Below are 72089 nucleotides of genomic sequence, written 5' to 3' on the forward strand. Positions count from 1 at the left end.
CTATGCATAACTAAATAACCAACCAAGAGTGTCAGCGGCAAAACTTCTTTTGTGATGATTGTTTGTTTGAGATTCTTGGTAAAACAAAACAAAAACTACAGCAACAACAACAACAACGATGTTTGTTCTTCTTTTTGTTTGTCTTACATCGACTGCTACTGTTGTTGTTACTGTTTCGAGTGCAACCGATGTCAATGCAAAACTAACTACCAAAAAAAGTTACAGAAGACTAAAAAAACAAAAAAAAAAAAAAAATCTGCTGCAAAAATTCGTGTATTTAACATTTGTCACGTGATGCTACAAATCATTGTCACACATACAATAGTTGAGTAGTTAATATTTGTTTGTATGTACTGCAAACACCATGTGTGTGTAGGTATGTATGTATGTATGTTTGTATCATATGTGTTAGCACATGTATGCATTTATGTACTACATCATATATTTACAGAAAGGCGTTTTAGTCTAGTAGGGAGTATAGGATAGATGGTAGGTAAATTGCAAAGTGACTTAAGTGGAATTTTAAAAATAAAAAAATATATGTTAAAAATTATAAAAATGTATATTGGTTAAAAATAAGGACTAATAAACTGACCTTTAAGATCCGTTTAACTTTTTAAAATCTCAATATGTTTTCTTCTAACACAATACACACAATTTACATTTGAGCTGCGGTATTAAGAAGGTATTCTATATAGACCAGGGTTAGCCAACAATACATATGCAAACTGCTATGATTGTGTTGGGCACACGCATAGATCCATTGGGAGAGTAATTTTCGCTCTCTCGGTACAGATCGTCTATGTTAAAGCATTGCAAAGCATACGACATGTTCGATGTCGAGAATAATGTTGAGTTCGAACACAGAACTGTGATTGTATTGGTACTCTCCCAAAGCGCCCACGGGCGCCTGTTTGGTGAACAGTGATATAGACGTACTCCTAATTATAAAAGTATTTCGAAAAGAAGTTTATGTTGGAGAACCTAATATGGTCCGTAGATAAAGATATAAACTCTTTTAGTGATTTATCTACCCCTTTTGAAGGAAAATCAACGAAGAAAAACATCTTTAAAAATCGGCACCTATAATTCAGAAAAATCTTTAAAAAAAATCTATAAAAAGTCGACGTCTCAAATAAAAAAAAACTTTAGAAATCTATGATTATATTTCCGAAAATGTTTAAAAAAATATCCTTAACAAATCTCTTATATTCCGAAATTTGTTTAGAAAATATCCTCTCACACTTATAAGTCTGACAATTTTTAGAAACAATTAAAAAAGTGCAAGTCAATGTTGCCAACAGATATATACCCTCAGCCTATGGTTTGCGGAGGTCTTCGGAACAAATCTTATCTTCGGAGTGGTTCTAGGCTTGGTAAAGATAGTAGGTTGCACAAAGCTTGGTTTAAATTGGGCATTCCATTCGTCTAATATTGAATTTATAAACATTGAACATTTTTATCATTTGTGGGGAGACACCAGAACGAGTGAACCAATGGGTCCCATCTTAGACTGTACAAAGTTTCCTTTCGCTTAATATTGAATTATAAATATTTAAAATTGTGACTATTTGTGGGGGAGGCACCAGAAGGAGTGGATCGGTGGGTTCCATCTACGGACTTGAAAGAAGTTTTTTTATTGACTAGGAATGTGATATGCCAAATTGTATTCACTTCGATGAAAAATTATAGCCTTAATATCGCCGAAAATAAGTTGGGACTTTTATGTGAGGGCTATATCAAAATTTGGTCCTATGTAGGCAATTTTCTGCAAAAATTTGTTTCAATATTCCGGAATGGCAAATTAAAGCCTCTTCTATGGGAAAGTGCTGCAAAAATATGCTGACAATGGGGAGCTATACATTTATGGGTGCCACGTCAAAATATAGAGCTATCTTGATTCTGTATATTTTATTCTGTCAGCTTCCATAAACCCTTCATACCAAATCACAGCAACATCGGATGAAAAATGCCGCTGAAGTGTTCAAAATACCAAAAATAAGTCGGTACCGTTGTTATGTGGGAGCTATACCAAAATATAAACCGTTATTCATATTTTTTTGGTAGGAAGATTTGACGCTCCATGATAATCTGACAAATTATATTCGAGCCATAAAAATTGCGAAATTTGAGACAAACCCGAAATCTTGAACTTATAGTCATTTTTAAAGATAGATTTACTCTTCAATTATAATCCAAAATAAAATTACAGTCAATTTAATTGAAACACGTCCCCTAACTCCCAAACATACCGACATTTGGGTAGGGTAGGGATACGTAGTCGATCGCAAAAGTCGACTTTTAGACAGTTCGATTTTTGCCTCTGATCAAAAAGTCAATTTTTAGACTTTTCGACTTTTGCCTTTAACTATCTTTTGATTTCGATCTTTCGATTTTGTCAAAACTGTTCAAAATCGATTTTCGACTTTAACTGACTTCTGCAAAATCGACTAAAAATTTGATGTTTTATATAAATTATTGTTAACAAATAATTTAAAGTTCCGCAAACTGCAATTTTTGGTCAATTTGAGCTTTGTGATAAAAAACCAAGTATTTATGAAGAAAATTGAAAGTCGATTTTAATCGATTAGTCGAAAGTCGATTTACTTATTTCTAATATGGGGTTAGCCCAAAAAGTGATCGTTTTAGTAGGAATATTTTTTTTATCAATAAGAACCCAAAATACCAAATTAAAAATATTCTTTAAAAAATTTATGCTTCTTGAAGGTCCTTAAAATGTTTCATTAAAAAATCTATGCTTTATGAAGGTCCATAAAATTTATTCATTTAAAAATCGACGCTTGTTGAAGCTCCTTAAAACATTTCATTAAAGAATCTATGCTTGTGGAAGGTCCTTAAAAATATTTTTTTAAATCGACGCTTGTTGAAGCTCCTTAATTCATTTTTCATTAAAAATCGATGCTTGTTGAAGGTCCTTAAAAATATTCTTTAGAATATCTATGCTTGTTGAAGGTCCTTAAAATGCATTCATTACAAAATCGACGTTTGTTGAAGATCCTTAAAAAAGTCTTCAATAAATCTACGCTTGTTGAAGATTTTTAAAACAAGCCTTCAAAAAATCTGCGCTGGATCCTTAAAATGTTTATTTAAAAAATCTACGCTTGTTGTAGGTCCTTAAAAAATAGTCTTCAAAAATTATATGCTTGCCGTTAATATTCGTTTTAGAAAATCGATAACCCTTAAAAATTTTTTCTTTAACGTAAGTAAGCGATAGAATTTCATTTATTTTCTTTAGACAATGTATGCCCCAGAAAGTCCATTAGAAAATCCTCGCCTCATAATGTTCTTAAGAATATATGCCTCGTTATATGGGCGATGCCACACAATATAGGCCAATATCGATAATTTTTGGTGCGGAGATAAATACAACCTTCCGATATTCCTTTTCAAAAAATAGTTTAATACACTTTTATTCTAGTTAGGAATACATATTACCTTCCATTTTTCAACTATTGAAGAGTTTTAGCAGGAAATCATGTGGATACGACATATTAAACCCTATCAAAGCTATGTTTATTTTTGGAGGAATCTGCATATGATTTTCTTCACAAGTAGTCAGTCCCAGTCCCGCTACAATTATTTTAAAGTAGTCAAGACTGGACATTATAGCATATATTTAATTTTTGTTTGCTACAAAACTTCATTAGCATTTCATCGCGACACTCGGAGCTTGTTACATAACTATAGGTTTAACCTCAAGTTCTATGAGGAGGAAATAAAACGGAGCACTTTTGTGTTTGTGGCAATGGTGATGGTGGCATTTGGTTCTTTTGAAGTAGTCATTTAATCATACATTGTCTTTTGAAAGCTGTCTCTCGGGTTATTATAATGAAAGACATATGGTTGAGAAGTAGAAGGGAAGGTAACCCTATGAAAAGAAATCAATATTAAAACGAAAAAATTAAATCTAAACAAATACCGACAAGCTTGCAGGCTAGATTTTACAAAGGCAATATTAAATAATATAATATAATGACACATTCTGGGGAATTGGGGTCCAATTGAGGCGGCACACTAAGAATTGTTAATACAGGACATGGTGTGGTTGGAAATTTGTTTTGGTTTATTGTTCCCGATTTTGTTGTTTTTTATTTTTTCCAATTTTTTAAAATATTTATTTTATTTAACACGCCTAATTATTTTGGGTATCCTTCCCTCCACATTTTCCTATTACAAGGCTTGTGTCCACATAGTATTCATTCTGTACAGTTTTTTTTATTATTTTGTTTCTAAAGTCAAAGATCACGATTTTTTCATTTCTTGAACCTCTCAAAGACTTAACACTTACGGTTATTCAAAATGTTGCACAAATTTTTGCAGTTTGCTTGCCGTTTGCTATTGCAGATGACGATGATGATGTGGCAACGGCTGTTGCTGCTGTAAACTGTAGTAAGTGTCCGTCCAGCAGCTGTTCGTGTGTCTCTCTGTTTGTCTGTCCGGCTGACTGACTGTCTATCTATCTCTGGTATACACATAAAACTTTACATATTAACACAAAACCGACTCTAGAAGAAAATCCCATAGAATGTAGAGACAAAAGCTATGGAGTTGAAGAATATAAACGGCGGGGGGACATTCAAAATAGAGGGTGTGAACGGCAGACGATACTGGAAGTAACAAGCGAAAAATAGTTGAAACATAAAAAAAACTCACAAAAAATTCTTAGAATTTGAATATTGTGTGAAATAACAACGGCAGCTCAAAAACAGACAAAATGCTTGAAAAAAAAATCGAAAGAAAAAAGAGTAAAAATGAAGAAATTCTGGAAAATACAGAAAACCATGAGTTCTGAAGGTAGCCTATGTAAAAAGGAATACCGAAGTGATGAGTAGAGAAGTTATAAGGAAGGACAGTGGTTTCAAATAGAGAAATATTTAAAATTTTACTCATATCTTGTTTAGACTTAAGTCCATCTGAAGTCTTTGTATAAGCAGGAGATCTTCAGATGTCATCCCATAGGGAAAATACAATCATATGGCCTACTTCAGATACGAAACTTTAAAACATATTCTTGAAAAAATCCAATCTTGTTGAAGGTCCTAAAAATGATCCTTAAAAAATCTTCACTTGTTTAAGATCCTTAAAAATATTCTCTAAAAAAATCTACGGTAGTCGAAGATCCTTAAAAATACTTCAGTTGTTAAAGGTCCCTAAAAAATCGTCACTTGTTGAAGGTCCTTTAAACATATTAATTTAAAAATTGTTGAAGGTCCTTAAAAATACCAGTTAAAAATCTACGCTTGTTGTAGGTCCATATGAATATTCTTTAAAATATTAAAAATTTAAAAAAAAATTAATCTTTAAAATTTAAAATATTCTTTCTGGAGTAGGTACTATAAGTTCATGCATATTGTAAATCTCATTGGCCTTTAGGCTATTTTTACAAAATAAAATATAAATAAATAATATTCTTTATATTCTTTAAAAAATCTACACTTTTTGAAGGTCCTTAAAAATAATCGTTGAAAAATCTACGCTTGTTGAAGGTCCTTAAAAATGTTCTTTAAAAAAATCTACTCTCGTTGAAGGTCCTTAAAAATGTTCTTTAAAAAAATCTACGCTTGTTGAAGGTCCTTAAAAATATTCTTTGTAAAGTCTACGCTTGTTGAAGGTCCTTAAAAATATTCTTTAAAAAGTCTACGCTTGCTGAAGGCCCTTGAAAATTTTCCTTACAAATCTATTTCAAAATATTGTTCAAAAATTGTACGCTTTTGAAGGTCCTTAAAAATATTCTTTAATAAATCCACGCCTTGGTTAGGTCCTTAAAAATATTCTTTAATAAATCCACGCCTTGGTTAGGTCCTTAAAAATATTCTTTAATAAATCCACGCCTTGGTTAGGTCCTTAAAAATATTCTTTAATAAATCCACGCCTTGGTTAGAAGGGTCCTTAAAAATATTCTTTAAAAAATCTACGCTTGTTGAAGGTCCTTAAAAATATTCTTTAAAAAATCTTCGCCTTCTGTTCTGTGCTGCTTCAAAAAATATTCTTTAAAAAAATCTACGCCTTCCAAGGCCTTGAAAAAATATTCTTTAAAAAAATCTACGCTTCTTTTGATGCATCCGAAAATATTCTTTAAAAAAATCTACGCTTGTTGAAGGTCCTTAAAAATATTCTTTAAAAAATCTACGCTTGTTGAAGGTCCTTAAAAATATTCTTTAAAAAAATCTACGCTTGTTGAAGGTCCTTAAAAATATTCTTTAAAAAAATCTACGCTTTTCGAAGGTCCTTAAAAATATTCTTTAAAAATCTACGCTTGTTGAAGGTCCTTAAAAATATTCTTTAAAAAAATCTACGCTTGTTGAAGGTCCTTAAAAATATTCTTTAAACAAATCTGCGCTTGTTGAAGATCCTTAAAATATTCTTTAAAAAAGCTACGCTTGTTGAAGGTCCTTAAAATATTCTTTGAAAAGTCTACGCTTGTTGAAGGTCCTTAAAAATATTCCTTAAAAATATTGGCTTGTCGCTTGTTGAAGGCTTGGCTTGTCGAAGATCCTTAAAATGCGTTCATTTTTGAAGGTTCTTAAACATAACCTTAAAAAATTAGTGTTTGCAGAAGGTCCTTAAAAATATTTTTTAAAAAATTTACGCTTGTTGAAGGTCCGTAAAAATATTTTATATTTACCCATGTTGAAGGTCCTTAAAAATATTTGATACAAAAACCGAAACATGTTGAGGGTCTTAAAAATATTCTTTAAAAATCCATGCCTCTTATAGTCGTTGAAAAAACATTTTTTACAAAAGTCGAATCTTGTTGATGGTCTTAAAAATATTCCTAACAAAAATCGAAGCTTGTTGAGGGTCTTAAAAATATTCTTCAAAAAATCCACGCCTCTTATAGTCATTGAAAAAATATTCTTTTAAAAATCCAATGCTTGAGAATTTTTGATCCACTGTGTTCAATTCAAACTCCTTCTTCCTACAAATCAATTGTTTATTTTTATGAAAAAAAGAATAGAATACAGGCGTGGGCAATCTATATTTTTTCTCCGCCAAGGTTTTGCTTAAAATAGTTACTTTCCCTAAGGACTAGGAAAAAATAAAATACAAAAACAAAACTTAAGACTTTGTCAGCATAGCAAACCTAAAAACAACAAAGCTAGAAAAATTCTCCTTAATAATACAAAATTAAAATAAGAAAAAAATAGCAACAACAAAAAACACTCACCCGAAACACCAAACTCGAACTGGTAAACGTTGGCCGATTGTCATTCAAATTTAACACCTCAACACGCAGCAAACGTATCGATTGTTTTGGCGGATTACCGCCATCGGTTGCTGCCACCGCCAAACGATAGATGCTACGCTCCTCGTGATCCAACACGACCAACGTGCGAATCACACCCGTGTTGGCGTCTATGCTAAACAGACCAAAGCCATCCGAATCACGACCTTTTAATATCGAATAAGTGATCGATGCATTCTGTCCATTATCACGATCGACAGCACGTATGCGCACCACCTCAGTGCCGGGCGGTTGTTCTTCGCGTACACTGACCACATCCTCTTGCGGATCGACAATTTTCGGTTGATTGTCATTGACATCGGTTACATGGACTTTGACAGTAACGCGTGAACTACGATATGGTGTACCTTGGTCGCGAGCCTCAGCGACAAATTCATAGACGGAGCTGATTTCACGATCCAGCGGTTCGCGAGTGGTTATTTCACCTAAGAGGGAAAGAGAAGAAAAGAGAGAAAGGAGGGTATTGTTAATATAATAAAATACATTGAAGAGTGTGTAAAATAAACAAAAAAATTGTGGGATGTTGTAATTAGTGCAATTAATTTCGACTTATTCCACAATGACCTGCCATAGACCTTTAAAAAAGATTCCTCTTGAAATCGTCAAAAAAAATCGTCCTTAAAAAATATTTATTTTGAAAATCCTCGAAAAAAGGTCATTGAAAAAATATTTATTTTGAAAATCCTCGAAAAAATGGTCCTAGAAAAAATATTCCTTTTTAAAATACACGCATCTATTAGTCCTTGATAAAAAAATTCTTTAAAAAATCCACGTGACTATTAGTCCTTGAAAACCCTTTTTTTAAATCCAGACCTATGACACACTTTTAGAAAATACAATTACAACCAGTAAGGGAAGTAGTAAAGCCGGACGGCGTCGACTATATGATACTCTTCACCGCTTTGGGTATATTCTACATATGCATCCTAACAATCAAACACCCGTTCGAAATATTTATGGAAGCTATGTCTGCATCTGCACCAACTCAAAAAAAGCTTTATCTAAATCTGAACCGATTGTCATGAAACTTAACACACATCATTCTAGACCTATTTCATTACGCTGTGCCAAATTTCGTGCAAATCGAAAGATATATAGGGACTTTGGTGCAACATTTATATAAAATCGGACGAAAATATATATGGGAGCTATATCAAAATCTGGACCGATTTTCACGAAACTTGGCAAACATCAATCTAGACTCAATTCAGTACGTTATGCCAAATTTCGTGCAAAACGAAATATATATATATATATAGGGACTTTGGTGCACCTAAAATCGGACGAAACTATATATGGGAGCTATATCCAAATCTGGACCGATTTTTACGAAACTTGGCAGACGTCGTTCTAGGCTCAATTCACTACTTTATTCTAAATTTCGTGCAAATCGAAGGATACAATGGGACTTTGGTTCACTATTTACCTAAAATCGGACGAAAATATATATGGGAGCTATATATAAATCTGGACCGATTTTCACGAAACTTGGCAGACATCATGCAAATCGAAAGATATATAAGGTCTTTGTTGTACCATTTCTATTAAATCGGACCAAAATATATATGGAAACTATATCTAAATCTGAACCGATTTTCCCCAATTTCGTCCTTGGGTCAAATGAATGAGCTGTGCCAAATTTCATCCAATTTGAATAATAAATGCGACCTGCACTTTGTTTACAATTTAACATGGACAGACGGACGGAAGGACGGACATGCATAAATCGACTTAGAAAGTGATTCTATGCATATTCTCAAAAGGAACCATGTGCCTATCTCATTTCCTTTTGCCTGTTACACACAAATGCACAAACACATAATATCCTGTACCACAGTGTGGTGAAGGATATAAAAATCTGCGCCCGTTATTGACCTTGAAAAGATGTTCCTAAAAAAACCACGATTGTGTTGGCACCTGAATATATATGCCCACTGACACTTCAAAATATCCTTGAACAAATATTCTTTAAAAAAATCCACGGCTGACATAGACCTTGAACATAACTACGCTTCAAATAGTCATACTTTAGATAGCTCTCACAAAAATTTAATGTAAAAATCCATTGGTCTATGAAAAATATTTTTTTGAGAAGGAACTTCGAGGTGCTATTAAAGCATACCTTGAAAATTGTGTGGGAGGAACTTCTTTATTATTTATTCATTAGGGAATTAGAATTTCGAGTTAGAGTTACTGAAAACGGTTCGATGATCTATCAAATATTAAAAATATATATCTTTAATTCCACTTTTCACGTAGTCCTTGAAAAGATGTCTTAGAAAATATATCCTTCATACCCCAAACATTTCAACATAACCAATCAAAAACCTAATCAAAACACTTTACAGATGAAGATCATAAAAATTGATACCATCTATTAAAAAAAAGATTTATTTAAAACGCACACATACACAGCAGCATCCAAACATGACATGCTCACCGATGGCAAATATTTTCCTACTGCAGTTTATGTTGATTTCTTAGATGAGGTGGTAGGCCTTGCAGCAAAAAGACCCAATGAATAGAAGAAAGCCACAAGATCACTGAGAAAAGGCACTTGTTATTCGCATTGGTATGTCTCTTTGAGTGTTTGTGTTTGTAACTAGAACCAGAACAGCAGTTTCAGCAATGTCAGCTCATCCGTCAATTCGATGTCTTTTGCAATTGACATTTAGGGGCCACTGTTAGGCTTTGAATTGCAAAATTACCAAGGGGATATTGTTCGATGAAGATGAAGGAAAGCATGAATGCGCAAACGTAAACTACTTGCAGCATTCTCTGCATTTGGAACACACACAAAACAAGTTCAAAAGAAATAAAATCTAGAAGTTAACTCAATTGATTTGTATTTGTTGTTGTCGTTTTTTCCACTACGACTCCTTTTCGATATTTCATTCGGTGGATGATAAAATGTTTATATTGTAGTATTTTTTTATTTAAATCAACACAATTTATGTTAATGACATTGTATGGTTTTCATTCGTTGCCCAGAAACCGCACACAAGAATGAAGAAAAAACAACAACATCTCTTGAAGATTGATTTGAAATGATTAAAATCTTTTGCTTTCAAATGATATCCTTCACCCCAAACAGGCAGGCAATCTCTGCAGAGCCGTTGATCATTGGCTAAACACCGAGACCGAGACCAAACGGCAAACGGACACAAGAAACCGAACGGGCGCAAGAAAAAAATATATCGCCCAGATAGAAAGAAAGCAAACAGAAATATTGATGAATGGTTTCAGCATATATTAGCTGCTGGAAACTGGAGCAATATGTTATAGATTCATTAGATAGGAATCTCTATTTGTTTGCATGTGTGTGTATGTGTTCATGTAGAGTAGATTTGTATGCTGCCTTGAAAACGGGTTGTATAGGCTAAGGCGGCATTCATTTATTATGCTGTATTTATAAGAAGCCGATGAAACAATGTTTTGGAAAAACAAAATAACTGTTGAACATTTTGATTTTCTTCTTCATCTTTTTTTGTATTTTATTTGGTAATGAACATCTGGTGTAATATAGCGGAAAGTATAAAGAAAAGATAACAAAATCGTATTATGACCCAAAATAATATGATCAAGTGTAGTTGGTTACAAACTCAATCTTAGTTCGACATCTTTTATAGATTCTTTTTTTTCTTTTCGAAAAATATCGAAGTGATTTTTATTAACTTTTCAAGGACCGGGTATCTTGGATTTTTAAAAAAAAGGAGTCCCTATATGTGTTTTCTAAATATATATTTCGAGTATAAATTCGAATTTTTCAATTCGTAGTGGATGAAACGAAATATATATTTTCAGAGCTATATAAGAACCAGTGAGCGGAGCAGTATACGAGGCCGACCATATGATATCCCACGCAACTACCATGAAAATCTAACCTTCTTCGGTTCGATATTCTGAGCTTGGTCAATATTTCTCGATATTTGCACCCTCTTGACCGATTATAGGTGAATATCTTTATTTTCTCACCCTGGCATATTTTCCAAATCTCGTTTTCCCCAGGTTAATATTTAGGACATAATATAAAAATTCGGTTGATTCGATTTACGGAATATTGACAGATTATCATCTCTGCCTCTTCACCGTCTAAAATATGTGATGTTTTGCATATGGCCTCTAGAGCGACTAGAAAATCTGACAAAAATAAAATGTTCAGTTCATTACGCCCACTGAATTTCTTCAACAAAAATTATAGGCATCATCCTTGACCAAAATTGAAATTTCATGTAGAATTTCAAAGCGATCAGCGCAACATTTCTGCCATCTAGTGGGGTAATCGTAAAACTAAACAATATCATAACACATATACAGCTTTAAATATTTACGTTTAACTCCCACATAGGTTAACAATTCCTTCTCGGGTCAATGTCCTTCAAGAGTAAATATATATATTAATATTGAATATTAAGTACAGTTTTTGTAATTCTTCACACAAAAGTCCGGGTCCATTCGACACACTAAATATTGACCGATCTTTACCAAAACAGTCATACTTATTTTTTTGGCCAGATCCCCATCTCCATGCAAACATTTGTCATGTCCGAATCATAATGGCGGCCTCTGAAGAGACCAAAAATAAGACAAACATACAATTATTGTTCCATTTCATTCCCTTCTTCGGCCCGAACTGGTCATACATGCAAAATTTCGTGAAGATTGGTCCATAACTGTGACCTGAATCGTGTTTAGACGCACATGCCTAGATCGACGATCGGTATACTTAAAGGTAGGTCTAGGACCAATATTATATTTCGCGGCGTTACAAACTCTTGGGCCACCCGAAGCTGTAATACCTTAATAACATAGTTGAGCAGCGTATAAATATAATTTAAAAAAAAATTAAAATAGAAAAAAATCGAATGGATCACATTAGAGTTCGCTGTGTATTTTCTATATTTTAAAGGTTTTAACCGCAAATCTCCACCACAATTGTGGACTTTCATTCGGCGAAACTGGGGGAAGCACAACATTTGTGGCAGAACTATTGCGATATATATCGTATGTAGAATCCAAATATGTATTTTTAAGTCATTAGCCGATATATTTTGCGACAAACTTTCCGAATTTTTGGCATTCCAAATCATGATTAAAAAATGCTTCTTGCAAGGAAATTCACCACACTGTGGTACTGGGTATTATGTCTTTGTGCATATGTTTGTAACAGGCAAAAGGCAACGAGATAGACACATGGTTCCCTTTGAGAATATGCATAGAATCACTTTCTAAGTCGATTTATGCATGTCCGTCCGTATGTCTGTCTGTCCATGTTAAATTGTAAGCAAGTACAGTTCGCATTTATGATTCGAATTGGATGAAATTTGGCACAGATAATTCTTTTGGCCCAAGGACGAACCCTATTGAAATTGGGAAAAATCGGTTCAGATTTAGATATAGCTCCCATATATATTTTCGTCCGATTTAAGGTGAATGGTGCACCAACGATCCTATATATCTTTCGATTTGCACGAAATTTGGCACAGCGTACTGAATTAAGCTTAGAATGATGTGTGCCAAGTTTCGTGGAAATCGGTTTAGATTTAGATATAGCTCCCATATATATGTTCGTCCGATTTAATGTAAATGGTGCACCAAAGTTCCTAAATATCTTTCGATTGGCACGAAATTTTGCACAGCGTACTGAGTTATGAGTAGAATGATGTGTGTTAAGTTTGTGAAAATCGGTTCAGATTTAGATATAACTCTCATATATATTTTCGTCCGATTTAATGACCCTATATATTATTCTATTCGCATGAAATTTGGCATAGGGTATTGAATTAATTCTTGAATGATGTGTGCTAATTTTTGTGAAAATCGGTTCAGATTTAGATATAGCTCCCATATATAGTTCCGGCCGATTTTAGGTAAATGGTGCACCAAAGCCCTTATATATCTTTCGATTTTCACGAATTTTGTTTTAGCTTACTGAATTAAGTTCTGAGAAAATCAGTTCAGATTTGCATATACCTCTTATATATGTTTTCCTCCGATTTTTAATAAATAGAGCACTAAAGATCAGTAGCTAGGCCGATTGACACAACGTACTGAAGTTATTACAAATTAATATCTGGCATGTTTCCTTGAAATCGGTTCAGATATAGGTATAGCATAGTTTCCGTATATAATTTCAGCCTGGGTATCCGATTGAGATTAAACAGTTCAGCATACCAAATTTTGCTCTATTTACAAAATTTAGCATAGGTTACAGAATGATATGTGTAGGGATTGATGTTAGTCGGTTTACATATACATAAAGATCACATGTTTAATTTCGTTCAATTTCACGTCAATGTTCCTTCGAACTTTCGACTGTTCGAAGGAACATTTAGGATACATATGTAGAATATACCCAAAGTGGTGAAGGGTATCATATAGTCGGCCCAGTCCGACTTTACTACTTTCCTTACTGGTATAATAGTGCCAACTACAATGGTTGAAGTTCTTGGCCCAATTTTCGTTCATGAGTATCGATAATTTGGCATTTTAAGTTTTTAGCGTAAAAATGTATTCCTCCTAGCCCAATAGAATAATCCAAAATTTTTTTTATATATTTAAAGCACACCACATTAATCAGATTATATAAAATTCGGCCAGCGAACTTCACACAGGGGCACCTGTACTTAATTCAGTACGCTTTGCAAAATTATGTCTCTATCGTACAAATTTTGCGAGGGTGGTGCACCATTTACATGAAATCGGACGAAAATGTATATGGGAGCTATATCTAAATCTGAATCGATTTGAACAAAACTTCTCTATCTGTACTTAGGTCCAAACGCTCTGCAAAATTTCGTCGCAATCGGACAAATCTAGGCAGTTTTGGTTTACATAAAATCGGACGAAAATATATATGGGAGCTATATCTAAAACTAAACCAAATTCAAAGAAACTTTGGGTCTTTGGAGCATCATATACTTAAAATCGGATGAAATTATGTATGGGTGCTATATCTAAATCAGAACCGATTTTCCCCAATTTCAATGGGGTTATAATTATGAAATGGGGATCATAAATGTGACCTGTACTTTGTTTACAATTGAACGTGAATAGACAGACGGTCGGACATGCATAAATTGACTCAGAAAGTGATTCTATGCATATTCTCAAAAGGGACCATGGGTGAAGGGTATAAAAATTACTTGAAACTTCAATGGCTTTTAAAAACATAGATTAAGGAAAGCTATAATATCCTGACAACATAGTTGTGTAGGATATAAAAACCACGCTTATACCTCTGATAGTCCACAGACAAATACTTTTTCCAATGTCTTTGCTTTAAGTGTATGTTAGGCAAGGTATTTCCACATTTTCTTTTTATTCGATATTTCCATTTCCCTATAAAAAAAATCTCTCTCCCCTCCCTTCCAATTTTTACCCAATTCCACTTGGCAAATTTGGAAAAATAGAAAAAAAAGTTAATTTATTTCCAATTTCTAAATATTTTTGCACAGAAACCCAACAACGGACGAACCATAAAAGGGGATACTTTAAAGTCGACCTCCATCGACCTTTTGGACAAAATTTTTGCTTAATTCTTGTGCATTTTTTTTTGTCAATTGACTTCGTTTGTGCGACTCTTTGGCTTTCCTTTCTATTACGGAAAGAAAACAAAAAAGAAAAACAACTGCAGGCTTTTGGGACAACATTGTTGCCATGTTGGTCGTCGTTGGTTGGTTTGGGTTATTGGCTATTGGTTTTGTCCTGGCCATGTGTGTATATGTATGTGGGCCTGTGTGTATGTTCACAGATTGAGATTGTTGCAAAAGTAGAACACTTCTTTTTTGTTGTATTTTTTCTTACAAGCCACAATTTTTCGTAATGATTGACCACATAGGTCATGATCATCATCATAGAGAAATGAACACTAAAAGGCAGGCAACAAAAACAACAACAAAAATCACAATACTTGTTTAGACGGCTATTCAGTGAATGATGATGCTGATGACTGATTTTCCTCCCGAACGTCTCTTAAGCAATTGAGAGTGAGTTCCATGATGTGGTACGCTTACGTTTCCTACTTCCTTGAATTCTCAACTCCTGGTCGCTAAACTATTTATATGAATACCTAGATTTTTTCTCTCAGTGTATGAGTGTGTATAGTTTTTGCCTAACCTACACAGATTGTGGCTAAGTGAGTTGTTAAAAATGTCAATGATTTTTTTGCTGTTGTTGTTGTTGTTCTCGGTTTGATGTAAACTCTTTGGCTAAGACTAAAGTGACGTTAATTTATGTTAAAAGGAAATTCTTAACGTTTTTATTGATTTGCTTTGGCAAAAAAGAAAAAAAAAAAAAAACAGAGTTACGTCTGTGGGCCAAATGATCTCCAGGAAAAAGAAAGAATAACAACAACAAAAACTAAATATCATTGCCGAGTTGATTTAAACATTTCTATTTTTTATGGTTTCGACGAAGAAAGTCTTGTTAAATCCAAGTCAGGAATTTCCAAATAAGTTGTCAAACGGTTTTTGGGGGAGGTTGGCTGGCTGGTTGGCTCGGTTGCTGTTTCTGCTGTTGTTAGATCAAATGTGTTGAATGTTGTGTAGTTGTAAAAACTAAACTGAAGCCTCTTGCCTATGGGGGAATAGACAATTGCAAAAGTGCATTTGAAGTGTGTCAATCATTTGGGAAATCAAATTGGTTGTTTTATTAAACGATGGTTTTTTTCCTCTACCATTTCAACATGCCACAAGGTGTTCTGAAATCTTTATTTCGAGAGGTTTTAGTTAGAGTTTTTATGTAAATAAACAAACGTTAATTAAGGAAAATATGGCTGATTTTTCAAGAAAATAAAATAAATCACAAATTATGTTTTGGCTATATCTGATAGACCTAATTATTCCGCTGCTGAATTTTCGAAAACACCGAGGAAGAGAAAATATTTGCACAGCTCTACACAATATCACAGAGACAACAGAAAACCAGTAAGGAAAGTTGTAAAGTCGGACGGGGCCGACTATATGATACCCTTCACCACTTTGGGTATATTCAACAGATGGGCTCCTAACAGACGTCGCATTTTTGAAGGACCATTAACATGAAATTAAACATGTCATTCTGCAACCTATACTAAATTTTGGTCAGATATAGAGTTCCTTCTTACAATGGGACAAAATTATGTTAATAAATTTAAAGCAAAATATCGAAATCTAAACCGATTTCATCGAAACTTGTCACATGTTAGGTTACACTAATTTCAGTATGTTTTTGCATTCGGCCACATTTTGAGTTCTTCATTAACTTAACGTGCAAATGGAAGGATATATAGAGACTTTGGTGCACCATTTACATAAAATCGGACGAAAATATATATGGGAGCTATATCTAAATCTGAACCGATTTTCAGCAAATTTAACATACGTCGTTCTAGACTTTATTCAGAATGCTATGCCAAATTTCGTGCAAATCGAATTATTTTCAAGGACTTTGGTGCACCAATTACCTACAATCGGATGAAAATATACATGGGAGCTATATCTTAATCCGAACCGATTTTCACGAAACTTTGCACACATCATTCTAAACATAATTCACTATGTTATGCAAAAATTCGAGCAAATTAAAAGATTTTCCAGAGATTTTAGTGGACTATTTACCTAAAATCGGACGAAGATATATATGGGAGCTATATCTAAATCTTAACCGATTTTCACGAAACTTTGCACACATCATTCTATACTTAATTCAGTACGCTATGCCAAATTTCGTCCAAATCGAAAGATATATGGGGACTTTGGTACACCATTTACCTTAAATCGGACGAAAATATGTATGGGAGCTATATCTAAATCTGAACCGATTTTCCCCAATTTCAATAGGGTTCGGACGGACATGCATAAATCGACTCAGAAAGTGATTGTATGGATATTCTCAAAAGGAACCATGGGTCTATCTCGATTATTTTTGCCTGTTACGAACATATGCACAAAGACTAAATACCCTGTACCCCAGTATGGTGAAGGGTATAAAAATGGCAGTAGAAAAAAATTTATTTTAATAATCTAAGCCTTAAATACCCTAGAATTTTGTTTAAAAATTCAACGCCTTTTTGATCTTTAAAAAATTATTTTTAAAAATCCACACCTAGAAAAATTATTTGTTTTTTTAAATCCAAGCATAAAAAATTTTTATTGGGAAAATTCAGATCCTAGACATTAAAGAAAAAGTTATCTTTGGAGTTCCTCGACGGAATATATATTTTTTAATAAACTCTTTAACCAATTCACGCCTTGGGAATTCCCGAAATTTATATTTGAAAAACCTACGCCTTGAAGATTCTAGGATTTTTTTGACAAAAACCAGGATCCTAGAAATATTTTATTAATTTTTATAATAGTTATTGAAAAAAAACCTAAGCTGTGGAGATTCTAGAATTATAGCAAAATTCAGCCACGAATTGGACATTCTTAAAATTTTTAAATCTACGCCTTGAATGTTTCAAAGACTCTTTTTTGAATAAATGCACGCTTTGAAGATCCTAATAGTTGATAAATGAAAAATCTAGACCCTGAATATCCTACAATCCACGTCTTGGCGATCTTAAAAAATATATTTTTCTCAAATCTCAAGTTACGCCTTTGAGAATATGAGTCTTGGAGATTTTTAAATCCACATCTTGGAGAACCTAAAAATATATATTTTTAGAAAAATTCTCGCCTTGAAGATCGTAGAAGTTTTTTTTAAAAAATTCAAGTCCTAAAGATCCTAGTCAATTTTTTTAAACCTAGGCCTGCAGATTCTTAAAATGTTGATTGGAAGGATCCAGGTCTTGCAAGTCCTAGAAATGTTAATTGGAAAAATCTACGTCTTAGAGATCTAAGATTTTTTAATCCACGCCTTTGAAGATCTTGATATATATTTTTTTTCGAAAAACGATACTAAACGATTCCAAACACAGCTTATTTTTTGTCTCATATAATGGCTAGTATATTAAATGGTCATCTTATCCAGAATTTCCTACCGGAATATATCTACAATATTCTTTGATTGTAACTATTCCAAACACAATAAAATACGTAATGAATCTACTTCAGATTGGAAATTGAACCACTTAACCAAACACAATGAAAATATTTCATCTCATATTTAATAGAAGTCATTACGGAAACTCAAGCCATTCATGTAATGAATACTAACCTAATAACATAAGTAGATATTCAGCACAACCACAACAACAATAACAATGGGAAAAAATCAATTTCCTTTTTTTCTCTCTCGTTCTCAACAAAGGAGGTCTCATACAAGTTTTTTCAAATTGAAAATAACTACTTATATTCATAATTGCGCTCTTGACAAAAAATAACCCCACTCAACGATTAATAACAATGGATGGATGGAGGAGCACTTATGTGCTCTATTGACCGATTTTAATTCAATTCATTGTGCGGGTCGTTTTTGTTCGTGCTCCTATTCCATACATATTTTGTTTTTTGCCCTGCCATTATGTTATGTTCTCCTGTTAGTCATCGTTGTATTACTTTTCTGTTTTCCAACAAAAAAGTAAGAAAAACATCATCGCCCACAACCAGAAGAAGACACACAATACAAAGGAGACAAAAAAAAATCCCCACCAACCAAAAGTACATTCCACGAATATTTCGTTTAGTCAATGGGGTTTTAGCCATTGTTTACCAACAGACACGATTGACCATCATGTTTTGATGTTAGAGTTTTATGTTGTTGTTTTTTTTTCTTACGTGATTTTTCCTCTTCTCATGAATGCCTGGTACGATGCCAAAGTTTTTCTTATTACTTTAAACTGGTATATGTTTGTTGTACAAATTTACAACAATTACGGTTATATTCCCACACTCGCAAACATCGAATGTATAGAAAGAAAATAAGTTTTGTAGATTTTTTATTCATTTAAAATTCTATTGCAGATGGTGGGTGTATTGGGTCCGGTATTTCGTTTGTAACTGCAAAATGGTCACTATTAAATAATGAGGATTTTTTGAGGAACATTTTTTAGAGAAAATCAGAACCATACTAGAACAAGGTCTATTAGAGGCGTGGATTTATTAAAAAAAATTTTTGAAGGACCATTAGAACCGTGGATTTATTAAAAATAAATTTCCAAGGTCTATTAGAAGCCTAGATTTATTAAGGATAATTTTTCAAGGACCATTAGAGGCGTGGATTTTTTTTGGCCTATTAGAGGACTAGATTCATTTAAGATTATCTTCCAAGGTCTATTAGAGGCGTGGATTTATTAAAAATGATCCTTCAAGGACTATTAGAGGCGTGGATTTATTAAAAATGATTTTTCAAGGACTATTAGAGGCGTGGATTTATTAAAAATCATTTTTCAAGGACCATTAGAGGCGTGGATTTATTAAAAATCATTTTTCAAGGACTATTAGAGGCGTGGATTTATTAAAAATGATTTTTCAAGGACTATTAGAGGCGTGGATTTATTAAAGAGTATTTTTTCAAGGACTATTAGAGGCGTGGATTTATTAAAGAGTATTTTTTCAAGGACTATTAGAGGCGTGGATTTATTAAAGAGTATTTTTTCAAGGACTATTAGAGGCGTGGATTTATTAAAAATGATTTTTCAAGGACTATTAGAGGCGTGGATTTATTAAAAATGATTTTTCAAGGACTATTAGAGGCGTGGATTTATTACAAATGATTTTTCAAGGACTATTAGAGGCGTGGATTTATTACAAATGATTTTTCAAGGACTATTAGAGGCGTGGATTTATTAAAAATTATTTTTCAAGGACTATTAGAGGCGTGGATTTATTAAAAAATATTTTTCAAGGACTATTAGAGGCGTGGATTTATTAAAAATTATTTTTCAAGGACTATTAGAGGCGTGGATTTATTAAAAATTATTTTTCAAGGACTATTAGAGGCGTGGATTTATTAAAGAATATTTTTTCAAGGACTATTAGAGGCGTGGATTTATTAAAGAATATTTTTTCAAGGACTATTAGAGGCGTGGATTTATTGAAGAATATTTTTTCAAGGACTATTAGAGGCGTGGATTTTTTAAAGAATATTTTTTCAAGGACTATTAGAGGCGTGGATTTTTTAAAGAATATTTTTTCAAGGACTATTAGAGGCGTGGATTTTTTAAAGAATATTTTTTCAAGGACTATTAGAGGCGTGGATTTATTAAAGAATATTTTTTCAAGGACTATTAGAGGCGTGGATTTATTAAAGAATATTTTTTCAAGGACTATTAGAGGCGTGGATTTATTAAAGAATATTTTTTCAAGGACTATTAGAGGCGTGGATTTTTTAAAGAATATTTTTTCAAGGACTATTAGAGGCGTGGATTTTTTAAAGAATATTTTTTCAAGGACTATTAGAGGCGTGGATTTATTAAAGAATATTTTTTCAAGGACTATTAGAGGCGTGGATTTGTTAAAGAATATTTTTTCAAGGACTATTAGAGGCGTGGATTTGTTAAAGAGTATTTTTTCAAGGACTATTAGAGGCGCGGATTTATTAAATAATATTTTTTCAAGGACTATTAGAGGCGTGGATTTATTAAAGAATATTTTTTCAAGGACTATTAGAGGCGTGGATTTTTTAAAGAATATTTTTTCAAGGACTATTAGAGGCGTGGATTTATTAAAGAATTTATTTTTCAAGGACTATTAGAGGCGTGGATTTTTTAAAGAATATTTTTTCAAGGACTATTAGAGGCGTGGATTTTTTAAAGAATATTTTTTCAAGGACTATTAGAGGCGTGGATTTTTTAAAGAATATTTTTTCAAGGACTATTAGAGGCGTGGATTTATTAAAGAATATTTTTTCAAGGACTAGTAGAGGCGTGGATTTATTAAAGAATATTTTTTCAAGGACTAGTAGAGGCGTGGATTTTTTAAAGAATATTTTTTCAAGGACTATTAGAGGCGTGGATTTATTAAAGAATATTTTTTCAAGGACTATTAGAGGCGTGGATTTATTAAAGAATATTTTTTCAAGGACTATTAGAGGCGTGGATTTTTTAAAGAATATTTTTTCAAGGACTATTAGAGGCGTGGATTTTTTAAAGAATATTTTTTCAAGGACTATTAGAGGCGTGGATTTTTTTAAAGAATATTTGTTTAAGGTCTATTAGAGGCGTAGATTTTTTTAAAGAATATTTATTTAAGGTCTATGAGAGACGTGGATTTATTAAAGAATATTTTTTAAGATCTATTAGAGGCGTGGATTTTTTAAAGAATATTTTTAAGTGGATTATTAGAGGCGTGGATTTTTTAAAGAATATTTTTAAGTGGATTATTAGAGGCGTGGATTTTTTAAAGAATATTTTTAAGTGGATTATTAGAGGCGTGGATTTTTTAAAGAATATTTTTTCAAGAACAATTAGTGGCGTGGATTTTTAAAAAATATTTTTTCAAGGACTATTAAAGGCGTGGATTTCTAAAGAATAGTTTTTTCAAAGACAATTAGAGGCGTGGATTTCTAAAGAATAGTTCTTCAAGGACAATTAGAGGCGAGGATTTTTAAAGAATATTTTTCAAGGACTATTAGAGGCGTGGATTTCTAAACAATAGTTTTTCAAGGACTATTAGAGGCGTGGATTTATTACAAATGATTTTTCAAGGACTATTAGAGGCGTAGATTTATTAAAAATGATTTTTTCGGGGACAACTAAGACGTGGATTTGTTAAAAATATAGTTTTTGGGGACACCCAAGGCGTGGATTTATTAAAAATAATTTTTCAAGGACTATTAAAGGCGTGTTTTTTTCATATTCGATACTTTATTCCTCTCTTCCAATCCCTTTGCCTCTCCACCCATCATCATGATCATTGTCATCGATTTATTTGGTGGTGAAGACATTAATCATTCATTCGTTCGTTCGTTCATTTGAGGAGTGGCTGAATGTGAATTGAAATGTTTGTTCGCTGTTAAGGTTCTCGAGGTTTTTTTTTTTTGCCTTTTCTCGTGGCGTGCATCTGCAATCTCCAGCACCATCACAGTCGCCCAAAAGTTTTGTCGATTTATTTAAATGAACAGTTTTATTAGCATTGACTGAAGAGTTTATTATTGTAAAGAAAAAAAATGCAAAAAAATAACATAGAACATCGGGCTATGTAAATAAAATCCCACACAAAGATGACGTTGGAGTATTATAAACTTCAGGAATGTGACAAAGACTTAATTACCTTGAATTAAACAAATGGGATTTACAACAGGAAGATAGAGACTTAAACACTTAAACTAGAAAATACAATAACAACTTATATTAAAGAAATAAGGGCCCTTCAAAAAAATTATTTTTAATAAATCCACGCCTCTAATTGTCTTTCAAAACTTATTTTTAACAAATCCATGCCGGTTAAATCCTTCAAAAATTATTTTTATAAATCCATGCCTGTAAAAGCCTTCCAAAAATAATTTTTAATAAAAGTCCTTTAAAAATTAATAAATCCATGCCTGTAAAAGTCCTTCAAATATTAATAAATCCATGCCACGCCTCTAATGGCCCCTAATTTTTTTTAATAAATCCGCGCCTGTAACGGTATGTCCGTACGTCCATGTATTTTTGTGAACAAAGTACAGGTCGCATTTCTGATCCGATTTGGATGAAATTTGACATAGGTCACATATTTGGCCGAAGGGCGAACTCTATTGAAATTGGGAAAAAATCGTTTCAGATTTAGATATAGCTCCGATATATATTTTCGTTCGATTTAAGGTAAATGGTTCACCAAAGTCCCTATATATCTCTCGATTTGCATGAAATTTGGCACAGCGTAATGAATTAGGTCTAGAATGATGTATGTTAAGTTTCCTGAAAATCGGTTCAGATTCCAATATAGCTCCCATATATATTTTTGTCCGATTTTAGGTAAATAGTGCACCAAAGTCCGTATATATCCTTCGATTTGCACGAAATTTGGCATAATGCACTGAATTAATTCTAGAACGATGTGGGTTAAATTTCGGGATAATCGGTTCAGATTCAGATATACCTCCCATATATATTTTCGTCCGATTTTAGGTAAATAGTGCACCAAAGTCCATTTATATCCTTCGATTTGCACGAAATTTAGCATTGCGTACTGAATTAAGTCTAGAATGATTAGTTGTGAGTTTCGGGAAAATCGGTTCAGATTTCGATATAGCTTCCATACATATTTTCGTCCGATTTTAGGTAAATAGTGTACCAAAGTCCCTATATATCTTTCGATTTGCACGAAATTTGGCATGACGTAATGCATTAAGCCTAGAATGATGTGAGTTAAGTTTCGTGATAATCGGTTCAGATATAGATATAGCTCCCATATATATTTTCGATTTGCACGAAATTTGGCATAGTGTACTGAATTGAGTCTAGAATGGTGTGTGTTAAGTTTCGGAAAAATCGGTTCAGGATTCGATGTAGCTCCCACATATATGGTGCACCAACGTTCTAATGTTTGTCCGATTAACACGAATTTTTGCACAACGTATCACGATTGAGACTTGAATAACGTTGTTGCGTTTTGTTGAAATTGATGTAGATGCCATAGGTTCCATATGTATTTCGAACGGGTGTCTGATTGAAATTAAATGTTTAACCGAACCCTGTATCTATTTTGCTATAAATCGTTTAACATAAATTTGTCCCATGGTACGCAGTCGACTCCAAATCTGCTCGAATGAAATTAAATGTATCATAGGTTACAGAAAGACATGATTATGTTCCTTCGAGGGAGCATTGACATGGAATTGTAAGGATACATGTGCATAATATACCCAAAGTGGTGAAGGGTATCATATAGTCGGCCCAGTCCTACTTTACTGCTTTCCTTACTGGTTTCTATTGTGGAAGGTTTTAGTGACTTTGACCTATTTTAATCTTTTTCCCCCAGTTATTGTTTTTATTTTCTTTTTAAAATAATGAAAACAAAACAATAGAGCAATAAAAGTAAATATCAAAACATAACAGCAAAAGAAAAAAACTTACCCGTTAGTGGATTAACTTGAAATGAACTATTTGCCGACAATAAACTATATCTGATGACCGCATTCTCGCCCAAATCCAAATCAGTAGCACCAATAATGCCCACCAAGGAGCCGCTTCTCATATTCTCCTCGATGCTGAACTCATATGACGAACGTAAAAAACGTGGATCATTATCGTTGGCATCCAGTATGCGCACCACAACACGTGTGCTAGTTTGGGCAGGCGGTGACCCATTATCGCTGGCCACCACATGCAGTTCATAATGATCACGTGTTTCGCGATCCAGCGGCGAACGTAAATAAATCCAACCACTATTTGGATAAATGCCAAATATTTGGGCAATTTCATTATCCGTAGCTAGCGTGGTGGATGATGTGGGAGAGGATGAAAGTAACTTTTTTGTGGCAGATCCGTTGTTGTTGTTGCCATTCTGTTTCTTGGCATTTTTCATGAGGGTAACATTTCCTGACTGGTTGTTGTTGGTGATAATGCGATAAGTGATGCGAGCATTGTTACCGGTATCTGCATCTACAGCTGTCACTTGTACAATCTGAAAAACAAAACAAAAAAATTAGAGAGAAAGAAAGAGAAATTAACCATATGCAACATGTTGTGGTTGTTTTCGATGTTGTGTTTGATGATGATGAAGAGGATTTATGTCCAAATGATTTTTTTTGTTTTTCCTATTTGTCGACTGTTGCAAATCTATTTAAATTTCCTTGCAAATCATTTCATGTGTCCACCAAAGGAGGACAAACAGAATTACAACAAAAATTAAACTTTCACAATGTTTGACTAACGAAATGAAAACTGTGTTTCGATTTAATTTTGAAAACAACAGTATCCGCAAAACGAAAGCAACAAAATAGTACACACGTTGCAAAAGTTGCAAATTCGTGATAATGTGTAAAGTAGAAGTAACAGGCACTTGTCGTTACAGCCATTTTGGAAAGCTGACTAGTTATGTTTGTATGGACAATTCCAATTCCAAATCCAAATCGAAGTGAAGCGAACCGAAGTGGAAACAAAGTTTCTGTAAAAGTTTTAATCACAGTTTCATTAAAGAAAAAGGCATACATTTCGCTACGCCCATTTAATTTATTTATTTAGCTCTAAGGTATTTTGTTTAATTGCAAAATGTTGATTACGATTTGATTTGTTCGCGGCATGTCCGTATTTGACAAATAGTTTTGTTTTCCGTTGAGATAATGAAGCAATATATTTGGAATAATGTTTAAATGTTTTCCAAAACAATACAGGAAAAATAAACCTTTTGGTTATTCGGTCCCATATAACGCAAACTTGCAAATATCGGTAATTTGACAGTTTGATGAAAATTTTCCCGACAAATTGGCCGTAATCTTGGAAATCAATATTGGCCCATATTTCAAGGTATACTTATATAGACGGAACCCAGGCATTATTAGGTATTTAGGAGAATCATTTAATATTTTAGATTCCCACAGCATGTTTAACCCTTTGAGCCCCGAATTTTTTCCGCAATCATAGAACAAATTTCTGTTCACAGATTTAATGCAACTATCCCAAATAGGATATGCACAAAATTTGGCATCGCTACATCCTTGCATTCGGGAGATACAGTACATTCTTTGGGAAGAATTAAAGTCCAATATCAAGAAAACCAAATGCAAAATCAGAAAAATCATTTTAAATTATTCTCTGTATTCATTTTTACAAGAATCAAAAATAATTCTGATGGCGGAATTCGTACAATTTGAATACGAAGCGATTTGAATAATTTGGACTGTATACACAAATTAGTACTGTACACAAATTTGCTCATAACTTTTTTTTGATTTTTCTTTTGATATGTATCGTCCACAATCAGGTCTTCGTATGAAATATAAGCTCTAAAAATTTTGTTGCCTGTGGGCAACATTGGCCCACAAAGGGTTAATCTTCCTTAAAAAATGATCAATATCTGCCTACGTTTCGGTATAGGATTCGATCTAATTTAATATTTTCGATTCTCATTATATAGATAATTATAAATATAGGTCAACGGTTGGTATTGCTCCTACATAATGGTAACCCGAAAATTCAGTAGTTTTAGTATTTCTGATATATTTTCCAACCGTCACGAGTCATAAACGGTATGTTCAAGGTCATAGATGTCGCTACGATGGCTACGTATTTCGTTTCCTCCTGGCAATAGATTACCATAGCAATGTCCAATCCATGGATGAGGGTATGAAAAGTTCGGCAGGGCCGTTGACATTTTCTACTTGTTTTATTTTTGCACTTTGAATACTCTTTTTAATATATATATATCTATATATAGTGTTAAAAATGCGACGTCTGGGTAGACAGATGCTTCTTAACAGACGTCGCATTTTTAACACTAAATTGGATGATGTAAAACAAGTAACCTTTATCTAAATGTGAACCAACATTGATGCTTCATTTACTTTAAATCGAAGAAAACCTATATGGGAGCTATATCAGAATCTGAACCGATTTAAACAAAACATGGCACACGTTAGACTACTCTAACTTCGGTACGTTGTGCAACATTTTGTGACAATCGGCGTAACTTTGGGTCTTTGGTGCACACAAATTTTCTTGAAACTTAATACAGATCTTTCTAGCCATACTTCAGTTCGCTGTACCAAATTTCGTGCAAATCGAAAAATATAAAGGGACTTTGGTACACCATTTACCTAATATCAGACGAAATTATATATATAATATATATCTAAATCTGAACCGATCTTCACGAAACTTAGTACAGATCATTTCAGACTCAATTCAGTACGCCTTAGCAAATTTCGTGCAAATCGGAAGATATATAGGGTCTTTGGTGGACCATTTACATTAAATCGGATGAAATGTATATGGAAGCTATATCTAAATCTGAACTGATTTTCACGAATCATCATTAATTAAGTACGCAATGCCAAATTTCGTGCAAATCGAACGATATATAGGGACTTTGGTGCACAATTTTCTTTACTATTCTTAAAAATATTGAATATTTATAGAAAAACCAGTGAGCGGAGCAGAATAGTCGGACGGTGCCGACCATACGATACCCTACACAACTACCACGGAACTGTAACATTCTGTGATATCTACACCCTGTTGCCCGATTAGAGGTCAAAATCACCTCTTCCTTACACTGAAATATTTTCCTAACATTACTAATATTCTGTACAGTCCTTCTAATTACTTGTCCATATTCCCTTCACCGTGGCCTATAGATCGACTCGAAAAAAACACAAAAAATTCAACAGGCGTAGATTTTTAAGGGCCTTCAAGAGGCGTAGATTTTTAAGGGCCTTCAAGAGGCGTAGATTTTCAAGAACCTTCTACAGGCGTGTTTGCCACTTTATTTTCGATCAGAAAAAAATTATCAAGCCTTTTTGTTTGAGAAGTTGCTCCTAAGATCGATATTGAAAATGTTATATATCGGTCCTCGTTTTGATATACCCCCTAAAAGAGAGTCCAACACTTTTATGGTTGGTTTCATGGTTTTATACCCTGGTAACCAGTGAGCGGAGCAGTATAGTCGGGCGGGCCCGACCATATGATACCCTACACAACTTCGACGAAAATATAACTTTCTGTGGTTCTATATTCTGAGTATGGAAAATAATTAAGTTTTCGGCCCACTCCATCAAAATATTAGTATCTGATCATCATGGAATTATAGGCGTTGTCCTTGACCATACCAGGATCCTCATGGTAAATTTCAATGCGATCAGCGTTATGTTTCCTCACCCTAGTGTGGTAATGGGTTACTAAATATTATCCGAATACGTTAGACCCTGTAAATATTTAAGTGTAACGCCCACATCCGAGTACATACGACAATATAATTGGTATCTGTTTAAAGGTCAACCATTCCTCTTGGATATACTATCAAATTCTCGGGTCTATGTCCTTCAGGAGATAAAATTTTTTTGATTTTTGACACAAAAGTCAGTGTCCATTTGACCCGCAAAATATTGACCGATATTTATCTAAACAGGCATGCTGGACCATAATTGCGGCCTCTGGAGCGACCAGAAAATCAGACAAAAATAAAGTTTTTGGTCCATTTCTTTACCAAAAACAAAATATCGTGAAGATTGGTCCATAACTGTTGCCTGTATTGTGTTTAAATTATAATGGACAGACGGACAAACAAACGGACGGACACACATGTCTAGATCGACTCAGCTAGTCGAGATATGACGATCGGTATACTTAAAGGTGGGTCTAGGACCAATATTTCGCGGCATTACAAACTCTTGGGGCTGTAAAAAGTTATAATACCCTGACAACATAGCTGTTTAGGGTATAATAATTTATTGGAGGTATTTTAATTGTAAATTTACGCTTGTTAAAGATCCTTGCACAAATATTCTTGAAAACATTGCGCCTCTGATAGTCGTTGACAAATATTCCTGAACCAACTCAACTAGGTCTTCCTTTCTTAATTGTATCATTATTTCATGCCTTCACAGGCATGGTCATAGTGACCTTAATAATTGCAATCATAGTTTGCTTTTTTTTGTTACAATAATGTTTGACAATTCTATTAAGAAGCGAAAAAATAGAAAATTACTTCTGTCCCTATCCCCAACAACGACGACAACAACAACAGTAACTCAAAAACAAATAATAACTAGACAAAAATACTAATTTAGTACAAGACATTAACAAATTCATTTGTGCTGGGATTCGTCGACTGAAAGATTTCATTATGAATATTGATATTCATGGTCTGATGTTGTGGTTGTTGCTATTTGGTGTTGTTGGTTTATTTTTTTCTGGCGGATAACATTGGTCGAATGTAATGTAAACTTTGACTAAAGTGAAAATTTGAAAGTCACTTAACCCCAATTTGGTTAGGGAAACAAAGCAACAACCAAAAAGTAGAAAAATCAAAACAAAATTCTCACACACACAGACAGACAGTTAACTACATGAAAAGACACAACTACATATACAAGATAACAAAGCATCATATTCGAAGTGGGAGAAGAGGAAAACAGAAACAGCCCTAACTTTCCTTTGGCTAATTTTTTTTTGCTTTGGATTTTTGGTAGTTGTTTTCTTTTTTTTTTTTGAAAAATTGTGCTGCAATTCTTGTTCATTTAAAAACCAAAATGAAAGAAAAAACTTTGACTTTTAAGTTAGTTGGCGGTGGCTTTTGCTATTTAACTATTTTTGTTTTTTTTTTCTAGCAATAAAATTCACATGGCCAACAACAGCAACAACATTGAAAATAGCACAACACGACCAAATCCTTTTTCTTCGCATTTTTCCTCTATGGCCTCTCTCGAGACACGATTTTAATCGCTATTATTGTAGTTGTTGTTGTTGGTGGTGATGGTGGAGGTACTGTTGTTTTTATTTGGCCCGTCTTAGCCAATGTTTTTTTGGAAAAATAACAAACCTCCTCAATGTTGTCTACATACGAAAACTCTCTAGCAACTGCAGCACAATTACCCGTGTCTCGAGACAAGAAGAAAGCAACGAACGGTGACTGCTGCCTGGCAACTACAATGAGGGTGAGCGAGGGATCTAAACATACGCCAACGGTCAAAATAGGTTAATTGTACCAAAAAAAAAACCAAATCTACTCTACTACGAATTTAAATAACAGTTTTGAAATAACAAAAAAAAAAAAAAATCATGATTGAGGCCACAAGAAAATATAAATGAACAGTAACAACAAAAAATAAAATTAAGAAATTTCAACAAAAGCAGAAAGGAGGAATCTTGGAAGATTAGCAGATAATGGGCGATATGGCTTTCAACATTGAATGTTACTTGAAAAAATATTCTTTTAAAAATCTACGCCTTGAATGTTACTTGAACAAATATTTTAAATCAGTGAGCGGAGCAGTATAGTCGGAAGGGGCCGACCATATGATACACTACACAACTTACATGAAAATATAACTTTATGTGGTTCAATATGCTGAGCCTGGGCAATATTTCGTGATATTTGCACCCTATTGTTCGTCTAGAGGTCAACAAATATTACTAATATTCAGTACAGCCCTTCTACTTATTTGTCCATACTCCCTTCACCATGGGTTGTGTTGTGATGATCGGCTTATAATTGTAGCCTATAGATCGAATCGAAAAAAAAACAAAAACAAATAAGTTTTCGGTCCACTTCATCCCAAAATTATTATCTGATCATCACCGAAAACTATAGCCGTTGTCCTTGACCATAACTGGAACCTCATGGAACATTTCAAAGCGATCTGCGCTATATTTCCACCCTCCAGTAATGGTTTTTTAAATAATAGCTGAATACGTAAGTACCTGTAAATATGTACGTGTAACTTCCAAATCCGAGTACTTACGACAATATAATTGGTATCCGCCTAAAGCAAAACTACTCCTCTTGGATATACTATCAACTTATCGGCTCTATGTCCCTCAGGAGTAAATATATACGCTGTAAAATACAAAATTTGTCATTTTTTACACAAAAATCAGGGTACATTTGACCCGCTGAATACTGATTAATCTTTATCAAAATAGGCATGCTTATTCTTTGGCCCGATCCCCTTCTCCACGTTCGCGATGTTTGGGCCATAATTGCGGTCTCTAGAGTGACCAGTAAAACCGACAAAAATTAGTATTTGGTCCATTTCATCCCCTAAATATTAAGCGATCTTTACCAAAAACAATAGGGGTCTTCATTGGTCAGAACCCATCCTAAATGCAAAATTTCATGAAGATTGGTCCATAACTGTGGCCTGTATCGTGTTTACAAATTATAATGGACAGACGGACACACATGTCTAGATCGACTCAGCTAGTCGAGATATGACGATCGGTATACCTAAAGGTCGGTCAAGGACCAATATTTCGCGGCGTTACAAACTCTTGGGGCTGCACAAAGCTATAATACCCTGACAACATAGCTGAGTAAGGTATAAAAATATTCTTTAAAGTCCTTGAACAAATATTCTTTATAAAATCGACACCTTCTATAGTCCTTAAACAAATATTCTTTATAAAATCGACACCTTCTATAGTCCTTAAACAAATATTCTTTATAAAATCCTCGCCTTCTATAGTCCTTGAAAAAATATTTTTTATAAAATCAACGCCTTCTATGGTCCTTGAAAAAATATTCTTTATAAAATCAACGCCTTCTATAGTCCTTGAAAAAATATTCTTTATAAATTCCTAGCCTTTTATAGTCCTTGAAAAACTATTCTTTATAAAATCCTAGCCTTTTATAGTCTTTGAAAAACTATTTTTTATAAAATCCACGTCTTATATAGGACCTTAAAAAATATTCTTTATAAAATCCACGCCTTATATAGGTCCTCAAAAAATATTCTTTATAAAATCCACGCCTTATATAGGCCCCGAAAAATTCTTATATATTCCCCGAAAATCCACGCCTTCTATAGTCCTTAAAAATAATTCTTTATAAAACCCTCGCCTTATATAGTCCTTTAATAATATTATGTATAAAACCCTCGTCTTATATAGTCCTTAAAAAATAATTCTTTATAAAACTCTCGCCTTATATAGTCCTTAAAAAATATTCTATATAAAATCCTCGCCTTATATAGTCCTTGAAAAATAATTCTTTATAAGACCCTCGCCTTATATAGTCATTAAAAAATATTCTTTATAAAACCATCGCCTCATATAGTCCTAAAAAATAATTCTTTATAAAACCCTCGCCTTATATAGCCCTTAAAAAATAATTCTTTATAAAACCCTCTTTTATATAGTCTTTAAAAAATATTCTTTATAAAATCCACGACTCATATAGACTCGGACAAAATATTCTTTGAACAATTCACGCTTTCTATTGTCCTGGAAAAAATATACTATAAGAAATCCATATCGATAGTCCATAAAAATATATCTAAAAAATCTCCCCTTTTTTGTCGTATGTTGTTCGATATTTGTCCCCACAACATTTCCATTTCCTACCATGAAAATTATTTCAGCTATGTACAAACTTCGGTTTTTCGTTTTGTTTCCCCACCACACAATTAAAGAGTGACATTGTTAATAAACATTTAACAAACAGCCAACAAATGCCTACTGGTTTTAATTGAAAAATTAAGACTCATTGTATTTGAATAAATGGCATTGCAAAAAGAAAAAAAACTACAAATACCAAGCAGCAGGTCCGTTTCAAAACATACATGCTATGTGCTACCAACCAACGAATACTGGAATGTTAAAGCCAACTTAAATGAGATGGGGAGATAGGGGGACACCAAAAGACTGTCTAACATAAATCACTCAACAATGTTGCTGCAGCAAATACAGCTGAGTTTTATACATCAGTCGCATTGATTGACTTGGGCTATGGGACATGTTGACATGTTTGGTTGGTTGGCAAACAAAAGCTGGGGATATGAGAACAAAAACAAATACAACAACAAAAGAAATAAAATGACAAGAATTGCAGGCGGTGATAGGCGATGATTGTGTACTCTACTTTTGCTACACACGGTTTTTTTTTAATTATATGAAATGAAATTCAGATCTACAGTTTTGGTAGTCGTTGAGAAATCATTCTTTAAAAATGCACGCCTTTGATGGCCCTTGAAAAAAATATTCTCTAAACAATCCACGCCTTTGATGGGCCTTGAAAAAAATATTCTCTAAACAATCCACGCCTTAGATGACCCTTAAGAAAATATTCTGTAAATAATCCACGCCTTAGATGACCCTTGAAAAAATATTCTTTAAATAATCCACGCCTTGGATAGGCCTTGAAAAGATATTCTTTAAATAATCCACGCCTTGGATAGGCCTTGAAAAAATATTCTTTAAATAATCCACGCCATGGATAAGCCTTGAAAAAATATTCTTTAAATAATCCACGCCTTGGATAGGCCTTGAAAAAATATTCTTTAAATAATCCACGCCTTGGATAGGCCTTGAAAAAATATTCTTTAAATAATCTACGCCTTGGATAGGCCTTGAAAAAATATTCTTTAAATAATCCACGCCTTGCATAGGCCTTGAAAAAATATTCTTTAAATAATCCACGCCTTGGATAGGCCTTGAAAAAATATTCTTTAAATAATCCACGCCTTGGATAGACCTTGAAAAAATATTCTTTAAATAATCCACGCCTTGGATAGGCTCTGAGAAAATATTCTTTAAATAATCCACGCCTTGGATAGGCCTTGAAAAAATATTCTTTAAAAAAGTCCAAGCCTCTGTAGGTCGTTGAAAAAATAGTCTATAAACCAGTAAGGAAAGTAGTAAAGTCGGACTGCGCCGACTATATGATAGCCTTCACCACACACCTCAAACATGTGCGTTCGATCGGTGTGAAGCTCCTAGCCCACACACGTCAAACGGATCCATTAAACTTCATTTCATATTTATTTTTGAAGCGTGAAGATGGACTGCGATAGTGATGACGGAAAAAGGACGAAATATTTTAATTTAATATAAATGTTTTAAATACTTTTATTTTATTCCGGGAAAAAACATTTTTATTTGCCACACAGTAGAATATGTGTAAAAACATCAAAAAAAAAAATCTTCCAAATACATATGTATTGCATTTGTCCGCTGATCCGCCCTCCACGAAATTTCTCAACAAATGAGAAAACATCCACACAACCTTTCCTAACGAAAAATTTAATTGTGCACATACCACACACGTCAAACATTGCTTCGATTCACACCGATCGAACGCACATGTTTGACGTGTGTGGGCCACTTTAGAGCCGTCTGCGTAACATGGGGAAAATTTGTGGAAAACGATTTATAGCAAAATTGATACAAGTTATTCGGTACGCCGCGTTGTTAAAAATATAATCTAGATGTGGGAGCTATATCTAAATCTGAACCGATTTTCACAAAATTTAACACACAGCGTTCTAGACTTAATTCAGTGCGCTATGCAAAATTTCGTGCAAATCGAAGCATATAAAGGGACTTTGGTGCACAATTTACCTAAAATCGGACGAAAATAAATATGGGAGCCATATCTAAATCTAAACCGATTTTCACGAAATATAACACACTTAATTCTAGACTGAATTCATTACGCTGTACCAATTTTCGTGCAAATCGAAAGATATATAGGGACTTTGGTACACCACGTTGAAAAAATATTCTTTAAAAAAGTCACGCCTTGTGAGGATGCCCCTCAAAAATATTCTTTAAAAAAGTCTTCTTTTAAAAGTGCACGCCTCGTATAGTCTTTAAATAAATATTCTCTAAAAAAGTCCACGCCTTTGTAGATCGTTAAAAAATATTCCTTAAAAAATCCACGCCTATTACAGTCGTTGAAAAAATATTCCTTAAAAAATTCACGCCTATTACAGTCGTTGAAAATATATTCCTTAAAAATCCACGCCTCTAATAGTCGTTGAGCGCTCCTTATAGTCAAATTAGTTGAAATTATTTTCAAATATTTTCCTGATGAAATAATTCAAAACAAATTTATTGATTAATGGCCACAAATGAAATATAATTAAAATATTTAACGTTAATGAAATGACAGCAGACGGACAGAAATCACAAAAACAAAACAAAAAAATTCCCAAAACTATTGCAAATTAAATTAACGTCAAACTTCTGGCGTACGAAGACAAAAATGAAAACAAGTTTGTGTCTTAAGTCTTTTGTTTATGTTTACCCAGAGCCCAGGCCAAGTCTGTCGCTGTTACAAGGAAATTTGAACGACTTTGTTTATTTTTGTTCTGCTGTTTGGTTTTTGCAACTGTCTGTTAAAAAAATGTTATAAGATTGAAATGCTTCTGTTTTTTGCTGGTATTGGTGTTTATTCGTTTATTTATGTGTGCTTGTGTGCATTGCTCTCTGTCTTACCTGTGAATTAACTGGCATTGATTCCAACACTTTTACATGGTACTCATTACGTTCAAATTCTGGTGGATTATCATTGACATCCTGTACTTCCACGACAATGGTTAAATTGCTTGATAAACGTGGCTGCCCAGCGTCCATGGCAGTGACAATTAACGTATGTCTCTGTGAAGTTTCGTAATCCAAGTGTCGTGACAATGTTAGGTGGCCTGAACGTGCATCGATAGTAAAAAGATTTTGTAACTTAGAACCAGCAATGCCACTGCTGACACTATCGCCACCATTGCCAGCACTGCCACCACCACTTCCACCTCCAATTCCAGCCGCATTGCTGCCATATGCAGATAGTTGCCCGTTCGATGTGCTGTGTACAACAGCAGCTTGATTATTCTCATTCGCCTGAGACGATGCCAAAGAAGATGCTCCACCACCACCATTGCCCGTTGATGTTGTTGCTGCTGCTGTTCCGGCTGCCGAGTTGCCCGTTGCTGTTGTTGTTGTCGTCTTTGTTGAAGACGACGACGACATCGTGACATTGTTGAAAGTGTCTGTCGTTGTTAACATTGTCAATATATATGAGATTTCAGCATTTTTACCAGAATCCCTGTCATTAGCATAAGCGGCATACAAAGGTTTGCCCAATTCGAAATTTTCAGGAACTGAGATGCGTATGATATTCGTTTCGAATTCGGGTGCATTGTCATTAACATCTTCGATTATAATATTGACCTGAAGGATTGCAAATGGGAAAGAAGAAAATTGAAGAAAACGTGTAAGTCAATGGTGGATTGTTGTTAGTTTCGTTTTTGCTTTTATTTTTTTGATGAGAGGTTTATTTGCTTGAAGAGTTGATCAGGGGGGTCTAATGAACTTTAGAGAATTTTTCTGACTTTTTTTGGAAAATAAAGGACTACATCTAATTCAATAGCTGTCCTTGTGTTCATGTAGTTATTTTATACTTACTTGTGTATATCCTTGATGTGATGTATGACTCATTGTTGTTTGAATATTCAGCAGTACATGGGATTTCATTTCCCGATCCAGTGGATTGGCCACACGTATATTTCCCGAATTTTCATCAATTGTAAAATATCCTTCATTATTGCCAGCATAGATGGAATAATGAACAGCATTGCGATTCACTAAAAATGGTAGAATAAAATTATTCAAATTAATGCTTGATATAAATTAGGGGAAAATTAAATATGCCCATTTTATTCTCACATGGGTCATGTTTGAGACACAAAGCGCTGCCCAAAATATTTTTTAAACTAATTAATAATTGCAATATAAACAATAGGTTTGTTCCAGAACCAACAAAAAATCCTGGTTTCATGACATATTGAATGGATATATTCATGTGTGTCCGTCTGTCAATGATAAATTACAATCGAAATACGAGCCGTAGATACACACACAAAATTTGGTATGTAGTTCCGGTTCATGTCAAAGAAGACACCTATAGTTTCTGCTAATGATCGAACAAAAATTATATTACTGTCGGTTTTTTAGTCTCGCTTACTTGTGATCAGAACATCTAATAAAGATGTATATTTTTATTTATTTATTTATTTATTTTGTGAACAATTACAAAATTGACATATTAGGGCGTCTGTGGTCACTGCGGACAGATATGATTCTGAAATATTATCTGTTTATGAAAGAGAGATGCTTGATTTCAACTCTGATATCAGCTCTATTGAGGTAAGATAATGGAGTTATACTGAAATATGAATAGGGTCCTCATATCCTAATTATACCCTAAAGATTTTAGTTTGAAACACCACCATATAATCGTCGAAGACCTCTCCCCCAATATTTGGTACTTTGGGGACTTTGGACACGTTTTTAAACCGAATTGGCTGTAATTTGGTATTTTGGTTTTCAATGTATAACACATATCCGTACCAAAACTTGTTAATATTGACTCAAATTTGTGGGTAGCCCCCATATAACGCTGCCCCTCAATATATGGGGAAACACAGAACTTGGATTTCTAGACACATTTTCAACCAAATTGACTGTTAATTGGTATTTTTATATCACTACCAAAAAAATTAATAACCCAAGTTTCAGGTTTGCCCTCATATATGGTACACTCAATTTTCGGCATTATTATGATTGTGGAAAAGTTTCTAAACAGAATTGGCTATAATTTGGTATTTTGGGTTTCCACTGTACAACACATTTCCGCACCAAAAATATTAATATTGACTCAAGTGGCTATTTTGCGAATTTTTAACACCTTCTTTAACCGAATTATCTGTATTTTGGTATTTTGTATTCTCATTGGCTGTTAAATCGTATGACCAAAAATTGTCAATATCGATTCCCGCTTTGGTATAGCCCCATGTAACGGTAGCCCCACTATTAGGCATTTTGAGAGTTTAAATCGAACGTGATTTTCGCTATCGGGGCAAAAGTTTTCTCCTCATGGTGGAAGGTACAAAAAGGGCAACGGTATATTGGTGGTAAACCCAAAATTTAGTTTGCCGATATAGGTATATGTGTCCGTATAATTTGTAACCAAACTTCAGATCTCTGTTTGTCAATCGATCGTCATAAATTTTTGTATGCTGGACTTGATCTGGCCAAAACCGACACCTATAGTTTTTGGATATGATCGATTTATGTTTAAGGGATCAAACGACCCAAAAACTGTATTTTCTACTGCTTCTCTAGTCGCTCTAGAGCCCACAGTTCTGACCTGAACACCATAAAATTACACTCTTTGAACTGTAAATGAATAGTGTTCGTTTTCCGTGTATAGGCGTGAAAACTTTGTAAGAATTTACCCCACTTATGTGAAATGATAAGAACGCTGGGAATATTTCATTTAGACACCAACAAATTTGGATAATATTTTTGGAGTAGATTTATAAATGATGGTCTTTCCGTAAGTCTGTCTGTTTTACTAGAAGATGGGCACAATAATTTACGAAAGGAGTAACCAATTGATTCAAACTTTGCATGTCGTAATATTCTTGTTTATCTTGTGGGAAGTATGAATGTGACAGCTATGATTGCTATCCTTGCTATCCTCTTAGCCATAAAATGGAACACATTTTAAAGAAAAAATAATTTTTAATATAACGCGAACTGGATAACCGATTTTTTTATCAAACCTATATCAAATCCAAATATGGACCACAAAGGTATTATGTCTTTGCGCATATTTTTTTAACAGGCAAAAGGAAACGAGATTGACCCATAGTTCCTTTTGAGAATATGCATAAAATAATTTTCTGAGTCGATTTATGCATGTCCGTCCACCTGTCTGTACATGTTAAATTGTAAACAAAGTACAGATCGCATTTATAACCCGGAGTGGATGTAATTTGGCACAGCTCATTTATTTGACCCAAGGACGAACCCTATTGAAATTGGAGAAAATCGGTTCTGATTTAGATATAGCTCCCATATATAATTTCGTACTTTCAGTAAATAGCGCCTAGAATGACTTTGACAGAAGACAGTAGAGCTTCTCAACTATAAACACGTTTCTTTCAAATCAACGTTTTTACAAATGGCGGTCACTATAAATCAAACATTAATAATCCAATCTGCGACGTCTGTTAGAACACATCTGTTGAATATGCCCAAAAGTGGTGAAGGGTATCATATAGTCCGCCCCATCCGACTTTTCTACCTTCCTTACTGTGAGAAAATTTCGTCGGCCCTAAATACAATCTGTAGGAAACAGAGGTTCTGGCCTAGAAGCAATATAATAATAGGTTGGGGAAAAAATAAATCCATTATTTTATATGAACTATAAACCTTTATTTAACATGCTTCAAAATGTCCGACTTGTGCCAAATATGCACAGTTTTGTTGAATGATTTGTTGCTATTTAAGGTAAAATCATAATGCCTCTCTAATAGAAGTCCTGCTCTATATTTCCAAAAATTTCTAGAATTCGATTTTCACAATACTCCCTAGATACCAATTCTTTATCATTAAAAACATTTTGCAATGCAAGAAAAATATGATAATCGCTTGGTGCCAAGACTGTATGGCGGATGCATTAAAACTTCCCAACCAAGCTCCCGAAGTTTCTGACGAGTCACTGTAGATGTGTGTGGCCTAGCGTTGTCCTGGTGGAACCTGACACCTCTCCTGCTGACCAATTCTGTCCGTTTCTGGTCAATTGTAAATGGTTTAAAACAGTTTTATTGGCGATGTTACTAGGCCACGTTTTTAAAAAGCCCAATTTATAGTATATAAATGAAAAGAAATATCATATTCTTTGTTCTTTGGGTGTTCAAATTTAATTCTTTTAATTTTATCCATTTTATAAAAAATCTGCGATGATTTAGGAGTTTGAAAAATATTTTGTTTTTTGTGTTAGCAACTTAAAATTCCTTAAAAATCCACTTGAGATTTTTTTAAACCTCTCAAAGGATCTTCACATTTTGGTAAACCCCACCTCCAAAAAAAAGCGTTATTAATACGATTTCTTTATATACCAAAATGCCTGTTTTATAGAAGCCCAACAACGAAAAAAAAAGGAACACAAAACCAAATTGTCTATACTGTCAATCAAATGTTCAGATATTTGTTTCCAAATCATTGAATTAATGAATGCCTTTGTTTGCTTCAATGAGTTTATATTGAAAAAAAAAAATGAAGAAGGAATAAAAACTAAAAAAATAACAACAACAAGAAATAATATCTTCTCTTTAGCATTATTATCTAAAGGATCGTTAAGGCAATGACGACGGCTACGACGCAGAGGATGATGATGATGATGTGCCTCATTAAAATGTTGACAAGGCAACAAACACAACAGGGTGCACAGTGTTCAAAAAATAAATATATGTTCACGATAAAAAGTGTAATCAAACACAGAATAGTCGAACCCAAGTTCGGAAAAATGTACTTGGACGAAAAGAAGGAATTTTGATTTTTCAACTTCAGAAAATATGAATAAATTTGATTTATTTTTTGTTTTGGGCAGTTTTTCAGAGTTATTAGTTCTCATTCTCCTAATTTTGTATCAAAAACCTCAAATAATGTAAAAAATTTTAATCCCAGAAGAGGTTTCTTCTGATAAAAAAAACCTTCAAACATATTTATAGTTCTTTCCCCATAAAAATACTGCTCATCATATTATTTGCCCCTTCTTTTTTCCAAAATAATCACAAAACCCCAACGCCTCCTTAGCAGCATCGACAATAAATCCTTATTTTGGTTTTTGATTTTTTCTTAATGTTTTGTTTTTCTACTTATTTTTTTCAATTTTCGCTCATCTCAACTCACCTGCATCTGTGCTCGTCGCCTGTATTGTACCCACAACCGTGCCACGCATGACATCCTCTTTTACGTAGAAATTATAACGTAATTTTTCAAATATTGGTGGTCTTTGCGTGGCATCAATTATGTTCGCATATACTAAAGCATCGTGTTGTGTCCTCAATCCGCCACCATCGCTGGCCGATACATTCAACACATGTTGCAGAGATTGCGTGCGCGTCGATAACATATTGGGGCGATTTACAAAAATTTCACCCGTTGCACGATCGATGCGAAAGAGCCCAACATCATTGCCGCCAACAATGCGATAGGTGAGTGCACCAAATCGACCCGAATCCGGATCGGTAGCCATAACGGTGACAATCGGCGATTGGGCATTCATGGTGGCTGCGGCAGACGACGAACTGCTAGCCGATGCGGATGATGATGATGACGCTGCCGATGATGCTGATGATTCACGCAGTGAGACTTTATACTGAGATGGATAGAACTGGGGACGATTATCGTTGATATCGTTTAGTTGAATTTTAACAATGGATGTTGTACTCAGGCCACCTGAAATGAAAAGGAATGTGAAATTGGGAAATTATTATTTGGAAAATAGAATTTTGAGGGAAATAAAAAATGTGTTGATTTAAAAGGCCTTAAACATATAAGAACAAATTACCGATACAAAAAATAAACTCTCCAAATATTTTTCCAACATAAACCTGTAAGGAGAGTAGTAAAGTCGAACGGAGCCGATTATATGATACCCTTCACCACTATGGGTATATTAAACAGGACTATTAACATGAAATTTGATGAACTAAAATATGTGATACTTGTCACAGGTTAGGTTATACTAATTTCAGTACGATTTGTTCCTATCAGCCACATATTGGTTCCTTGGTGCGTAAATTACATAAAATCAATCGACAATATATAAAGCAGCTATATCTAAATCTCAACCGATTTTTACGAAACTTAACACACATCATTCTAGACCTAATTCAGTACGCTGTTCCAAATTTCGTGCAAATCGAAAGATATATAGGGACTTTGGTGCACCATTTACATTAAATCGGACGAAACTATATATGGGAGCTATATCTAAACCTGGACCGATTTGCACGAAACTTGGCAGGCATCACTCTAGGCACTATTGAGTACGTTATGCCAAAATTTGTGCAAATCGAAAGATATATAGAGACTTTGGTGCACCATTTACAAAAAATCGGACGAAACTATATATGGGAGCTATATCTAAACCTGGGCCGATTTTCACGAAACTTGGCAGACATCACTCTAGGCTCAATGCAGCACGTCATGCCAAATTTCGTGCAAATCGAAAGATATATGGGGACTTTCGTGCACAATTTACAAAAAATCGGACGAAAATATATATATGAGCTATATCTAAACCTGGACCGATTTGCACGAAACTTGGCAGGCATCACTCTAGGCACTATTGAGTACGTTATGCCAAAATTTGTGCAAATCGAAAGATATATAGAGACTTTGGTGCACCATTTACAAAAAATTGGATGAAATTATATATGGGAGCTATATCTAAATCTGAACCGATTTTCAGGAAAATTGACATAGATCATTATAGACCTAATTCATTACGCTGTGCCAAATTTCGTGAAAATCAAAAGATATATATATAGGTACTTTTGTGCACCATTTACATTAAATCGGACGAAAATATATATGGGGGCTATATCCAAATCTGAACCGATTTTCAGAAAACTTGACACACATAATTTTAGACCTAATTCAAATTTCGTGCAAATCGAAATATATATAGGCACTTTGGTGCAGCATTTACATAAAATCGGAAGAAAATATATATGGGAGCTATATCTATATCTGAATCGATTTTCACGAAACTTGGCAGACATCATTCTCGATCTCATCGCTGTGCCAAATTTCGTGCAAGTCGAAAGATTTCTAGGGACTTTAGTGGACTATTTACCTAAAATCGGGCGAAGATATATCTAAATCTGAACCGATTTGCACGAAACTGTGCACACATCATTCTAGACTTATTTCATTACGCTGTACCAAATTTCGTGCAAATCGAAAGATATATAGGGACCTTGGTTCACCATTTACATGAAATCGGACGAAAATATATATGGGTGCTATATCTAAATCTGAAACGATTTTTCCCAATTTCAATAGGGTTCGTCCTTGGGCCAAATAAGAACTGTGCCAAATTTCATCCAAATCGGATCACAAATGCGACCTGTACTTTGTTTACAAAAATACATGGACAGACAGACGGACGGACAGACGGACGTGCATAAATCGACTTCAAATGAGATTCTATGCATATTCTCAAAAGGAACCATTTGTCTATCACGTTTCCTTTTGCCTGTTACAAACTTATGCACAAAGACATAATACCCTGTACCTGTGTGGTGAAGCGTATAAAATGTCGGCCCATGACACTGAAAAAATAAATCCAATCCATTTTTTAAATATAAATCAGTGAGCGGAGCAGTATATTCGGACGGGGCCGACCATATGATACCCTACACAACTTCCACGAAACTATAACTTTCTGTGGTTCTATATTCTGAGCTTGAGCAATATTTTGCGATATTTACACCCTCTTGACCGACTAGAGGTCAACAAATATTAAAAATATTCAGTACAGCCCTTCTAATCACTTGTCCAGATTCCCTTTACCGTTGGCTGTATTGTGATGTTCGGCTTTCAATTTAGGCCTATAGGTCGGCTCTAAAAAAAAAACAAAAAATACGTTTTCGGTCCATTTCACCCCAACATTATTATCTGATCATCACCGAAAATTATAGGCGTTGTCGGTGACCATAACTTTAACCTCATGGAAAATTTTAAATCTATCAGCGCTATATTTCCGCCCTCTTGTATGGTTATGGGTTACTAAATAATATATGAATACTTAAGAACCTGTAAATATTTTTGAATAAGTCCCGCATCCGAGTACATACGACAATATAATTGGTATCAATTTAAAGGTCAACCACTCCTCTTGAACATACTATCAGCTTCTCGGGTCTAGGACCTTCAGGTGCAAACATATACCTCATAGAATACAAATTTTGTAATTTTTCACACAAAAGTCAGGGTCCATTTGACCCGCTAAATATTGACCGATCTTTATCAAAACAGACATGCTTATTCTTTGGCCAGATCCCCTTCGCCATGCAAAAATTCGTGGTGTTTGGGCCATAATTGCGGCCTCTGGAGCGACCAGAGAAACCTACAAAAATAAAGTTTTTGGCCCATTTCAACCCCAAAATATTAACCAATCTTTTCAAAAAACAATAGGGTCTTCATTGGCCAGAACCCATCCTACATGCAAAATTTCGCGAAGATTGGCCCATAACTGTGGCCTGTATCGTGTTTAAAAATTATAATGGACAGAAGGACGAACGGACGGTCACACATGTCTAGATCGACTCAGATAGTCGAGATATGACGATCGGTATACTTAAAGGTGGGTTTAGGATCAATATTTCGCGGCGTTACAAACTTTTGGGGCTGCACAAAGCTATAATACCCTGACAACATAGTTGTGTAGGGTATAAAAAAATGTTCTGTTATTCGTTAATATTTGTAAATTCAGAGCCATATACTTAAAGCTTTGACAATCCTTCAAAAAAGTTATTTAAATTCTAAAGACATGATAATTTTAAAAATCCTCATACATATTTTTTCTACTTCTCAAACTTACCTCTATCGGTGGCCACGACCGGAAATTCATAAACACTCCGTTTTTCATAATCCAATTCGCCCGAAATACAAATTTCACCAGATGCTGGACGGACTTCGAATTCGTTAATTGGCCGTGTTAACGGACCCATGGTGTATGTAACCATGGCATTAACACCACAATCCGGGTCATTAGCTGACACCTGTAAACAAAAGAAATAGTAAAAAAATCTTATTAGAATACAAAAAACAATAGCAAATTAAATTATTAAAAAAAAACTGAAACAGAAACAGAAACAACAGCATTACAATAAAAATGTTTAACAACTAAAAAAATAACACCTTAATTGGGGGAACAACAAAACAAACCTTTAAATGGTCATAATTAACATTTTGATTTTTGGTCCAAGTACCATAATTAGATGTTTAGACAATATGGTGTGTTTTATTTTTTTTTTCTGAAAACCGAAGAATATAGTTAATGGTTAACCCGTACAGGTGGTATGAATATTTACAAAAAGGTCATTAGTTAAAATGTTAGTCATACCGGAAATGTTACAGAAAGGGAAGACAAGTAATTGTAATTAAAAAAAAGGTTCTTATAAACATTTTAATATCTTAAGAAAATCCCCAAACATTATTTATTTTAAGGGTTAAAACAACTTACGTCTCCTTAGTACCCAACAATTCTTAAAAAAATTTTAAAATGTTAAATAATTTGAACTTTTGCCTAACTATAATTTTTCCATTGACCACGTATTTGTAATTTTTGGCTATTTTATTTTTCTTATTTTTTTTCGACAATTTTGCGGATAAAAATATATATTTTTTCAATTAAAATTCCAGCAATAAGCCAGGCCAGCAACAAAAAATAACAATGTATATATGACCACAGCGATCTTGTCGTAGACATATATATCCATTGACCAGAATACCATGGTGTTCGCCCCCATCACCACCACCACCACTTATGTGTGTTGGTTGGCCTACAAAAATAATGCCAGACAAAGAATTATTTTTGGTTGTTTTTCGATGGCCGGCGATCACTATCATCGGTGTGTACAGTGGTGGAAACCCAACCAGCAGCAGCAAATGTTTGGAAAATACAAAAAATTAAAATAACAACAAAAGAAAAATGCATAATTTTTTTGGGGGGTTTGTTGTTGTTGTTTGCCTAGTTTTTCAAACACATTTAAATAAAGTTATTTTACCTATATTTTTGTGTTGGGGTTGTTGTTGTTTTTTTGTACTTAGATTATTATGTCCAATTTTATGTATGTTTGCACATTGCAACAGAAACAACATAACTTTATATAGATAATAAAAAAAATGATCATTTGTTTGTACAGTGTGTTATAATTACGGGTTTAACCCAGTTAAGAATTTTATGTTTGTTTCTTAAGTCTTTTGTTTCATGTGTGGGAATATGGACAAAAATGGAAGAAAATGTTTCAAGGAGTACAAGAGGCGTGGATTTTATAAATAATATTTTTTCAAAGACCATAACAGGCGTGGATTTTTTAAAGAATATTTTTTCAATGGGCATCATACAAGGCGTGAATTTTTTAAAGAATATTTTTTCAAGGCTCATACAAGGCGTGGATTTTCTAAAGAATATTTTTCAAAGCCTTCGAAAAGGCGTGGATTTTCTAAAGAATGTTTTTTCAAGGCCAATACAAGGCGTGGGTTTTTCAAAGAATATTTTTTCAAGGCTAATACAAGGCGTGTGTTTTTTCAAAGAATATATGTTCAAGGCTAATACAAGGCGTAGATTTTTTAAAGAATATTTTTTCAAGGCTAATACAAGGCGTGTGTTTTTCAAAGAATATTTTTTCAAGGGTCATCATACGAGGCGTGGATTTTTTAAAGAATATTTGTTAAAGGTTCTCCATAAGGCTTGGATTTTTTAAAGAATAATTTTTCAAGGCTAATACAAGGCGTGGGTCTTCAAAGAATATTTTTTCAAGCACTTCTCAAGGCGTGGATGTTTTTAAAGTATATTTTTTCAAGCACTTCTCAAGGCGTGGTCTTTTTAAAGAATATTTTTCAAGGACTTACACAAGGCGTGGATTTTTTAAAGAATATTTTTTCAATGACCATCCATCTTTGGCGTGGATTTTTTAAATAATATTTTTGAAAACGACCATCCATCTGAGGCGTGGATTTTCTAAAGAATATTTTTTCAACGACCATCCATCTGAGGCCTGGATTTTTTAAAGAATATTTTTTCAACGACCATCCATCTGAGGCCTGGATTTTTTAAAGAATATTTTTTCAACGACCATCCATCTGAGGCGTGGATTTTTAAAGAATATATTTTTCAACGACCATCCACACAAGGCGTGGATTTTTTAAAGAATATTTTTGAAAGCGACCATCCATTTGAAGCGTGGATTTTTTAAAGAATATTTTTGAAAGCGCCCATCCATTTGAAGCGTGGATTTTTTAAAGAATATTTTTGAAAACGACCATCCATTCCAATTATTTAAAGAATAATTTTTCCAGGACCATTGAGGCTTGGATTTTTTAAAGAATATTTTTTTATGAGACAGTGAATTAATGTGTATATTTATCAAATAGTATAAAACCATAAATATTATTGAAGGCCCTTTAAGCGTGGATTTTGTAACGCATATATTTTCTTACGAACCTTATAGTTTAAAAAAAAATATATAATTTTCTCAAGAGCTAGATTTTCAAATACTTATAAGCTTGTATGAAGACATTTGTCTATTATTAACATTATTCAAATTAATTCGCATTTCAATCAATTAGAGTAAATTTAACTTCAAAATTTGTTCGGACACTAATTTATCATTGCGGAATTAACATGATCTCCATAATATGCGTAGCACATTTTAATGTTATGCACTCCGGTCGCCTCAAATTTATTGCTTTATTAAGTTGTAAGCAACAAACAAATCATTGCATTGCATTTCGTAATGAAATGAAACTGAAAACAAATGTAGGAAGTTTTGGATAGCCTATAATCAAATATGTCTAAAATGCCGCAGCAAATTCAAGTTGTTTGTTTCTGTTTTGATTTTGTTTTCATTTTTTTGTTCATCTAACGAACAATCAGGCCGTATGGGAGCAACATAATAATTGCTTAGCAATACCCCCAAGTTGTGGCTAATAAACATATAGCGCCTCCCGAACAGAGTGCAGCTCTCTGCCTGCCTACATTCCTCCTAACATATGTGAATTACCAATTATTCAGTCTGTTAAACATTTTGACAACTTCATTTGTAATAAAAACATTAAATAAAGTTAGCGAGCGAGAGACAGGGGGCAGTGAGAGAAGAATAAAAAATGAAAACTATGCAAAGACACGGCAAAATTTTTAATGACTAAAATGCCACCGCATTTAAGCCAACCCCACTTTATTATTTTTTGCCATGTCTTTGTTTGAGTGATCGAAAACACACGGGCACTCACACACACACACTCACCCATTGAAACTCACAACAAATACAACAAAAATTGCAATTGTGGAATTTTCAAAGCAAACGTCCATTGCAAATAAATATAAAAAAGCAATTTACTGCATTTAAACATGAAATTTAAATGTGTGCTCAAGAAGGAAAAAACTAAACAACAGCGACAACAAAACACTAAATAAGCGAACACTCCACAGCCATTCCAGCCAACTGGACAGACATTTGGACAGTTTGCTAAACATTAACATTTCAGCCTTAATAATAATTATATTTTCAAACACAAAGGGGAAGACAGGCCAAATGAAAATCTCACAACAATCGACTAAATAGTTGAAAACCCGCAATCATTCTGAAAGTAAAATTACCATATTCACACACACGTTGGGTGAACACAAATACACACACACATTCATACAATTGCAATTTACCATTTGTTACAACAGAAAAAAGATATAAAATAAATTTTGAAATAAAAAACACATAAATAAGGTCGGTACGTTATCGGAATGCGTTAACATTCAGGGTGGTGTACACAGGATTACATATTTTTTGTAGAGTACAATATTATTAAAAGAAAAGTTTTACACAAATTTTGAAAAAAAAAAACATTTTATCTTTGATAGAATTTATCAACTTTTCTTAAAAGAAATACCCTTTACTTAGGTTTTTATTTTTTATATGAGAACAAAGGCTTTTAAAAAAATTATACGACGACTTGAAAAGGAAGCCCCATTATGTCTTGGCAGATAATATTTCCATTTATTACGAATTAAAATACCTTTTTGTGAAAATGAAGTTGAGCACCATTGTAGACTTGTGTAATTTGCATACGAAAATGAAACCAACTTTATATGAGACTCTAATTTAGATTTGAAATGTTAATAATAGAGATTAACCAACATAATTTGAATTTGTCCGAATGGATTTTTACTGCAGCAAGAAATGTGTATATCATTGACTCCGATCATGTAGCTCATCTCGAAAGAGAAATTAATAAAAAAAAAACATTTACATGAATGATCCTTCGCCCTAAAAAGGCATTAAAACTCAAAAAAATCAGCTCGAGCCCGGCTGGGATTTTAACCCTAGTTCCCATGGCATCTGTTGATTGTTGTCCGGCGCCTTAGACTTCAAAGCCACCTCCTTATCTTCCTAAGGTTGCACAATATGCAGTTGCATACCATTGAAGAAAAATATTCTAGTCTGTATGGGAAAAAAGTCCGTCACTACAAGCAAAAATCTGCTCTGAAAAGGAATGTTATGGTGTGATGCCAAATGTCCGAATCTTGAATAATAATTTTGAATAATTTTGTCGGACGGGGCCGACCATATGATACCCTACACAAATTCCATGAAAATCTAGCTTTCGGTAGTTCTATATTCTGAGCTTGGGCAATATTTCGTAATATTTGCACCCTCTTGACCGACTAGAGGTAAACAAATATTACTAATATTCAGTACAGCCCTTCTAATTACTTGGTCAGATTCCCTTCAACGTGGGTTGTGTTGTGATGGTCGGCTTTCAATGTTGGCCTATACATCAACTCGAAAAAACACAAAAAAAATAGTTTTCTGTCCACTTTATCCCAAAATTATTATCTGATCATCACCGAGAATTATAGGCCTTGTCCTTAACCATAACTGGAACTTCATAGAATATTTCAAAGCGATCAGTGCAATATTTCCGCCCTCTAGTGTGGTAATGGTTTATTAAATAATATCTGAATACGAAAGCACCTGTAAATATTTAAGTGTAACACGCACATCCGAGTACAGACGACAATATTATTGGTATTAATTTAAAGGCCAACCACTCCTCTTGGATATACTATCAATTTCTGGGGTCTGCGTCCTTCAGGGGTACGCTATAGAAAAAAATGTTATAATTTTTCACACAAAATTCAGGATCGGTTTGACCAGCTAAATATTTATCGATCTTTATCAAAACAAACATGCTATTCTTTAGCCCGATCCCAATCTTCATATAAACATTCGCGATGTTTGAGCCATAATTGCGGTCTTTGGAGCGACCAGAAAATCAGACAAAAATTAAATTTTTGGTCCATTTCATCCCCTAAATATTAACCGATCTCTACCAAAAACAAGACTCCTATCTTCATTGGCCAGAACCCATCCTTAATGCAAAATTTCGTGAAGATTGGTCCATAACCGTGAGCTGTATCGTGTTTACAAATTATAATGGACAGACGGACGGACACATATGTTTAGATCGACTCAGCTAGTCGAGATATGACGATCGGTATACTTAAAGGTGGGCTACGCCCATTATTTTGCGGCGCTACAAACTCTTGGGCTGCACAAAGCTACAATACCCTGTAGGGTATAAAATTCTACGACTTTTATAATCCTTGAAAACATATTTTTAAAAAATCTACGACTTAGAAAAATTATTTTTTTTAAAAATCGAGGACAAGTTTTTTTTATGAAACTTCAAACTTTAAACTTAAAACTCACATAGCCACCGTTCTTCTATTGACTTTTTATATATTTCATATTATGCCACCCAAACGAAGATAACTCGTATCCCTCTTATTTTAATTCCACTAGTAATTTCTTTTATCTTTTCATTAGAAACAAAGACAGACGGACAGAAAAAATAAAATCTGAATAGACAAATCCCATTGCCGATGATTTTTCTGTGAGGGGAACCTTAAATGATTTATGGCATTTTATACGCCTTTTATTAATAACCACTCCATACAATGGAGTGAGAACACAAGAGGCAAAGCGAAGCTGAAGCAAAAAAATCAAATCATCCAAACTCTTACTCACATTTCATCTTAAAAAACAAAACAAAAGAAAAAACATTATGGATGCCGGAAATTGCATAAGCTTTACAAATTGCATTTAGAGAACACAGAGAGAGGAAAAAAACTCAAAGGAATAACCAACCTTTTGGACCACAAAAAGGTTTGGTGCGTAAATAACCAAAGAATCAATGATGGCCTCCCTGCCACCAAAGTTGGCAGACAGACAGCCTGCCTGCCAGAATAAATGGTATATAACACTTGCACTTACTCAACATCATCAATAGCAGTCATAGTTGTTGTTGTTGGTATGCAAAACGGATCTACAGTTTCCAATGGTCATCTATTGACCACTAATAAAGCAAGATCATTAATTCTCAACACAAAAATATGACAGAGTAGTGAGACAGGACAAAAACAAAGGCAAATGCAAAAAAGGCGAAGAAAACAAACGTATTTTTCCATTTGGGGGAAAAAGTCCATTTTTCATTCAAATAGCCAATGACAAACGTTATCACAAATGCTGTGATACGAGTTTGAGTTTGAAGGAAATTCAAATGAAATTCTTTAATAATCCACGCTTATAGCTCGAATGTTTCTTTAACATATTTTATTTAAAAATCCACGCTTATAGTCCGGATGGTCCTTGGAAATATTTTATTTAAAAATCCACACGTATAGTCCGGATGGTCATTGAAAATATTTTCTTTAAAAATCGACGCTTATAGTCCAGATGATCGTTGAAAATATTTTCTTTAAAAAATCCACACTTATAGTCCAGATGATCCTTGAAAATATTTTCTTTAAAAATCCATGCTTATAGTCCAGATGATCCTTGAAAATAGTTTCATAAAAAATCCACATCTATAGACCGGATGACCCTTGAAAATATTTTCTTTAAAAATCCACGCTTATAGTCCGGATGACACTTGAAAATATTTTTTTTTAAATCCACGCCTATAGACCGGATGACTTTTGAAAATATTGTCTTTAAAAATCCATGCTTATAGACCGGATGACTTTTGAAAATATTGTCTTTAAAAAACCATGCTTATAGTCTGAAAGACCCTTGAAAATATTGCCTTTAAAAATATTGTCTTTAAAAGTCAACACTTATAGTCCGGATGACCCTTGAAAATATTGTCTTTAAAAATGCCCGCTTATAGACCGGATGGTCCTTGAAAATATTTTCTTTAAAAATCCACGCTTATAGCCCGTCTGACCCTCGAAAATATTTTATTTAAAAATCCACGCTGAAATCTCGGATGACCCTTGCAAATATTTTCTTTAAAAATCCATGCTTACAGTCGTGAAGACCCTTGAAAATATATTCTTTAAAAATTCAGGCTTATAGTCCGGAAGGTCCCTTAAAGAAATATTTTAAAAAATCCAAACTTATAGCTCCGAAGGTCCCTAAAAATATTTTTAAAATCCGAGCCTGTATCTCTGAAGTTTCCTAAAAATATATTTTTAAAAATCCACTAAAAATTGTATTTCTTTACCTAATTATTAAAGAAAATTAACTCTTCTCCCCCTGAGATAAAGGGCATATCTAGGTCTTGATATTATTTAGTGTTTTGTTTGCTCATTTTCAGTACAAAGGTATACCTTACAACATTTTTGTTTTCGTTTTTTTTTTCTTTTTTTGATCTACTTGCAACGGATTGAATACGATCTTGTTTCATTTTTGACCATACAATGTAATGATTTATTATCCAATACAAATCGTTGATGGTGTACGATTTCAATCAACCTCTGATGATTGACATGTAACATCTTACACATGTCAAAAAACAAAACCCGATATCATATGTTCAATCAATCTGTTAGAGACAATGATCGGAGCAACGGCAGCAGCAGCAATCATTTTGTTGTTCGTAAAGGGCCGTGAATGGAAAAGTGGAGTATTCGTTTTGATGTTGCGGCGGCATCATGTGATATCGAAGTTTGTATTTCTTTTTTTAATTGTTCGAAATGATAATAAGCAGAGCCACGCAGCAGCATTGCAATGGTAATTATACAATTTTAAAAATAATTTTTAAAAATTTTTTAGTTGCAATTGAGACATTACAATAACATATTGTTGAAGAGGAAATGTAAGAGTTTGTTTCTTAAGTCTTTTGTTTCACTCTCACTCATTCCTGTCACTATTTTATGTTGTTGTTAATATCACACTACATTACATGTTTTTAAAGTTTGTTTCCTAAGTCTTCTGTTTTATTTGCACCACATCTAATTTAACTGACAACATTGCAGTTTGTTTCTTAAGACTTTTGTTTGAAAAATGCAATTTCTTATTATTGTTGTTATTCTCTCTCTCATTTCCCCCTCTCTAAAAAAGATGCTTCTTAACAAAACCCAAAAAAGTCATTTGGCTAATAGGTGGGCGGTCATTTAACCCTTTCTCTTCACAAAAAAAAAACACTCTCTTGTTTGCAATACCTAAAAAGCCTTCACTGCCGGCTGCTAAGTAGCAGCCAAGAGGCAGTGGCAACAAAAACAGTCAGTCAGTCAACAACAACTAAAGATTTAAATGTTGTTGACAGCTAATATGGCCAACTGAGATATAGAGGAAATGAGTTGTGTTGACGATGATAAAATGTTTGCACATTTTTCGAGTTTGAAAGACGACAAACGACAAAGGCGACAGACAGACAGACAGCAGTAACAGAAGCAATTCAAAAATCCCAAAGAAAGAATAACAAGAAAACAAAATAATAACGACAAAGAATTCATATCAACACTCTAACACACATACACCCATACAAAAATACATAAATACATGCAAAGCAATAGCAGATTTTGTTGTGTTTTTTTTTTAATGAAAGTCTTTAAACTCCTGCTGTGTTTTGAGTATGAAGAGAATTTTTAACTTGGCATTGTTGTTGGTCGTGCTGGGTTCGTCACAAATGGCAGTTTTTTTTTTTTGGTTTTGTGTGCTTCAAATTCTGTTGTCATGATCTTGGTTTGCCACAAAAGGGTAATTAGCTTGACTCGGTTGTTGGCACAAGAATCGAAATCGAATTCACATCTAAATAGGTACTTAACATTTGGGAAGATTTTTCGATTTGATAGAATTTGGATTAAAAAAAATGTAAACAAAAAATAAAATCGAATTTAATTTATGAAATTACGAAATGAAACTAGCGAAACACAGCGATATGGATTTATTTTATTTAACAAATTGAGATTTCTTTTATTTAGTTGTGGATTTCTAAAGAATATTGATATGAAGACCGTTAGAGTTATAGGTCTGGATTTTTAAATAATATTTTTATAAGGACGCTTATAGCTCGAATTGTCCTTGAAAATATTGTCTTTAAAATTCCACGCTTATAGTTCGACGGGCTCATGGAAATATTTTCTTTAAAAATCCTGTCCGTATGACCCTTGTAAATATTGTCTTTAAAAATCGACCCTTAAATATAGACCGTAAGAGCCTTGAAAATATTCTCTTTAAAAATGCACCCTTATAGTCCGGATGACTCTTCAAAATATGTTCTTTAAAAATCCATGCTTATAGTCCGGATGGCTATTGCAAATATTTTCTTTAAAAGTTCACCCTTATAGTCCCGATGACCCTTGAAAATATTTTATTTAAAATAACAGGTTTAGAGATATTATCCTTGAAAACACTATCTTTAAAAATCCATGCTTATAGTCCGGATGAGCCTTGAAAGTAATTTCTTAAAAAAAAAATTACAAATATTTTTTTTTTACAAATCCACGTTTATAGTCTGGATGACAATAGAAAATATTTTATGTAAAAATCCACAACTCATAGTCCGGGCGAGCCTTGAAAATGTTTTCATTAGAGCTAAAGACACGTTCTTTTAAATAATATTTTTTCAACCAGGAGCATTTTCAGACCTGTAGGCTTGAATTCATTATGAATATAGTTGTGAGGGCCATCAGAGCTGTAGGCGTGGATTTTTAAAGCAATCATTTATAACGTCCATCAGATCTATTATCGTGGATTTATGTGGACTGATAGAACTATAAGCTGGGAACTTTATGCAATATATATAGACGAGGTTTTGTAAAGAATTTTTAAAGGATTTTTAGAGCTAAAGATGTCGATTAAAAAATATTTGTATTAGGACCATCGAGCTATATGCCTGGATTAAAAGAAAAGATTTTTATTAAAGATTTTTGGAAATGTGTTGATGGCTCAGAACTGTTCCTAGAATGAAGACAAATGTCGAACTTTGTCAAATTTGAATTTAATTCCCATATGCAGGTTTCGCATCAGGGCGGAATAAATACAAGTTATCAACGTACGACCTTTGTAAAGCCACATGGCCCAATATGCCTGATGAGCCACTTAACCAACGGCGGAACGCGTAGCATAATGGTGGGTAAGTAGGTTCTTCTCCTGGCTTTCCTTTTCATTGCAAAACTTAGATCATCAAAGCTCGACTCGAAAGAGTATAAATAATCACTTAAAATTACATTCAAATGATCACTGCCCTTACAAGGCAAAATTCAAATAACAAAAATATTTAAAGAATATTTTTACAATTTTATATTATTAAAGAACATTATAAGGTCCATCAGAGCTATAGGCATTCGGTTTTTAGTATAATTCTGCCTATCAGATTTACACTTACTCATCGAACCAAAATTTATGCAATCACGTCGAACACTTCATATTAGGTTGGGGAACAAGATAAACCTGTGCGAAAACGATCATGGTCAAAGAACGGTGGAGCACCACAAACGGTGGACAAATCCGGAATAACGGCCAGGAAGGTTCTGTTATGCATTTGGTGGGACTGGAAGGGGATTATTTATAATGAGCTGCTTCCATTTGACTAAACGCTAAATTCTCATCTCTACTGTCAATAACTGGATAGCAATTGACCAGAATTGGCCAACAGGAGAGGTGTCGTGTTCCACCAGGACAACGCTAGGCCATACACATCTACAGTGACTCGCCAGAAACTTCGGGAGCTTGGTTGGGAAGTTTTAATGCATCCGACATACTGTCCGGACTTGGCACCAAGCGATTATCATATTTTTCTTGCATTGCAAAATTTCTTTAATGATAAACCAGTAAGGAAAGTAGTATAGTTGGACTGACTGTATGATACCCTTCGCCACTTTGGGTATATTCAACAGATGGTATCCTTACAGACGTCTCATTTTTGAAGGACCATTAACATGAAGCTAACATGTCTTTCTGCAGCATATACTACATTTTGGTCAGATATAGAGTTGCTTCTTACAATGGGACTATATTATGTAAATAAATTTAAAACACAATATCGAAATCTAAACCGATTTCATCGAAACTTGTCACATGTTAGGTTACACTAATTTCAGTATGTTTTTGAGTTCTTCATTTAGTTATAAATACAAATTTCGTGCAAATGGAAGGATAAATAGGGACTTTGGTGCACCATTTACATAAAATCGGACGAAAATATATATGGGAGTTATCTCTACCTGAACCGATTTTCACGAAATTTAACACACATCGTTCTGGATTTAATTCAGTACGCTGTGCCAAATTTCGTGCAAATCGAAGTATATATAGGGAGCTTGGTGCACTATTTACCTAAAATCGGACGAAAATATATATGGGAGCTATATCTAAATCTGAACCGATTTTCAGGAAATTTAACACACGTCGTTCTAGGCTTAATTCAGAATGCTATACCAAATTTCGTGCAAATCGAAGGATATATAGGGTCTTTGGTGCACAAATTACATAAAATCGGATGAAAATATATATGGGAGCTATATCTAAATCTGAACCGATTTCAATTTCAATAGATTCGTCCTTGGGCTAAATAAGGAAAATCAAAATCGGATCACAAATGCGACCTGTACTTTGTTAACAAAAATACATGGACGGACGGACGGAGAGACGGACATGCATAAATCAACTTAAAAAGTGATTTTATGCATATTCTCAAAAGGAACCATGTGTCTATCTCGTTTCCTTTTGCCTGTTACAAACATATGCACAAAGACATAATACCCTGTACACTGTGATGAAGGGTATATTAATGGATTTCTTTTTCCCCAACCTATCATTTTTCTCAAAATAAATTCTGATTTTTTTGTAAATTATGGTTGTATTTCAGATCAGTTTTAGGCTGATCAGTTTTATCTTTAAAAACGTATAAAATCGATTTGATTTAGAATTTCATGTTCACAATTAACCCGGTGGGGACCCATCGGAAAATACAACTGATTTGTGGCTTCGCTAAGACAATTTATAATTTATCTCCACGCACATAATTGTAAGATAGGACCTATATGCAACTTCATCTGCAAGAATATTGTGAGGACCGGCAGTGTTATACTTTTATATATATATATATATATATATTTTTTTTTTTGAAAGGTCATGGTAGATTAAGTATTGGTACTTCAAAATACATTCTAGTCTTATAGTCTTATTCCCCCTATAAAAATAACCTAACAAAAACTTGGTGATTTCTGAATTTTAATTCAAAAAAGTACGCAATTTTGGTATCCTTCCCATTGGCCATTACCTTGGGTTAGCTGTTTTTTATTCTTGTTGTAGTTGTTGTGATGATGGATGAACGTAGAAATTTCGTGTTCAAACACTTTACAGTGTTTCTGTGTAAAGAGTTTATCTCAGCCACCATAACTACAACAAAAACAGCAATAACCACAACAACACAAACAACAATTGTAATAAGCTAAACACCAAGCCTGGTCGAACAATACAACAATGACTACAAATGAAAGTGGGGAGTGTTGTAATCATCATATCAATAATGTTTGTGCGTTTGTTGGCATACCTCCCCCTCCCTTACACCTCCTCTTCTGCAGACTGCAAAACCTCGCATTTGACCACTTTAGAAATGGAAAATGTAATTTTTCGAGGAGAACGAAAAAAAATCTCCAAACACTATTAGGGTTGCTCTTAGGATACCTCTTTTTTGTGCTCACAAATTGTCTGGGCAGTAGATTCGAGCACAACCATTTTTCTGCAGTTGTTGGCCAGATGATTTTTCTTCTTTCCATTTCGTTAAATTGTAATAATGCGTTTAACATGTTTTCCATGTTAGATGAAAAAATTTGTTGTTTTTCCTTCTTCTTTTTTCTATTTTGTTTAAAGGATGAACATAGTTTGTGTGCGGCTTCTTTCTTGTTACGATTTCTCGTTTGTTTGTTGTTTTTTTTTAGTTTTTCCTACATTGTGTGTGAGATTGAAAGCTTTCTTCGTTTGGTCCATAGACAATGGCTGTTTGGGTTCCTGCAGGAAAAAAAGATGCTTATATAGGAACTAATCTAAGCAACAAGAAAACATGATTAGATACACGATTATACCGGAGAATAAACAACGTGCCTAAGCAATAGACATTTGCTGGGTAATAGTCTCAGGGTGTTAGAAGTTACAACGGTATTTTGTTCTTTAAGTACATTAAATCGTAAAGCAAATGTTGGAAATTGGCAAAGGTAAGGGCAAGAAATTTGAATGTAAAAGGAAAAAAAAAAAAATAATTGAGAAAAAAGAGCAGATGCATTAACATCTGCATGGAAATAGGAAATATGAAATGTTTGGTTAGATTCCAGTGATATTATTTGGTTAGGTGAGTGAATTGTAATATTTAGATGAAAACTAAATAGTGGAACCCTGGGTTTCTAAAGAATACATAAATACATGGTCAACCTAGAGTCCTGAACTCTTTGTCATATTTTTAAAAATCCATGCTTATAACCATCACAACCAAGAAGAACATTTATTTTTTTGTACAAAAATCCGATTTTAGTGATTTTGACATAGCCTCCATGTAAATGACCCGCCGCATTTTCATTTTCTTTTCATATACTGGGCCCATTATAGAAACTATGTTATAGAGAACAAAATACGTCCGGAGAAATTTTTTACAATCTCTAGGGTGGGACCGTTTTTTGCAAGGGGAGAATGTTATTGGTTTGACTGCTATTAAATTATGTTTTCAGAAGAACCATCAGGACAATAAGCTTTTGTTTTTATGAATACCGGAACAAAACCTCGCATACATAAATATGGAACTGATTCAGTGCGCTGTGCAAAATTGTGTACCAATCGGAGAAATATTGGGAGTTTGGTGCGTCATTTACATAAAATCGGACGAAACTATTATGGGAGCTATATCTAAATCTGAACCGATTTTCTCCGATTTCAATAGGGTTCGTCCCGGGGCCAAATAAGTGAACTGTTCCAAATTTTATCCAAATCGGATCATAAATGCGTCTGCACTTTGTTCACAAAAAGAACATGCGTAAATTGACTCAGAAAGTGATTCTATCCATATTCTTAAAAGTAACCATTGGTTTATATCGATTTTTTTGGCCTGTTACAAAGATATGCCCTGTACCACAGCGTGGAGAAGGATATAAAAATACAAAATTTCAAGATCTAACGCATATTGTTTACAAAAGAGAAAGGGTAGATTTGCAATATACAAATACGAATAGAATGTGGCTTGTTTTGCAAAAAAAATCTTTGCGCAGGCTCGACGAAATATCAGTGGGAGAAAAAATATTACATCTAACAAAGAAAAGTATTTCTTCACTACAATAAGAACACCAGTAACAAGTGTTGTTGTTGCTGTTTTGGAAGCTACATAAATTCCGTGTTAGTTTTAGAGCCAATTGTTGCCTACAACTTGTTCCTTGTGTTATTGTTGTTGTTGGTGTCTGACTGCAATTACTTCACGTTGCTCAGACAATGTACCCGCAAATTGTAAATGTAGCAACAACGTGTTTGTGAGGTCGGCGTACGCATTGTTGCATTTTTTTCATTCAAAAGGGAATTTATAGCAGTTACAAGAAGAACGGTGAAGTTTACAATATAGTTGATATAGGAACTTGATAAAGAAATGGACTAGATATTAATAACTTTTTGAGGAATATACAACATTGAAGATATTTCATAGATTTTTGATTTAAAAAACTGGCGTATAAATTACACGTTTTTTATAAACTAAAAATCTATTTTAAAACCAGTGAGCGGAGTAGTATAATCGGTTTCAAACATATGATAACCTACACAATTTCCACGAAAATCTAACTTTCTACGGTTCTATATTCTGAGCCCTCTTGACCGATTATGGTTTAACAGCGCCTCTTTTTAATCCTGGCATATTTTCCAATTCTTGTATTCCCGAGGTAAATATTTACGTTGATTTTACCCTCGGAATATTGACCCATTATAATCTAAACAGTCATTCTAAGTATTTGGTCAGATCCCCCTCACTGTGTAAAATATGTGACGTTCTGCATGTAATAATGCCCTCTAGAGTGACAAGAAAATCTTATAAAAATAAAGTTTTTGGTGCATTTCACGCCCTAAATATCATCTCAACATTACCGAAAATTATAGATGCCATCCTTGACCATAACCGGAACTTCATGTAAATTTTCAAAGCGTTCAGCGTGATATTTTCGCCCTCTAGTGGGGTAATAGTAATACTAATCAATATAATAACACATAGACACCTTTAAATTTTTACGTATAACTCCCCCATTCTAGTACATACGACAATGTAATTAGTATCAATTTTAAAGTCAACCACTCTTCTCGGATATACTATCAACTTGACGGGTCTATGTACTTCAGGAGTAAATATATACTTCCCAGAATACTTTATTTTTATTTTTCATACAAAAGTCAGGGTTCATTTGACCGGGTAAATATTGACCGATCTGCATCCAGAGACCTTCCTTTGTAAAATTTCGTGATATTCGGGACATAAGTATAGCATCTAGAGTGACCAGAAAACCGGACAAAAATAACCAAAAACCATAGGGGTCTTTATTGGCCAGAACCCATCCTACACGCAAAATTTCATTGCTATTGCTCCATAACTGAGGCCTGCATCGTGTTTAGAAATTACAAGAAAGGAAGTATATACACCACAGTATAATATGACCGGGCCGGATACACTATCAACAAAGCCTTACTGACTTACTTAGCTGGCTTGCGGCAGAACATTTGTTCCATAAGCCGAGTTTAAAAAAAAATCAAGGCTCTTCGGTCTTGTGCGCATCTCTTCCACTGACCATTGTCTTCAGTTGTTCAATCAGCACGCTGAATAGCACTATATATACGATGGGAAGGAGACTAATTCCTCTATACTTGGCACATATCGTCTTGTCTCCTTTTTGGGCACGGGACACAGGATGCTGAGGTTCCAATCATTGGGCATGCATTCCTCCAGCCTAATCAGCTGGTGCATGCTCCTGATCAGCGTCTGACCACCGGCCTTGAATAGTTTGGCTGGTATTCCATCGTTACATTCTTCAGCCGATTAAATGATACCTCATCTTGGCTAGGTGATGCACAATCAACAATCACCTCTAATTGGCTTTGCAAAAAGCTCCTTCCAAATCCTCAACACTCAGTCTGTATCTGAAGCCAGGTTTCCTTCTTCATCCCTTCAGGAGGATGTGCCCGCACCAAAGCTACCGATTTGGTGTTTTACTTATTGGTACATTTTTCGGATTTCATTCTGACTCCTGTACATTTCGATTTGTTCACGTTTTTCTTGTTCTTTCTTCTTTTTTTTAAATACGTTTCGCCTCTCTCTTTTTCTCCCAATATTTCTCCCTCGCATTGTGGTGTGCCGCTGTTTGCAGGGTTGCAGCCATAGAATTGAATTTGTCACTCAAACGTAAAAATATTGACTGATAATCATCAGCATGCCTGCATGTTCTTTTGTCAGGACCCCTTTAAGGCCGCCAGAAAAAGCAGATAAAAATAAAGTTGTCAGTCGATTTGAATCCTTATCAAAAGTGTCTTTGGCCAAAACTGGACCAACATGCTAAATTTCGTGATTAATTTTCCATAACTGCGGTCTGTACTTTGCTTACAAGCTTTCATGAACATGGGTACTTATAGGTAAACCTTAGGTCTAGGACCGAATATTTCGTGACGTTACAATCTCTTGAGCCCACACAATTGGTGCTCATTTATGTTTTTTTACTCTGACCGACAAAATCGGCCGCTTACAGCTTAAAACTTCGAAGCATCAGTTCTGATCCAAATAGCCATCAGCTCACATCGATCCTTGTTGTATCCCTAAATATCAAAGTTTCGAAACAATAACAAATAAATACTTTCTCAAATGCATTGCGTTACATTATTGTTTGATACCTCCTCCTCACCTCCCTCACATTAATAATACCGATTGTATTGTTTTAGGTGTCCGGTACTACTACTTTTCGAATTTGTTGGTATTGTGTCGGCTTATGCTTTTAGGCCAGTTTTACGTCATAATATGCAGTCAAAACAAAAATGATGAGTAGCCATCGAATGCATAAAACAATGGTTTACATCAGAGTGTCGATAGTGTGTCTGTCGGTCCGTCGTTTCGCACAGCACCCTCTCAAATATTGTTAATACGAAAAGTGTGTAGTTGCCAAGTTGCCGACAACGTACTACAATTCAATAAATATTTTATGTGTGATACGTTTTCACAGATTGGCCTTTTGTTAGCATTTCTCGGGCAAGAAAAAAAGCTCAGAAGACGAAGGCTAGCGTAGCGTGGAAAATGCAAATCTTGTAAACAGAATTTTCGTTTATGTATTTCATTTTTGATTTATCAATAAGTTGTTTATGATTATTTTGTTGCTGTTGTTCGGGGGCCGCCAGTAAGTTAGTTTGTTTGGTGGTTACGACGAGCGCCTTTTGTTTGGTAACACCAACAACTACAACACTATGTTGCATGTTTTCTTTGGTGTTTTACGTGTTTTTTTTGGCTGTCTTGTTATGGCCTTTGATATACGAGCGTACTACGAAAGTACTTTTCTTTTTTTGTGAGGACAACAAAAAACTGCAACTTCCTCAACTCCCCGACTCCACTCCTTTCGGGCTGTCTAAATATGACTTTGGTAACAAGGTATTTATGTGAAGTTGTTTTATTTTCCATGTTTGTTGTTACTAAACTCGTTGAGGTGTTTTCCACATGTCTTGTTTGATGGTATTGCTTTTGTTGTTGTTGCAGTTGAGGTTGTTATTGCTAAGTTGATGTGTTTTGCTAAATGTTGAAAGGTGTAAAACTTTTATATGTTTAGCCAGACAATACAAAACAAAAAATCGGCTGATCGAAGTTAAATGGAAAGTGTTTTTTGCTTGGTAGGGATTTTTCTTTGCCGAAAAAAAAAATAGAGAAAGTGAAGTGAAAATTCATGTTGTGTGAAGTTTAAAGTAAAGGTGAATATGTGAATACGTTTCTTTTTGCGAACTTCGAGAGGTTATCTTATATACTACCTACAGGGGGGTATATGAGATTTAGGATAAGATTTGCTGTTATTTGTAAGTTTGAAAAAAACTTACAAAGTGGTAATAATCATGAAAATTTTCTTTTTTTTTTATAAAAAATTCAGGCACTTTAAGAGGAGCGAATTTTTTAAAGAATACTTTTTCATGGACTAACACAGGTGTGGATTTTTTTAAAACTCTTTTTTCATGGACTAACACAGGTGTGGATTTTTTTTAAAATATTTTTTTTTAAGGACTATAAGAGGCTTGAATTTTGTAAAGATTATTTTTTATAGACTACAAGAGGCGAAGATTATTTAAAGAATATTTGTTCAAGGCCTATCCAAGGCGTGGAGTTTTTAAAGAATATTTGTTCAAGACCTATCCAAAACGTGGAGTTTTTAAAGAAGAAGAAGAAAGAATATTTTTTCAACGCCCCAAAAAGGCGTGTAGTTTTTAAGGAATATTTTTTCAACGCTCCAAAAAGGCGTGGATTCTTTAAGGAATATTTTTTCAAGTCTCAAAAAAGGCGTGGATTTTTTAAGGAGTATTTCTTCAAGGCGCAAGTTTTTATGGAATATTTTTTCAAGTCTCAAAAAAGGTGTGGGTTTTTAAGGAGTATTTCTTCAAGGCGCAAAAAGCGTGAAGTTTTTAAGGAATATTTTTTCAAGTCTCAAAAAAGGCGTGGATTTTTAATGAGTATTTCTCCAAGGCGCAAAAAGTTTTTAAGGAATATTTTTCAAGGCTCTAAAACTGCGTGGATTTTTTTAAGGAATTTTTTCCAGGCTAAAAAAATCTAAAAATCTGGAGTTTCTAAGGAATTTTCTAGGCTAAAAACAGTAAGGAAAGTAGTAAAGTCGGACGGGGCCGACTATATGATACCCTTCACCACTTTGGGTATATTCAACAGATGGAATCCTAACAGACGTCACATTTTTGAAGGACCATTAACAAAAAATTAAACATGTCATTCTGCGACCTGTACTAAATTTTGTTCAGATATAGAGATGCTTCTTACAATGGGACAAAATTATGGAAATAAGTTTAAAACAAAATATCGAAATCTAAACCGATTTCTTCGAAACTTGCAACATGATAGGTTACATTTACTTCAGTTTGTTTTGTGCATTCGGCCACATCCAAATTGCGTGCAAATCGAAAGTATATATAGGGACTTTGGTGCATCATTTACATAAAATCGGACGAAAATATATATGGTAGTTATATCTAAATCTTAACCTATTTTCACGAAATTTAACACACATATTTCAAGACTTAATTCAGTACGTTATGCTAATTTTCGTGCAAATCGAAGGATATATAGGGACTTTGGTGCACCATTTACCTCAAATCGGACGAAAATATATTTGGGAGATCTAAATCTGAACCGATTTCCACGAAACTTAACACACATCATTCTAGACCTAATTCATTACGGTATGCCAAATTTCATGCAAATTGGTGCACCATTTATCTTAAATCGGACGAAAATATATATGGGAACTATATCCAAATCTGAACCGATTTTCAGGAAACTTAACACACATCGTTCTAGACTAAATTCAATACGCTGTGTAAAATTTCGTGCAAATCGAAGGATTTATAGCGACTTTGGTGCACCATTTACATAAAATCGGACGAAAATATATATGGGAGCTATATCTAAATCTGAACCCATTTTTCCCATATTCAATAGGGTTCGTCCTTGGCCCCGGATCATAAATACATGGACGGACAGACGGACATGCATAAATAGACTCAGAAAGTGATTCTATGCATATTCGCAAAAGGAACCATTTGTCTATCTCATTTCCTTTTGCCTGTTACAAACATATACATAAAGACATAATACCTTGTACCACAGCGTGGTGAAGGGTATACAAATCTGGAGTTTTTAAGGAATACTTTTTTCAAGTCTCAAAAGCCTGGATTTTTTAAGAAACCTTTTTTTCAAGGCTCAAAAAAGGAGTGGAGTAATTAAGAAATATGTTTTTGAGATTTAAAAAAATTATTAAGGAGTTTTTTGAAAGCATATTTTTTTTATGGAGACCCATAAAGTGTATATATTCTTGATCAGAATAAAATTCTATGTCGATCCCTCTGTCTGTCCATCCGTTGAAATCACCATAGACCTCACAGTATTTAGGATACAGCTTTGAACATATATTATTCTAGGATGTTTGGTATTGAAAAAGGAATATATCAGTCCACGTTTGGATATCGCCCCCACATAATGCTACCACCAAATATTAGGTATGTTTGATACCTTTTCAACACTTTTGGTATAATTTGGTATTTCGGGATACCATTGAGTAGCAATTCTCCCTACCTAAAATTATCGATATTAGTCTAAATTTTAAGATAGCCTCCATATAAAGGTAGCTCCTTTATTTTAACTGTTGGGAAAGTTTTTATTTGGTAGCAAATATTCCTACTAAAAATGATCGATATCGGTCTACTATTTAGGATAATGGGGACTATTATACAACTATACCCCCATTTTTGGGTATTTGGGGGAGTTTGAGAACTGTTTAACCCAGTGGTTTGTAATTTAGTAATTGGAGTTCCATACCAAGTGCTATCGATATCGGTCTCTCATATAACAGTACGTCCATTATTCGTTATTTTTGGCGCTTTTTTAGGACCATCTTTCCTAATTTGATTCTCCTTGGATTTAAAATATACCATGGCATAACCCCCATTTATGTGCGCCCCGAACGATTGAGGTATATTAAATGTCCATGTGTAAGGGTACTAAAATTTTGTCCCGGTCGAATTAAGAAACCTTTTTTAAAATGCATCACCTTTCCTTCGATCTTGTATTATGGTTACAGAAAAGAAATTATACATTGTCCTCCAGAAACATATCCGGAAAATCCCACAGAATTTTTCATAAAATGTCTATAATCTAAAGCCTTTAACTTCTTCATTTGTTTTTTTTCACACAAACTATTTTTTATTCCATATTTCTTTTCAACGTTGTTTAGGCAACCAACGGCCTTCTTAGACATTCGAAATAAATCAAATATGTTTAAATATCTGATAAAAACCACTCAAATAATGTTTTTCATTTTTTGTTGTTTTCTGGAAAGACGTAGAAAAACATTATTTAACACTTTCCGTTATAGATTATTTAGCATTTGCCATTACATCATTTCAAGGACCCATCCCCCACTCTCTGTAGCACCCTTACCCACAAAGTGAACGCAGACATAGTCAAAAATATCTACAGCACATTAATCTTGTACACATCATCAAACATGTTGCCTTCAAACGTGTTACAAAACTACTTTTGGCCAACACCTTTTCCCAGGTGTTTTGGGGAACCCCTTCTATGTTGTGCTGTTCACCTCCGTAAGATCTCTAGGCTGGATGGCCACAGCCATAGCCACAATGCAAAAATCTTCAATGGCCAATTTATGACCATGGTTAACGTTAAATAACATATTAACTCAATGTTCATGGCCTTCTTTGCAGTGAAGTAAGAACCAAATAATAAAAACCGCAACAGCAACAACACGAAGCATAACAACAAAAAATAGGTGTTAAATTCTTTCTTAAGTTTTCAAAAATTTATCTTGTTACCAATGCTGGTTGCCGGGATGGCTGCTTAGCTGCCAACCAGCCAGCCTGACTGACTTCATAGATGGATAGCTGTAGTGCTGTGGTTCCCCCTTCACGTGGCCATATTTCCCATCTGGCCGGACGACTGACTCTGCATGGAAAGCATGTAGTAAAGTTTTGATTTATGTTTGATGTGTAGGTATGCATGTTCTTCCTCTTCTTTACAAGTGAACGGTAAGCTGGGGCGAACAATCTTTCATTTTTTTCCAGTTCCTTTACGAATCGCAAAAAAAAAGAGAAAAGCGGGAAAAAGAATTATGAGTCCTCAACTAAATAACAACAAGTGATGATATGCTATGCCATGCCATACGGGATACATGCATTGAGCCACATCATTGTCGGCCAGCTCAAGCATTGAAGTTGGAAAACAGCCAAGGAAAGCGACAATGTCGTGGAAATTAATGGCATTTCCTTGGCGGTGTTAAGAAACACGGCAGAAACATGTGTAGTTTTCAATATTAAATCCAATCATAAGCCATAAATAAACATTTTTTCAAAATTTGTCATCGAGATGGAAGTTTTCGTTTTTTGTTTTTTTTTTATTACAAAAGAAATTCTTTGTCTTAACTTCGTCTAACGTTGTTGGGTGAGTATATCCACGTCACTATTCTAGGCATTTTACCATTACCATTTTTAATTTGCGGTTCTTGTCACTTCGTTCAGTGGCATTTACCGTCTTCGGGGAATATTAAATTACCCAGAGGTGTTGTTAGGTTTTTGGTTGAACTGCTTTCAGATTCATAGTTTCACATTACAAACTTTCTTTTTTCTTTATATCCTCCTATCGTGCGCCCTCTTTTTTAGGATCTTCACACTTCATTCAATTGTTAGTGGGTTCTTGTTTACAGAGTCGGTAATTGTTGTTACCATGGTCGGATACAATTACAATTAAAGTGTTAAATGCCGTTTGCTACTTAGATGACAGAAAATAACTATTTCCCAACAGACAGATAATTGGAGTGGAAGATATTTCTAGAGATACGAAGTGTATTAATGAGGAAATTAATGCCATAATTTCCTTATTTAATTTCCTTTCCTTATTACTAAAGCCATTTACAAAAAAAGGCAAAGATTTTTTAAAATATTTTTCCAAGGGTCCATAAGAGATGTGGATTTGTAAAAAAAATTCAATGGTCCTGGAGAATCGTGGATTTTTTTTATCCCTCACCACACTGTGATACAGTGTATTATGACTTTGTGCATATGTTTGTAACATGCAAAGGGAACGAGATAGACACATGGTTCCTTTTGAGAATATACTTAGAATCACTTACTAAGTCGATTCTGTCCATGTTAATTTGTAAACAAAGTGAAGATCGGATTTATGATCTGCATTGGATAGGCCACTTATTTAACCCAAGGACAAACCCTACTGAATTTGGGAAAAATCGTTTCAGATTTAGATATAGCTCCCACATATATTTTCGTCCGATTTAATCTAAATGATGCAGCAAAGTCCCTATAAGTCTTTCAATTTGCACGAAATTTGGCATAGCGGACTGAATAAAGTCTAGAATGATGTGTGTTGTTTTGTGAAAATCGGTTCAGATTTAGATATAGCTCCCATATATTTTCGTCCGATTTAATGTAAATGGTATACCAAAGTCCCTATATATCTTTCGATTTGCAGGAAATTAGGCACAGCGCACGGAAATAAGTCTAGAATGATGTGTGTTAAGTTTTGTAAAAATCGGTTCAGATCTAGATATAGCTTCCATATATATATTCGTCCGATTTAATGTAAATGGTATACTAAAGTCGCTATATACATTTCGTTTTGCACAAATATTTGCATGGGGTACCGAATAAAGTCTAGAATGATGTGTGTTAAGTTTCGAGAAAATCGGTTCAGATTTAGATATAGCTCCCATATATATTTTCGTCCGATTTAAGGTAAATGGTGTACCAAAGTCCCTATGTATACTTCGATTTACACGAAATTTGGCATAGCGTACTGAATTAAGTCTAGAACGATGTGTGTTAAATTTTGTGAAAATCGGTTCAAATTTAGATATAGCTCCCATATTAATTTTCGTCCGATTTTAGATAAATAGTTCACTAAAGTCCCTTTATATGCTTCGATTTGCACAAAATTTGGCTTAGGGTACTAAATTGAGTCTAGAATGATGAGTGGTTAGTTTCGAGAAAATCGGTCGAGATTTCGATATGGCTCCCATATATATGTTCGTCCGAATTTATGTAAATGATGCACCAACGTCCCTATATACCCTTCGATTTGCACGCAATTTGGCACAGCGTACTGAATTAGGTCTAGAACGATGTGTTTTAAGTTTCCTGAAAATCGGTTGAGATTTAGATATAGCTCCCATATATATTTTCCTCCGATTTAATGTAAATGATGCACGATTTGCACGAAATTTGGCATAGCGTAATGAATTAGATCTAGAATGATATGTGCTAAGTATCGCCCGATTTTAAATAAAAGGTGCACAAAAGACCCATAGTTAGGCGGTTGGCTACAGAATGTTGCACAACGTACTGAAATTAATATTGCCTAACCTTTGCAAAGTTTTGTAGGAATCGGTTCCGATATATATATAGTTCCTATATATATAGTTGCGTCCGATTTTAGTTAAATGGTACACCAAAGACCCAACGTTAGGAAGATTGGCACAAAATTTTGCACAACATACTGAAGTTAATATAAACTACCATGTGGAAATTTTGGTTTAAATCGGTTCAAATTTGGATACAGTTACCACATATATTTTCTCCCGATTTGAAGTAAATGATGCACCACGATCTCAAAATGTGGCCGATATACACAAAATATACTGAAATTAGTATAACCTAACCTGTTAATCGGTTTAGATTTAGATATAACTTTTATATATTTTTTCGTCGGATTTTAAGTAAATGGGACACCAAACCCCTCATGTTTATTAGATATTTATTTTTCAAGGGTCCACAAGAGGTGTAGAGTTTTTAAAAATATTTTTTCAAGGGTCCATATGAGGTGTGGATTATTTAAAAATATTTTTCCAAAGCCCATATTTATAATGCCCATCAAAGGCATGGATTTTTTAAAAAAAATATTTTGAAATGTCAATAGACAGGAGATGATTTTTTTTTGAAAATTATTTCCAAAGGCCTCTCATTTTTAAAAAAAAGTTCCAAAGCCTATGTGTAGGCATGGATTTTTTTAAACATATTTCCAAAGGCCTATATATACGTATGTATTTTTAAAAATATATTTATATGAAAGTCTCTATGTGTTCATAATATTCCCTCATCTATTAAAACAATACTACTTTGAATGACATAATCCTTTGCAATATTTTCAGATAATCTATATATTTTCTTTTGTTTTCATAATATTTCCAAAAAAAAAAACTTTCTCAACATATGGCAATCATAATTCATGTTTCTTGGTAGTTAAATATATTTTTTCCATTTAAAACAAAATATTATGTAAATAAACAATGATTTGTTTCAGCACCACCACCAACTATCCTTTCCTTGTTTTTTTTAAGTCCATATACGAATTATCCATTTTCACGCATTTATAAATAACAAAAGCAAAAAACAATAACCCCAACTAACTAATAATAATGTTAAATCTGAATCTCCTCCACAATTTGAATGTGGTGTAGCAACATGAAAAAAAAAATTACAAAACAAATCATGTTTCCATGTAGTTTGTTTATATTCCGCATTGTCTGCTGATTATGTTGGGATGATAGCTGGAGTTTGGAGGATTTGTAAGAAAAACATTTCCAGTTTTTTCCACTTCAATGCAAATAATGAAAAGTGTCGGAAAATGTGTAATTCAATACGAATTTGGGAATACTCTATGAATAATCTATACAAGAGAACTATAATATCGGAATAAAAAAATAGGACAATCTCTCAATTATTATTTTCAACACTTTTAATTAGAAGAGATATCTTCAAGAATTGACAGGACCTTGTATATATTTTTATTCAAAATTAGAAATAGTAGGAGAGAGGGGTTAGAAGCAAAAATCCATTTTGTGAACAGTCGCTACCAATTGCCACCAATTTGATGTCACATTTATGACAATATCCCCAAGGAATGTTCCCTGCATATGAAATCCTTACTTAGCCTCTATTCACCCAAAAAACTTACAGTAGAGGATTCCCCTAGCCACCACAGGCCATTGCAATTTTTAATTCATGTAGACATTGCTGGCTAAGTTTTTGGTTGCGTTTTATTTTCAATTTCTATGTCTGATAAACGGGCAAAAGCCAACAAATAACTTCAAGCTAAACCTCCTCCTCACCCTCCTCCAAGTGGAGGAGGTTACCTGGAGAGGACATTAGATATTGTACATTATTTATTGATGTATGGCGCAAAAAGGGGCATAGCATCATCAACGTGGTCGTCGCCATTGTGGTTGCAGTGAATTGAACCCACCGATACGTTTTTGGTGTTGAATGCAACGCTTTCGCTTGTTTTGCATTTGGAAAAATTTGTTCAGCTGATTTTTTGTTTTCTTTCGAATTTCGCTCCATACTTAACATTAGATTAACAATGAACAGAAAATCCGAGAGCAAGCTGGCAAACAAAAAAAGCGAAAGGTGTTGTAAGAGTGTGTTGTTGCTGTTGCACATCATATGCATAGCCGTCATGTGAAAATGAAAATTTGTTTTTCTTTCCATTGAAGCATGGGCCAGATTTTTTTCTTCTATTTTTTTGATTGTGTGGTTTCTTTTTTGAATATATTTTTTGATTATTGTTGTTGTGGTCTGCCATTTTGCCGTTTGAAGAATCAAATCGTGGCTTAAGGGCATTAAAATCTAGCTGGTTTTTTCTTGGTTGGATTTGCAAAAGGGGCCAGCACGTATTTTTTCCATATGACCATACAAGGGGGAATATTGTGGAGCTTGTGGGTTTCTTCGAAAAAAAGGAAAACTATATGGAAATTGGAAAATGATGTAATTTTCTTTATTTTTTTTTCTGTATAAAAAGCGAGAAATACAATGGCCAAAAATATGCGTCAATTCTGTGACGAAATGATGACCTAAGGGTGCTTATGTCTTAAGTCTTTCGTTTGTTATGGGGACAAGAGGAATCAGATGAGAGAAAAATGTGTTTTGTTGGTGGAAATCTACACAGTTTGGTCAAAGATGTATTCAGTGTTGTAAAAATTGAGTTTAGACAATGATTTTATTTAAGAATTAATTTTGACTCTATTATATATCGTAACAGATTTTATATAACGATACCTTATAGAAGCAATATGCAATTATTTCGGAAATATGAAGGTGTATGGAGATTACCATACAGTTTCCATTGAGTATAAGGACATTCTCCTTCTTGTCGTTTTTATTGACTAAAAAAAAAATAACATACATCTATATATAAGGCTGTTAAGCTCCTTCATAAAGATTGTAAATTTAACAGCCTCCCCACAATTAAGGTACAAGGCGTTTCACTCATTCACCTGTAATATAAAGGATTCTCTTCTTCTGCTCATCTAAGAAATGCCTATCTGGCTTAACTTCGACAACGGTAAATTTCGATCAGAATCCCTTAAGCTCATTTATGAATTCACCGTAAAATTTCCCTGCTCCAACCAGTTACCAGCACATCTGTGAAGAATTCCCTGCTTAAACTTTTCAATGAAAGGCTCCATGGTTCAACTCGATTGTTGAGACCATCATCAGTTGTAGAAGACTCGTGAAATCAGATTGCCTTTAAAAAATCCTTACTTCAATTTGTTGTATCAGCTTCATCCATCTAGAGACATATATACTCCTTGCTTCAACTCTAGAGAGGACTCATTACACCATCTTGCCTGTGAAAAATTCCCTACTTCCATTCGCCCCTCAGCTCGTCTTTGGAAATTCCATTCAGCTCTTCAGTTGTCTTCGGTCCTTCGATACAAACACTCTTCAGTTCCTCTATAGGTATTCATTTCGAATGTCATTAGTCCGATGGAGTGACTCATGTAGAAGAATCACATTCTGATCTTATAGTAGAAAAACCCTTCTTCTCGCCAACAAAGACTTTCTGCTTTCTAAAGGCTAATAGCTTCATCTTCATCACAGACTTCCTCTGGTCGTCTATGAAATACTATTTTCAGCTCGTGTAAAAATTGAAGCTTAACTTTGT

General features: G+C 34.0%; 1 protein-coding gene across 1 annotated transcript; it reads right to left on the minus strand.

The window, feature by feature from the left end:
* Positions 1 to 7189: 7189 nt before the first annotated feature.
* On the minus strand, positions 7190 to 50427 carry LOC133334740 (protein dachsous-like; the record flags this gene model as incomplete). The annotated part of the gene is made up of 7 exons (XM_061543071.1): positions 50405 to 50427; positions 43948 to 44156; positions 40245 to 40793; positions 35949 to 36127; positions 34989 to 35714; positions 24189 to 24738; positions 7190 to 7692 (listed from the first exon to the last, which is right to left on the minus strand). Coding segments are annotated over exons 1-7 (2739 nt in total), but the record flags the coding sequence as incomplete, so codon positions are not given.
* Between the last annotated feature and the right edge of the window lie 21662 nt (positions 50428 to 72089).

This window comes from Musca vetustissima, unplaced genomic scaffold (assembly GCF_032173495.1).
Source record: "Musca vetustissima isolate MV318-11 ecotype Yass unplaced genomic scaffold, APGP_CSIRO_Mvet_v1 utg107487, whole genome shotgun sequence".
Classification (NCBI taxonomy): Eukaryota; Metazoa; Arthropoda; class Insecta; order Diptera; family Muscidae; genus Musca; species Musca vetustissima.